The 72,089-nt window shown below is 35.9% G+C and overlaps 6 protein-coding genes across 6 annotated transcripts in view; 4 read left to right on the plus strand and 2 right to left on the minus strand.

Annotated features, from left to right (window-relative positions):
* Positions 1-681: 681 nt before the first annotated feature.
* Positions 682-4,271, plus strand: LOC146163270 (uncharacterized). Its single transcript, XM_083382674.1, has 4 exons — positions 682-1,088; positions 1,815-2,060; positions 2,672-2,815; positions 3,546-4,271. The coding sequence occupies exons 1-4, from the start codon at positions 872-874 to the stop codon at positions 3,647-3,649; spliced, it is 711 nt and encodes a 236-aa protein (XP_083238800.1). The 5' UTR covers positions 682-871; the 3' UTR covers positions 3,650-4,271.
* Positions 4,272-8,521: 4,250 nt separating this feature from the next.
* Positions 8,522-12,931, plus strand: LOC146163271 (uncharacterized). The gene is made up of 6 exons (XM_083383046.1): positions 8,522-8,738; positions 9,912-10,160; positions 10,749-10,838; positions 11,377-12,030; positions 12,296-12,447; positions 12,761-12,931. Exons 1-6 carry the CDS (start codon positions 8,522-8,524, stop codon positions 12,779-12,781), a joined length of 1,383 nt encoding a protein of 460 aa, XP_083239172.1. The 3' UTR covers positions 12,782-12,931.
* A 5,345-nt stretch (positions 12,932-18,276) lies between these two features.
* LOC146163272 (protein unc-93 homolog A-like) lies at positions 18,277-24,770 on the plus strand. Its single transcript, XM_083383049.1, has 8 exons — positions 18,277-18,477; positions 18,819-18,968; positions 19,649-19,830; positions 20,038-20,433; positions 21,199-21,387; positions 22,566-22,800; positions 23,319-23,486; positions 24,649-24,770. Exons 1-8 carry the CDS (start codon positions 18,324-18,326, stop codon positions 24,699-24,701), a joined length of 1,527 nt encoding a protein of 508 aa, XP_083239175.1. The 5' UTR covers positions 18,277-18,323; the 3' UTR covers positions 24,702-24,770.
* A 1,351-nt stretch (positions 24,771-26,121) lies between these two features.
* Positions 26,122-30,755, minus strand: LOC146163273 (UNC93-like protein). Its single transcript, XM_083383050.1, has 5 exons — positions 30,336-30,755; positions 29,465-29,653; positions 28,282-28,516; positions 27,478-27,645; positions 26,122-26,242 (listed from the first exon to the last, which is right to left on the minus strand). Exons 1-5 carry the CDS (start codon positions 30,753-30,755, stop codon positions 26,184-26,186), a joined length of 1,071 nt encoding a protein of 356 aa, XP_083239176.1. The 3' UTR covers positions 26,122-26,183.
* Positions 30,756-50,927: 20,172 nt separating this feature from the next.
* Positions 50,928-55,880, plus strand: LOC146163274 (protein RER1-like). Its single transcript, XM_083381620.1, has 4 exons — positions 50,928-51,128; positions 52,791-52,896; positions 53,878-54,092; positions 55,277-55,880. The coding sequence occupies exons 1-4, from the start codon at positions 50,970-50,972 to the stop codon at positions 55,367-55,369; spliced, it is 573 nt and encodes a 190-aa protein (XP_083237746.1). The 5' UTR covers positions 50,928-50,969; the 3' UTR covers positions 55,370-55,880.
* An 11,977-nt stretch (positions 55,881-67,857) lies between these two features.
* The window catches only part of LOC146163275 (zinc metalloproteinase nas-13-like), a 12,851-nt gene continuing 8,619 nt past the window's right edge, over positions 67,858-72,089 (minus strand). Inside the window, exons 5-6 of the mRNA XM_083383058.1 lie at positions 68,797-68,915; positions 67,858-68,086 (exon numbers count right to left, since the gene is read on the minus strand). Coding sequence (XP_083239184.1) covers positions 67,858-68,086; positions 68,797-68,915 — 348 coding nt within the window. The remainder of the gene's footprint in view (positions 68,087-68,796; positions 68,916-72,089) is intronic.

Below are 72,089 nucleotides of genomic sequence, written 5' to 3' on the forward strand. Positions count from 1 at the left end.
ATTTTTTTTAATTAATAAAAGTCACTGATTAAGGTAACATGTGTAGTGTTTTGTGAAGTGTTTTCCGTTTAAAACATCTTGCGTCTGTAACCATAGAACAGAGAAAAAAGAGATAGGACTTTGATAAAACAGTAACGGTCAATTAAAAGTTTTTACCGAGGTTACTAAAGCCAAACTTTAAAACCTAATTATATGACCAATGTTGATAATAATTGTTCGTTCACATTGATATAACTTAACCGATGGCGTGTAACAGTGTTGTAAACAAGTCAGTTTTTAAAATGACTTAAGTCCCAGTCAAGTTATTTGTAAAATAACTTAACTCCAAGTCAAGTCTTTTCGAATAAATAACAAGTCAAGTCCCAGTCCAAGTCATCAGTTGCACAAGTCAAGTCCTAGTCAAGTCATAACTAGAGAAAGTCAACTTCAAGTCATCTCGTTGTCATAAAAATAAAACGTTTAACTATTAGAAATTTTAAACTCGCATGATTATGAACAATAACTGAACTAAAAAATAAGGAAGACGGAACCTATAGCAAGCAATTTGTTTTTTGTTGGACAAACAGCTCGATTTAAAAAAAAATACTTGAAGAAATGCTTTATTTCAACCCAAGTCATTTGTTCAAAAGACTTAAGTCAAGTCAAGTCATTTGTCCGAATGACTAAAGTCAAGTCAAGTCAAGTCAAGTCATTTAAAAACAGTGACTTAAGTGCACTTAAGTCAAGTCATTACAACACTGGCGTGTAAATGAAAACAAAACGGCTTACGGACCTCTCATTAATCTCGTGTCCTTCACAGAGCATAAAAAAAAATACTCAATCTGACCAAACTCAAGTTACATCTTGAGAAAAGCTTTGAAAAGCATTTAGAATGAAATTTATATCAACTGTTGTACTTTGCCTTCTGGTCGGAATTGCCAAATCCGATTGGATTTCCTTTGAAGGGGTCGATTACTTCTACGATTTTGGGACGATAGGCGACCACAGTTTTGTCTTGGACCGATGCGCCGCCCTTAACTCGTCACTTGCTTATGTGACAGACGACAAAATCCAGGAATTTCTTGCTAGATTAGCTGACAAGCACGCTTGTAAGTTTCTGGTAAATTTAGATTTTTATTCGGGATAGATCAGTGCAATGATTTCCAGTTGTTAGACACATTGAAATCAACATTTCTAGGCTGGTGGTTTATCAACGCAAATTAGTTGTTTTGTTAATTACCTATAGGTCTATGATCTGCTAAGCTGTAGTTTTGCAAGGTGTATTAAAATCTACAGGAGTAAAAAGTGATTCTTCAACCGTATTCTGAACAACTGACAAATTAACCTCTTTCCAGCTTCATTAATTTATTCGCAACCTAGCACCGAAACAAAATCGTTTCCGAATTATTTTCACTTGCCACAAACCAACTAATGCCTTTGCTGACTTCTATGGATTCGATTCGTACAAAACTCAGAGGATGAAACAATTACTTCATCTTGGTTAAATTCAGTTAATTTGTTCTCCCTGGATCCATTTGCCAGTTTCTACGACGCAAATATATTTAGGCATTTTAATGTTTTTTAACTTTAATGCTTCAAAATACCTTAAAATATCTGGTAATGGCATCAAAACTAAATAAGGTATCGAACCTTTCTTAACGGCGAATTATATGTAAACTACACTCAATGTGCATGTAACTGTGACAAACTCCTTAAAGGGATTTTTTTTATTAATTAAATAAAATAAGAAGTCTAGTTAAACTTAACACTAAATATCTCTAACATTACATGGAATTTTCGCAGAGTTCCTAAACTTGCCTAATATCTAATTACAGACAAACCGTATTGTTTCTTCATCGGTCTGACGCGGACCGCCGAAACGCCGTGGTTTCATTGGTCGAACGGCGCTAACCTCACAGCAGCCCAGTCGCATTGGGCACTTCATGAGCCCAACAACAAGTTTTTCAAGCATACTGGAACCGAGAATTGCGTCATAATGGGAAAACCGTCCCACAAAGAATCCGACTTCCTCTGGCATGACGTCAAATGCACACAACACTGCAGCTATTTTTGCCAAAGAGGTATAACTTTACTCACTACTTTTAGTCACCGGTTACGTTAGCTTAGTGTTTTTCCCTTTTTTTCTTACGGCGATCGAATTTCTAAGCGTAAGTTTATCAGGGAGGCTTTGGCCACCCAATTCTCTTCACTAAACTTTTGTAAGCCAAAAATTGATATGATTCATTTGTTAAATTGTTTTCCGGCAATTTTTTTAAATACCAACGTTTCGACCGCTTATTCGGGCAATTTTCTTCAGAAGATATATTTGTTCGCCTCTAGTAGTAATTATATTGCCCTGAAGAAGATTGCCTAAAGATTTGCCCCCCTGCCTAAATAGGTGCTCGAAACGTTGGTGCTTTTATAAAATTTTACCGGAAGAACAATTTTAAATTGCAACAATGCCTGGCAGCAGCAATATATTCACGGATATGATCCAAGTCTAACGCAATTTTTCTTTAACTTCGGATAAATTTTGCTTAAAATCAATTTCAATAAATCTATTCGGCGACGCAAACTATATCCAACGGTGAGTCAATTTTGGCAACCAACGGTGGGCTACAAAACACTGTGTTAGCCTAGGGGTGGAATCTGCAACTGCGTTTCAGCAAATTGTCTCTAATTTCAAATCAAGAAACCAGCACCCAATCGACCTTGTCCACAATTTCGTCGGAAAATCCACCTATGACCAGAGACACGAAACCAGCAGCTTCTACCGAGGCACCACCAGTATCACAAGCGATTCCAAAGCCAGCCACAGCAGCTAATTTGGGCGCAGGTGAGACTTTGCATCTTATATATTTAAATGTTTCCACTCTACGTACTGAGCATGTATATTTACAGTACTAGGAACTTTTATAGTAGGAATGCTTATTGTACGTTTAGGTTTCAAAAAGATATTGCATTACCGAAAAAAGTCGAGTAATTTGATAGTTTGCGGATCCTGCTTCGAGAAACCACTTGTATAGAATTGTCCTGAAAAGTTCAATATAACATGATAACAAGCCAGTGTGTAATGAATACTTTTAAACATAAAAATAAGGTTAAATTCAGACTTGCAAAAATAGGAACTGCGGTGGTTGTCTCAACATTATTTTAAAATAACTTAATTTACGTTCGGATATCGGAGCCCATACAGAATTAGGGATCGTTTGTTGTGTACTTATATAATAAATCTTTACTAATTTTCAACATGGATTATAAAACATTCGTTTAATGCAGTGGTTGGCAACCGTTTTTGTCGCGGCCCAAATAACTCTTTTCAGAGCTACTGAAGGCCCACTGCGTAAAACTACTACGAAATATGGCCGTGAAAAATTGTTTGTTTTGAGTCGGATGAATTAGATACAAATTGCCGATAATGTAAGATGTGACTCTTTGCAGTTAACGAAGTATTAAATGTGGCTCTTAGTCTCTGACTGGTCGGCCACTACTGGTCTGACAAATTTGGTGCAGAATGTACCGTGTTGCTACAAATAGTAACTTCATCACTCAACCTTTTCGTACAGACGAAACAACGTCAAACCATTCGCCCGGTAGCCTAGTCTCTGTAGCTTGGAAGATAACAACTGGAATCATCGCCGGGACAATTCTCATCTCTTTTTTCAATTGAAGGATGTTCGTCCTGGAAATTATGAGGGCTCCAAGCTGTTTCGAAGCTAAAATGACCAACAACGATTTGTATGGCCAAGTCGACAAAATCATTGTTTTAGGAGCATAAGTTTATAAATGCTTTCCCTGTGGTTCTATTGTAGCTTGTTGTGGTTTTAAACGAATATTTGTATACAGTTTTATGGGTCTTCTTTGATTTGTGATTTTATGTATTTAAAGGTTTTTTCCCTTATTTTGCGAAATTTTGTATTTCATTCTTAGCACCAATTTCCGCTAATCTTTGTTGCAACTGGCGAGTAAATATTTCGTTTGAAAAGGTTTAATTCAAAACAATTTTATGCTAAAATTGCTTTTTATGGTTTAAAAAGTTTGAACTGATTTCCCACTTTGAAATTTTTTTTTTTATGTGTTACTGCAATTGATTTCTATATACATATGCTGTTGTTATCGCTTTTTTAACCCTTATCCCTTTCTAGACGTTGCCCCTTCTTGTACATTGCACCCTACACTTTGTAAGATATTTTAGCTATAACCAAATGCTATGCTGTTAAGTCTGAACAACTTAATTCGTAATATATTTTATAATGTTGTTGCTGCGTATTTTTTTGAAATAAAATGCATCTAGATAGGGAAGTTATATAGCACGTAATACACGCGCCTGATGTTTCCTAAATGCTGAACATGTCATCGTGTTGTGTTTGTAAGCCCAACCAGTGAAGCCCGGTTATAAAACTAAATCATACCGGATTTTAGTGTTGAAAGTTTGAGGATGACTATATCTTGACGAGTCTCTATTATATAACTCGTTTAAATAATAAATTATACGCTACAACGGTTCATTGATACTTTGAAACAGGTTTGCAATATTGCGGTATTTGAATGTTGTAAAACTACAGCATTTCCCGCACCGCATACATTTAGCAAGCGTAAACGGCCTGGCAATTGTTTATGTTCCTGCAGGATGCGCCATATATCAAAGCACATCAAATATCTGCAATTAAACGTAGTTGGTTTAATCTTTATTTGGCGGCCTGGACCCGTATCCTTCATCACAGGGCCCCATTAATTTTAAGTGATACTTTAGAGAAGAATCTCTATTAATGGCCGTGTTTGTCTAATTTTAAATAGGGCAATATAGTGGCATTATATAAAGACAAATTGTATTGATTCTCCACAAGTAGAAATTTCTATTTCGACCTGTTGAATAACGGTTGTCCAAAAGATTGGAATACAATACAATTTGTCTTTATATAACGCCACCTGATTACTATATATAGAACAACTATTCGACGAACTCTAAGAATTACCCCCCAAAAAATTACTATTTGTTTTTTCCAGTCTTGTGGTAATATAGTTTTCATATAATCAGAACATCACTGTCTCCTTTTTCTATTCAAGTTTCAGTTTTATAGAAAGTTTCCAAATTGTATTGTAATGTCTTTGCTTAATTTTTTAAGGTTTAATACCTCTGGGTATCTTTTGCCAGCCTAAAGCAAAATATTTTTGCCTGGTTTGGGTATTTTTCTTTTGTGAATGTGTCATTACAATAGTTCTGTAAGTCACACGTAAAAAAATGTGCAACCACAAACTGTTGAAATCGCTTTGCGTGCTTTTCTTGTTCGAAATTTTGTGATTGCTCTTCGAAATTGCCAAATATTTTTATTCGGCAACTGCATTGCGTCAACAATGACGTCAGACGTTAATTGCGTCACTCGTGTTGGCAATCAACATTGAAAAAAGAACTCGTTATACGCGGCGTGTCTGACAGGCGATTTATTAAGTCTCTAACCGTTTGTTTGACGCAAACGTTACTAATCCTATTTCGGTTGAAAGCAAGCTTTAGATCGTTTTTCGGGTTACAAATAAAAAATCCCACAAAATTCACAATATTTCGGTTGTGCCATTTCGAACTTTGTGAAAACTTTTATAGAGCTATATTTTTTTAAATAAAAATAACAAAAATCTTGTGCATTTTTTCTTCCTTCATAAATGCTGGGTTTCCAGCAACTCAAGTTGTTACGCACATCTTGGTTTTATATATGATGTTGAAATACAAATAAATTGAATTAAAAGGGACAACATTTGATCAGATTGGGAGTAAATTGAACAATGAGTTTGTCCCATTTAAACTAAACTGAAAAAAAAAAAAAAAAAATATTGTCAAATTTGACTTAACATTACAGTCGGATTTAACCTGTAACTGAGGGGTGCTTATACTGGGGACCGTGGAATTCTTGGGGTTACGAAGAATAGTTTTAGGGTGTCCATGAAGGTCCAACCGAAATTTACGTGTAAAATTTGTAAAATGACTTATAAAGTGTTGGTTTAGTCTACCTTTTTTATATTTTACGTCAAATCTAAAAATTCCATACCGACCCTGGTCCACACGAACCAAATACATTTTTAGGGAGTCCGTGAATAAATAAATATAAGCACTACCGCTTTAGTCATACTAAAAATAGGTTTAAGGTTTTTTCTGAACTAAATATGTATAAATACTTTGCCTATAACCACATTCAGGCTATGTTGTGCACGTTTTACTCTGCTAACAAACCAAAAGATAAGCTTGGATTGTCAGGTGGTTGGCAGGTTGCTTTGGGTAAACCTATAACTTAATGTACCGTCATTAAGACAGCTGTTTAGTTCGATCCATTTAACGCCTAGACGAATTAAAGTTTTACAAGTAAACGAAATCATGTTGTGGTAAATAGGCCATAAGAAATCACGGCAGAAAAAACAGTTGAACCAATTCAATATCCTAGTAAAAGACCCCTTTACAGACCCAGCAATTGACTTATGATGATTTTTTTACAATACAAAGCGTTAACTTGTGAAACTATTTTAAATATGTAAAATTCCTTCTCTTTTCTAACAGCTATAATTTTGCCAAAATTTATTTAGGAAACTTTGTTGCGTCAACAGTGACGTTCGTTGTTAATTTTCGTGTTTAAAAAAAGGCGTCGCTACGCGGCGGATCTGACAGGCGATTTATCATGCCGCTACGCATTAATTTGACGTAAACGTTACCAACGCTTTAGTAGTTTTAAGTGGAAGCAAGCTTCGAAACTGTTACTGGAATGAAATCAAAATTTTCCCCAAATTTACTATATTTTCGTTGCGTGTGTATGTAAACTTGATCACAGCCGAAACCCTTTTTCTAAAAAGTCGACCTTTCGAGTTCCCAGAAACTTTCGTTGGTTATCAGAGCTTATTTTGACGTGTGTAACCTAAAGGAAGCTGTTAAATGAGAACATTCTTTTCAATTTAAAATAAATCAGACAACATTTAAATCGACAAAATAGTTGTCCAATGTAATTTAGAAGGATAATTATATCATTTGTTTTATTTTGATTTTATCTAAATCGAAAAGCAATGTTCGATTTTTTTAATTTGGAATATTGTTTTGTTTAGTCTATTGGACAAAACCTTTGTCAGATTTAATTTGTCCGATTAACTTAACATTATACAAGTAGGACGTATCGAGTTAACGATAGGGCTACAAACTTATATTAAGAAGTCATCTAAATCGTAAAGTATAATGTTTTCCCATTTTATTTAATTTCGAATATAGTTTTGTTAAAGTTAAACACAACGTCTCTGTCGCTTCAAATGCTCTTCGGTCTAACTTTTATCACACAAAAAAATTAGTCGAGACGGCACCCATAATAATCGCCCAAATGAACATCCAAATACCAAATACTGCATGACAGAGCAAGTGTTGTCCAGACAGCACGTGGTATGAGCAAATCCAAACAAGGTTCACGTTAACTGAGAAATCAGCCGGTCTGGCGTCACTCGTGAATTCCCAGCATCGAAATCACGTACAAAACACAGGCGTGCGTACAACACTGATTGCCTCTATATTAGGGTTCGCCCTCGATACACGTAGCGACAAAACGGCGAACATCCGTTGATTTGCGCTAAATCTTGTTTTGGTTCCTCTGCAGCACGCATTTCGTGTTCTGCCTCACGCGACAACAAGTTAGAGGAAGGCCAAGAAATAACCGATGCAGGGTGCAAAACCACGGCATAAATAGGATGCAAGTATACATGAGTGTGTGTTAATAATTCAGCGCTCGATGCGAGAGACGTGACTCAGTTAAGTGCCTACTTGTTTTCACCTAACGCGTATACTTGTGTATTAATTTTTAAACAGCATTCATACGTGGATTTGCGTATGTGCTCTTCAACAAAAACAACAAAATGAAACTCAGAACGTGACGCCATTCGTTGAATGAGCAAGTATATAGTTTCAGTATTGGAGTATATTGGTTGGGGCTTGTAGTAATGCGTAATAAAAATATCAAAGCCCATACAGAAGTAGATATAAGTTTTAACGTTTCGAATAACTCTTTAGATCTGAACGTTCAAAACGCTAACTACTTCTGTATGGGCTGTGATATTCTTTCTAAGTTTTGGTATTGTTTCTCAGGTTACCGTGAAGTGACTCTGAAATAACGTTGGTCAGGTTTTGAATTTTATTTCCACGTACCTTAATAACTTACATGTTGCGACTTTGTTTTCGAACAGTTTCATCAATTTATTTTAAGAGTACAAAGTTTATAATCGTCAGGGTGCTTTCGTACTTTTACTTTATTTGTTTTACTTCAGTCCAGGAAATTTTATTTGATCTGTTTTACAGGAAGCGACTTTAAAATGAGAAAAACAAAATTGCGGTGATTTAGTATTTATTCGTTGTTCTGAGGTAATTTCTGTTAGAAGAACTAAAAAGTGAGATTCATTTGTTCAGTTTCAGTGAAAGTGGGTTTGTTTAATTTGGGATAAGTGTTTTGTTTTTAAACATGATGTTTCTTCGATCTTAGGCAACTTATTAAAAAACAATTGAGTATTTTAACGTTCTTTGTAACAAAAAATGAATTCATTTTCGGGAGCTCTGTTTTGTCTTTTAATCGGCTCCGTCCACTGTGGCTGGTTTCCTTATAGCGGTGGAGATTTCTTCGTTGATTTTGACAGCAAGGTTAACCAAACCGTCGCAGCGGAAAAATGCGCAGCCCTGAACTCAACCCTGGCTATCTTGAAGAAAAACGAAACGCAAAGATTTCTCGCCAGCGTGCTCTACAAACACGCAAGTAGGTTTTGCTGAAATCTATGTGTGAATACTTCGATTTTATTTTAAATTGGAAAAGTCCGATACTCGTTAAAGATTTCAGAATCAACATTCGGTATTTCTGATAAAAATATTTGCCCGCCACAAATTTGAAATAAATGATTAGAACTAGGTAACATTCAGGCGAGAAAAGACCTTGTAAGCCACGATTCTTCGAAATAAACTGGTTAAGGGATTGCAAACTATAAATTCTTCACTTCACTTGTTAAATGACTATTTATTAAAAAAAATCTAGGTAAAATTGTTTTTGGAGACCTAGCAATGGCGTTTGTAAACAAGCCTAAAATAAGTTGACATCTGATCACTGTTAAACCAAGTATATAGTACGACAACATGTACTAATAACTCGGGGGAATATATTTTGACCAAAAAAATAGGAAATTTTGACCTGAAAAATTAAAGTTTTGACAAATTTTGACCTGAAAATAATTTATTTTGACAAAATTTTGACCTGTTAGAAATACATTGTTTTAAATTACCTAGGCGTCGTTAATCACGCGTTTTTTATACAGTATATTGCTCTAATAAAGATATAATACGGTTAAAATGACTTTGAACATATATCAAAACTAATTTTTTTGTTGATAAAATGAACGATAAATTTCAAAATAGCTGACTTAAGTTTTTTTTAAATTTTGTAAGCGATTTATGTGCAATTTTATTCGATTTTAACTTACAACGTGACAAATTTGGACAAAAATTTTTGACTTTTTTTGCCAAGTTAAAAAATATTCGCCTTACTAATAACATGATATGGTGTATCCTTGATCCGTCATTATTGAACTTTCCTATTGTTGAATCTTTCTTTAAAACGCTTAACATTAAAGTTGAACCCTTATTTTTGAAATTGTACCGCGTCAATGAATTGACTTCCTCAGATACAAAATGCAGGGATTTTTAATGTAGCTTGATAATGAATTGCAAAACCATAAAAGTTCGAGTAGATCGACAGCATCTTGATTAAGACGTTTCGATACGAGTTTGTATCATCTTCAGTTAATGTGAATCAACTTAACTGAGATTGACACAAGTTCTTGTCTAAACGTCTTAATCAAGATGATGCCGCTACTCGACCTTCTTGACTTTATTAGTTTTAAAAGAAAATCCTTACGAATATTTCGACTTACACTTTTAGAGAAGCCATATTGCTTCTACATCGGTATCACACGAATCGAGCGACGCGACGTTTTTAAGTGGGGCGACGGAACCCAAGTGACCCCGGAGCAGGCCCACTGGGCCGACAAGGAACCGAACAACAAGCATCTCAAGGGTACGGGGATCGAAGACTGCGTCACGATGGGCAGGGCGCCGTCCAAGGACGACCCTACGTTCCCGTGGTACGATATCAGTTGCGCGCGCTCGTGCAGATATATATGCGGTGGAGGTAAGACGATACGATATACGTTTTAACTGAGACATTTGTTTTGTTCTGCCTATAGTTAAGGGTAAGAGGAATTAAGTCTGCGAAGCAAACTCAGTCATTTTGGTGATAAATAAGCCTTTAGAAATTCATCCCCCCCCCAAAAAAAGGAGGATGACATCCTCAGTATAGCCTATAGTAAAAGTCTCTTTCGTTTATGTAATGGGAGAAATATATTTCTATGGAAAATAGTGGCCTTTGTCCAGTTTCGGAACTCACAGTTTTTAACCTTGTGTAACCAGTCAGCGCAACGCCAACTGTGTTTCATTAAAAAATAACAAAATACTTTAAAACAGTAAATAGTAGACTTTTAATATGTATCACTTGATCGTATATCTCCTGAGCGTTTTCTTGACATTCTATCGAAGTACTACATTTTAAGAATTCACAGGGTTACCCACCAACCACATAAATATGCTTTTAGCAGTTCAACCTTTGTTCTTTTTATAAATTTTTTTTATAGAATTTCTAAGACCCTTACCTCTGAATAGGCCTATGGTGTAAATTAATTTTAGTAAAGTCACGCAACCAATGAAACCAAATCTTTTTTAGAGATGCCAGACAACCGAACCGACGTCACAACGGGGTCAGAGGTCACTTCACTACAAACCACGTCTCCTGCCAGTGTGGCTACAGTTTCGCGTGAGTAATTTTTTTTTAATTATTTGTTTAATCGTCAAAACTTTTGATTTTTACCAACTTCTTGGATAGGTGGTTAATCGCCTAACTAAATATAATAAACAAGAAATAAATGTGATAGCAGAAAACCAGCAAAAGGCTTGAAAAAAGTCATGCTACACTACACCTCAAATGCAATATTCCGGTAATCCGACTTAACCCTAAGTTCAGCTACTTAAAGATAAATTCGCAAAACCTAGGCATTAATCCAATGTGGATACTGGTTTTGCATACGAAGGTGTTGCATACAAATATACTGATGATTTCCCCTAAATTCAGTCCCTGAGCCACTAATTTGCAAATATGAATGATGTCATTTTTCAACCCAGATGTTCGCGTTACTATATAGCGGCACCTTGCGGTACAAAATTAAACATTTGACATTCCAAATCAGTCATTGTTAATCATTATTGTTTTGCATATAAGCAATAGCCTATCTTTATTCAGCTTAACAATACACATCTATATTAGGTTTAAGGTAATCCGACAATTTTAATTGTAGAAACCGACCCGCTAGCAACAGTGAGAGCCAACTTTACACGAAAACCTCGTCGACTGAGACGACCAACAACGACCCCAGATATTACTGGCTCAACTCAGTCCGCAGAGCATACTTCAACACAGTCTTTCACTCAATCAAGATTAACTTCACCACAAACAACTCAGTCTGTTACGCAATCAACTCAGTTTACAACGCAAACAACTCAGGCTACAACGCAAACAACACAAAGTACAACACAATCAACTCAGGCTACAACGCAATCAACACAACCAACTCGCGCTACAACGCAATCAACACAAAGTTCAACACAATTAACGGCTACAAAGCAATCAACACAACAAACACAGTCTACAAGACAATCAACTCAGTCTACAACACAGTCAGCTCAGGCTACGACAAAGACCACACAACCAACACAGTCTCCGACACAATCAACACAACCAACTCAGGCTCCGACGCAATCAACACAAACGTCAACACAATCAACTCATTCTACGATGAAGTCCATACAACAAACGCAGGCTACGACGCAATCAGCACAATCTGTAACCCAAAATTCAACGCAACCAACACAAAAATCAACTGAAACTACACAAGTTTCGCAAGGCGCAACACAGGATAATTCGATGACTGATTCAGATCAAACTAGCGCAGGTAAGATTAAGGGAATACAATGCTGTACAAGCTTTTAAAAGCTGACACACAAATCATTGCTTAATAAATGTGATCCAACGTTTTCAACATATATTTGTTGGACGCCTCGTATATCATAAATATTGCCTCAAAAATGAAATGTATATTTTCTGTTGTTGCCAAGATAAATAGCGTAACCATTTTAATACGACGTATACGAGCGATTGTGTTGGTTGAAAATTAAGTGATTGGGCCATTTTATTTTTAACACGTTTTCTCTGTTCAGATGCGATCGGAGTAGAAGCCAACAGCACAGCGGCTGGGCTTGCATCTCAACATTGGGACCCAGGATTCGTCGCCCGCGGAACAATCGTTGGGGTTGTTGTCGGTGTAACCCTCCTAGCCCTTATCATAATATTGGGCATTCGTTGCAGTAAGGTAAAGTGTAGACCTTGGCCTCCTGATACATTAAAAAGCAATCGCACAGGCCTAGGCAGTTTATTTTAGCACAATTTTTGCTCATACTTGTGCGGTTGACCTTATACACTGTATCTGTCCAATTTTCACCCTTATATTTTCCATCAATTAGATCCGCCTTCGTAACATTCTCAAGCTATCAGTTTATTAATATAGTGGACTGATACAGTTTTTAAGGTATTGTATTGTTGCATTAAAGTATACGGCGTTTGTAAGAACGATCTAATTGTATATCATTGTCTTATCCGAACTGGTATACATATTTTTTTTGCAGAAATCGGGCCAGTATGTTTGACCTACAAATTACTGCGGAACAGTTGGTGAGTATATGATGTTACACAGCGTAGAAACTATTGCGACCAGGACGTTAGTTGCCCAACTGCATTGTTTTCTATAGTTTTTGCAAAATGTTGATCGTTATTAGGAATGTCCGATAATATCAGATCGGAACTGATGCTCGATACCAAGTGGTATTATCGGTGCTTGTCCGATACTGGGAGGCATTGGTGCCGCTCTTATACCAAATTTTTACAAGAACTTTAGCAAAGATTTGCAGCTTAACAACTTGAGGTAACTAAACGAGTGGCGTAACCAGTCGAAAATTTGGGGGGGGGGGGGCAAAAATGTTTGTTTAGCTTTTGTCATTGTATTAACCGCCGTAACGAACACAAAAACAATGCTAGCAAACCGTTTCGAGCAGCAACTGACTGAGTGTTAACGCAATACTCAAAAAACAGTCAATGAGCAAAAACTGTCTGAAAGTAGTAAAACTACATTAATGTATAGCAAACGTAATAATAACTACATCGTTTGTGACGTAACAGTTTATGACAATTGAACGTGCGGCATGCCTGTGAACAAATGTTGTGGTACTGCTCATAAATGCTACAAAACAAATTATTGAGAGTAAAATATTTCTAAATTTTTGCCCCCCCCCTGGCTACGCCTATGAACTAAACTTCTGAATTCTAAAGCAAATTGTGCCCTACAACCTGAAAATGTACCCTTCAACATAAAAGTACGTTTCAACATATTTTTTTTGCTTGTTTGGACATAGTAATGACGTAATTTGGTATTGATTAGGATCACGATACTTTAAACAATTGGGGGATCAGCATCGGGAAAAAATGCCAAGTTAGGCCTATTGGACATCTCTATGTATTATGTAGCGTTCGATAGGTAAACATTGGCGCAAGTGAATATGTAGAAATGTTGTGCTTTAAATTGTTTTTACCAATCGCTTACGCAACTTATGATTTTAAATTTTTATCTAATATCAACTTTGCACTTTTTTGGTAACGGTGGAATTTCTGTAGTTACTTGATAAATTATGTGCGCTTCGCAGACTTATTACAAATATTCTTGCCACCGATTCTTACAATACATAACAATATAAATCAAAATGATGCTTTTTTTGTCGAGAATTGATAGTATGCTTGTTACAATACATCACCTAAGGTGTTTTATTGTTTTTTTTTATTACAAAATATGTATTTGATAGTTGTTAGTTTGGTCAGTTTTATTTGTTTACTATTAGTTTTCGTCTTGTTGTTTTGTTTTTGAGTTTTGGAACTTAAGCGTAATTTTTTTGACGACTATACATTTGTGTTCGATGAGTGCAATACATAAATTGACTTTTTTATCTTTAAATGCAAAAATCTGTTTGGCGCCACATTGAAAAATTTTGTATCCTTAAATGCGTTTCTTTGCCGTTATTTTATATAAAAGTGCCTTTAAAACCCAAAACAAAGAAAAATAATGCATTTGTCATAAATAAACCATTTTGTATTTTTTTATCAGTATTGTGTTGCCTGCGCGAAATATCTATGAGTAGAATTATGCACAGAAGCGAAATTATTTCAATGCGATAATTGATATTTATTACACAGGCTGTGGCAATAATGCTATAACGAAATAATGAATTGCCATAACCAGCAAAATAATTATTATGTGTGTCAGCTGCAATATTGTAAACTAATAATAACAATATGTTTCTAACACTTTTCAAAGTGGACTCTGTGGCATCACGTTTGTACCATTTAGAATTGCAAATACTACATGTATATGGACACAGTCGATGCACTCCTACAATACGATAATAACCTTGAATGTCTACGTGTGGCTAATTACATGCGTTCAAACTTGCTACCGTCAGGAAATGAGTTCTTTCCCAACACCACTTACTAATGAAACAAAACTAAACTTCATCGGTGTTTCAAATAGCATAGACATTGTGCTTAAATCGCCTCTTGATTGCAATTGTTTCAAAGTATTTGTCATTTTTTATGTAAACTTATTGACTTATTGATTATTGTGTAAACTTCAACTTTTTCATTATTGTGTTAAAAACGATAATTCTCTTGACTTTAAAACATAAACATGTTTTATTGTGCATATGTGTAAACGCACTACATTCTCTATATATTCGTAATGTTATTAAATCCATTACGATGCAAAGAACCAAAAAACGTTCAACTTTGGATATCTTTAAACATTACAGCCTTTTTGCATAGCTTTTTAATGAAATTATGAAATGTTTACAATCGGAGTAGTCTCTATACGTTTTCAGGCCCATTGAGATGTTTATAAACTCTTAAAGTATGTTAAAGAGAATTATCTAGTTGTCTAATCAAAGCTTGTAGGATGAGCGACAGCGTGTGTAGCGAAGCGTGTCGCTTAAACGTGAAAAAAGTTATGGCAAACTAGACTGTGACATAGTCACTTCTTTAACGTGCGAAAGTTAGTTTCTGTATAAAACGTTTAGGCTTGGAAATAGTTTGATGGGTTTTGTGCATTTGAAATCATACACGAGGAAAGGTCGCAGATGCATTGGGTCAATGTCCAACTGCACTAATACCTGACAGAGACATTGGTAACGTCATACAAGGCTAGTATGGGTTCTTGCCAGTGGCCTGACTGCTCGGTTAACAGAGCGGCGTCCGAAGCCCCCTAGTTCGAATCCTAGTCTAGTAACTTAGTTACTTTACTCCCTGTAAAACACGGATTTTATTTCAAATTTCCAAGCTGTGATCGCACATTAAGCATGATTTTCTGAAACCTAAATTGCAGGCTACTTTTAAACTATACAAAATTTGTATAATAAGCTCTGCCCGTTAAAATGTCTGTTGACAGATACCCAAATCGTAATGTATATTTTATTGTTAAACCTATCTCTTTATATTATTGTTAAACCTATCTCTTTAAACAATAATATATACATTACGATTTTGTTTATATGTCAACAAACACTTTGATGTGCAGAGCATATTCTATGCTTGCAAAATATGGCCGTCTAGTTCGTTGTGCACCGGAAAAGGTTGTTTCAGAAATCAGATGATAGGCTTAATAGCGTGTTTGCAAAGCGTTATATTTCGATAAGGCAATACGGGTAAACTAGTGGCAAAAACACCGTTTAAAAGGCAACATTATAAATACCAACACATGCAAGAATAGTTGAAGTTCAAATGGTTGTATAACATAGACTCATAGAGTATTGTTAGAAGGAGATTAGGAGTTGGCGCGACAAATTACTTTTTAGGCGATGAAACAAAGCAAAGTTAAGATCTGTGTATAAGCAGAATGTCATTCTCGTAGGCTTAACGTGTACAATTGACTTATTTGTTAGCATATTAATACAAATGCAGCTTTTAAAATAATAGCAACACTCATTGTTGGCGTTTTTGTAGCCAAATAGTAGAAAACAAAAAAATTCAAGCAAAATCTCACTTTTAGAAAAGCGGTATTCTTGAATTAATTTCATGCGTTTTTGTTTTGACTTTTGGCTTTAAGTTTAGTGCACAGGACTTAATAAGTTTCGCAAACAGTTTGCGCAGAGCAGGAGTGTTTATTCAAGTTCCAGGGTGTTCAATATCATTCAGCCCATTTGCGATTAAACAAGACAGGCTAAACACACTTAGCGTAAGCCGACGCAAGGCAATTCAGCCCAGCTTGCAAAATGAAGCAAAGCAATTGTGTTCTGAGAGCAAAAGAGTAGAGCTTCGCCGCATTGAGCTTGTACAGGTCAACGCATGGCTTTTGAGTTCACAGCCATTCACTGGATACAGTTGACTGGCTTTTTTGAACTCGTGTTTGCCGGGAAAGTTAAAACAGTCCAGTATACGCAGGCGCTAGGATTAGCAAGCTTGAAAAGCAAAGCAATATATCACTGTTTAGGAGTATTATAGCTTGCTACAACAGCCGAAATATTTAATTAGCTGTGAGGTAACTAATATATCCAAAACATACAGCTTGTTAAGACAGCTGGCCTTAATATTGTTATTTGAAATAATACATTGTGAGTCAGGAAACGACGCATTCGGTCAAGGCGATATGTGATTTATGACTTTGTAGATTGCTGTGCCCATGCTTTTGTTTTAAACTGCATTCCTGGATAACTTGTACTTAATAGTACACAGACGTGATATCGGATTGCAGTGTAACAAAGCTTTAGGCTACTATGTTATTTTATCGTCAGCTAAGCTTTTATCTGACAGTAATACGACTGCTTTGTACAGTTTGGTGACGTTTTTATTTGACAGAAAGGCGCTGGTCGAGAATCCTACCACATGTATGCTAACACTTACGAAACGAGTTGCCACAGTTGAAATTGCAAGGAAGGCATAAATATGTAAGAATAAGTATGATATTAATACTTAACCCTGACGAAAATTTGGTAAGATTCTGGACCAGCACTGACAGAAATTCAACCGTGCCTGAGACAGCCAGTTACTGTACACATCCACATCAAGTGCCTTGTTTACCTACTTACGTTTTGTGTGCATTTTGTCCCATAGGAGTTAAGTAAAGGCATGCATGCAGCTAGCAGCCCTTGAATGCTGGTAGGTTACATAATGCCCTTCAGCTTGAATTTTCATTCAATACCGTTAACTTACTGAACTGTGCACTGCGCACTATTGAGATTTTTGTGTTGTTATCATCGGCAAGTGCGACATTAGAAGGCATGATGACATTATACACAACACGCGGCCTTATTTACGTATTTTTAGCAACTTGCGACAGGCCGTACTAATCGTTTTACTTTAAACTATTTGTCCTATTTCGCATAGTTTTCATCATTCTTCAGGAAACTAATATCGCGAATTATTTTAAGTCTTTTTTAAATAAAGGTCTGAAACCTGCCTTAGACCATTGGGGCGTCGCAACTTCCTACCAACCTGCTGCCAGATTACGTGGTAAAGTAGAAATGGTGTGTACGTAAATATACGACCAGTAAACGTTCTGCTGCTGTATGTTTGCGAACCGCCAGTACAGTCAGTAAGGTCTAAAATATAACTCACGATTTGCCTTTAAAGGACCGATGTAAAATAAGACTTCCTATCTCTCTTATAAGGTGCAATGCATTTTAAATAAACAGACCTATCTCTCGTGTGAAGTACAATGCATTAGATCACCGGTTCTTAGTCGGGGGGCGTAACCCCCTAGGGGGGAGCCAAGCAATTCTTAGGGGGGGGGGTGGGGCGCGAGCTCTAAGTTAATATTTAAATATTTTGTAATGATTATAATTGTTGTTGTACACCACTCCTACAGCGTTGTACAAACTCTGTTTTTGCCAATTTTAACATTAAAACTGCAAAAAAATTTCGTGCTCCGTGCCAATTCATCCAATTAACCTACTTTGTTTTCGACAACAAACTTCACTACTTTCAAGTTGTCTCAGTGATATTCAATTGAAAATGCCAAATTGCTTTTCGTAGGGGGGTCGCAAGGCATAGAAAAATTACCAAAGGCGGCGCGACCAAAAAAGCTTAAGAACCACTGCACTAGATTGACTAGAACCTCAATATTCCGTCTGGTGGGTGAGCGAATGCAAAAGCAACATGGAAAAATCTGGTGAACAAAGCAGCCGTCTTTCACCGAAGCGATGGATCCAGGTTAAGTTTGCGGTGTACGCCGTATCAATTGTTCTTGCCTCGAGCGCCTACGACACACTGCTCTATCTGCAGTCGAGCATCAACATCGAAAAGGGAGTTGGTGAGGATTATGGTTGTCCGATAACATCGCATCGGAGCCGATAACCGATACCACGTTGTAGAATCGCTACTTGTCCGATACTAGTGTGGTATCGGTGCCGATCCGTACAACTTATCGCGTTAAACAGCATCCGGTGTTTGGTTCAAAATAATATATATTTTGTTGCCTAATTATTTCCTTTATAACTTTGTTTCCGGTAGTTAAGTTATAGGTATTTCCTGCAATAGTAAAATAGAGTAGGGCGAGGTTGATAATTAAATTATATTATTTGGTGAACTTTTAAGCGAACTAATCGTGGGTAAGATACGAACTCGCAACCCTTGGAACTTTGTCGTTGGCAGGAGTTGCATCGGCTACAGCAGTATACGTCACAGCAGCCATATATGGTCTCATCTTTGCTCCGATGTTCCTTAGAGCTTTTGGCGCCAAAGCTGCTCTGATTTTCAGTCAAATTACTCTGCTCATTTATATTTGTGCAAACTTCTATCCAAGTAAGTGCAACAATGATTACGTTAATCTTGTTTTAAAGGAGGGTTTAGATATGGGCTTGTAGATGTGGATTAGTTAGTTTCTGAGTTTTTTCTGAGACCTGTTTGTTCTAACACTGAATATAAACAACGTGTAGCCACATAGACAAGTCAAAATCAATCCGTCTGCAAGATATTAGCTTCAATCAAGGTATTGGCCCCACAGTATAATCTGCTTGTAAAACCAAATATGTAGTAGGATGAGAATGGGACATCAACTATTCTGGAATCGTTGCACTTACCGTCAAAATACGCAAGCTCATTCGAAAATCATTCAACCTATTCAAACCATCAAATTACTTATTAAATATTACGATTTCGAAATTGCAACTTTTGATAAAAACTGTTCAATGCCAAATGTCCTTCTTTTCTGTAATTTGCCTCAGCAATATATATATTTATATATATATATATATATATATTTGTATATATATACTTAGAATCAATGCCTTCTTATTATATAGGAAAATAATAAAGAGATATTCGAAACGTTGCTATACCTACTTCTATATAGGCTTTCAAATTTTTACTCCGCCAAATACAGTGATTTAAGCTATAAAACCAATTCTTTACTACACTTCTCATCTTATTTTCTTTACACCATTGTTTTTCAACAGCTTTTTACACGCTTATTTAATTTCCAGGCTTCTACACCCTAGTACCGGCGGGCATAGTGGTTGGTACAGGACAGGCAACCATCTGGTCCACAATGATGTTGTACTGCGTCCACTTCGCACGAAGGTACGCCAAGTATTCGGGCAAGGGAAGAAACGCGCACAACGCTCAGTTCATCGGTTGCCAGATGTGCGTTCATAAGCTTTTTCTGGTGAGCAAACTCAATTGTTTAACTGTAAAGTGGTAGAGCTTTTTTAAGTGTCCATTAAGTATATATACTATTGTATATATTGATATGCGTAAGCTTTGATATCGGTATATTTTCGACTTGCTTAAGTCTTCTTACATAAATTATAAAAAAAACAAAGCGTACGATAACCATGAACTGTTACAAACAAACATAATGCTTATTTTTCAGACGGGCGGAAATCTTTTCAGCTACGCCGGCCTTTCGTATGGGACTAAGCTTCCTCCTGGCAACAACGGAACAATGGAGAGGGATTTATCCCACTGCGGAGCAAACGACTGCCAGGACGCCAACGTAACCAATAGCAACCTGGAGCAGTACGTTCCCGCATCCAAGACCTCAACCTACATCGTCCTCGGAGTCCTGGCAAGTATGATCACCCTGGGAACCATCAGCCACATCTTCCTCCTGGATAGGATTGATCCGGATCTGGAGGAGCAAGATGAGAACAAGAAGAGCAAGAACAAAGAGGAGGAAGATTCTTTGGATGAGAAGAAGGGCGACTCTTTGAAGATGGAGTTGAGATCTCTGAACGAAGAGAGCAATCGTGATGATCAGGATGTAGAGGTACCAAAAGTAAAAAAACAGTCTTTTTACTTTATGATGGATGTTGTTGTTCCTTAGTGATGTGTCCATTCGTATTTGTGTTGTAGTTTGATTTTATTTTTAATAGGTTGCTACTTTATAAAATAAAAAAAAAAAATTAAAATTAAGATAAAAAAAAATATTAATTTTTTTACCTTACTGTCCAAACGGGAGTTCCGTTGAGCCGCTTGCATAAACAAAACCTTTTTAGCTTGTTGTTTTTTAAATTCTAACTAAAACATAAAATAAAATGTATGAATTATCACAACATTGCTGCCATCGTTTTGCATTATTTTCATATTTTTACAGTAGTTTAACCCACGTCTGTTAAGAATCCAATAGTACTCTTTAGGGATGTTCAAAACTTCACATTGTAATCCTATACCTCATATTTTATACAAAAAGATACCAATGACGTCATACACTTGAAAAAACAAAACAAAATAAATTTAAACATTCATTAAGAATTTTCCTCAGGTTAATAGATCAAAATTTACTTTTGCGTAAACAAATTTAATAAAAATCCGTTGTTAACCTACTATTTTTTGATAAATTTACCCCCTAAGGTAGAAAGTGCTGCATTGGATAGAAAATTATGGCTAAAAACATAAATGAATTTGGTGTCGGATCGGCACCAATACAACCCTTGTATCGAACAAGTACTGATACTTCAACTCGACGACGGGTACAGGCTCCGATTCGATATAACCGGACTTTTTTATTACTGCTGATGTGTACATTTTCAAGGTGGTTACTTCGACTGAAGCCAGTGGATTTAATTTCGTGAAGCGAACACTGAAGGCGACTGGACGATACTTGATTCAGCCCAAGCAGTTGCTCATCATGCCTTTCGCCTTGTTCAGTGGTCTGTATCCAGCCTTCGTATATTCAGAGCTAACCAGGGCTTTCGCGTCTTGCGTGTTCGGTGTAGCGCAGGTTTGTGTTATGTAACATTCCTTTGATGTGTGGCCTAATGGTCATTTTGAACGTTTGGAATAACTCTTTATTTATTTTCAACATAGTAGGCCTTCTCACTATGTTGAATAGAAAAAACAGTTACTCGAAAGATTTAAAAAAGTATGGGCTTTACAGAGGCGTAGACAGTATATTTTGCGCCCAGGGGCGAACTATAGAATTGGCGCCCCTCCTCCATGTCTAATCACATTTTCTATTAGATTAACATAATATACCTTACTTTATAGGGCAAAACAATTCACCTTGGCACCCGGGGACATATGTTCCCAAAGCCCTCCCTTAGCTACGCCTCTGGGTCTCTGATATTCTTACTACGTCTATTGTCTACTGATATGGTTTGGAAACCGTCAAAATATCGACTTGTGTACACTTTAATAACAGTTTTGGTGATACTCAATTAAGTTTGGACTATTTCATTAAAGTGTGGAGTTACCCAGGTTTGCATTTCAACGATCTTAGTTTTTCCCTCTTTTAAAATCGTTTGGATGCGGAACAATATATTCACACTCTCAGATCTTATAAGGGCCAACCTAATGTATCTGAATTTTGTTTAACCCAAATACATAGCGTAGGTAAAACAGAAAAGCTTAGGCGACACGAAAATCTTCACTGGACTGTTCTCAGTTGGCAAAACCTAGGAATTGGCGTAAATAGTTGGAATTCCAATTGATTAAAGCCATCTCTTCATTTTGACTTCGCAATTTCTTAATAACTGGGAAAAATCTTGCCCCAAACTAATCGTAACAAATTTAGCCATACAAGACTACTGCAGTCGGCTAACCTAAAATTATTAAGAGTATTAAGATTGTCTTGCTATACTTTTATTGTTCACAATAACGATGAATTCCAGTGTTACGTCAATGACTTTACTTAACTTAAGTCTTTTGGGCAAAATGGCTTGGCTTGACACTAAACGTCTTTTGTTAACAAGGACTTGACTTGGAATTAACTTGCTTTAATTATGATTGGACTGGGACTTCGCTTGGGCGAGGGTTGTTTCACAAATGACTAGACCGGGACTTAAGTTAGCAAATGTATTGTTTTCAACACTGACGCATTTTTATTCATACTTACGGTCACCAAACTACGACACACTGACCAGTTGGTGTTTGATTGAATATTTGATTAATTTTTTACAGGTGGGTCTGTGTGCTGCGATCTTCAATTGCACTCACGCCCTCAACAGCTTGATGGTTGGAACCTTCATTTCGAAATTCGGTCGAAACAAGCCTCTGATGCTCACAGTGCTCATGACGTCAATTAACTTCGCTGCGATGTTGCTCTGGGTTCCTGACCACTCTTCAAGCTGGGTGGTTTATTCCCTATTTGTGTCAATGGCCATATCTGAATCCATTTGGAGAATTACAATTACCGGTAAGCTTTGAAAAATTTTATCCTGAGAAAGGTTTTAAATATCGAGCTTGATTTACTAAAGCCCTAACTTAAATCGTCATATCAGCCAGGACTACCGTACTGTGCTTATTTCTAAGATTTAAAGTTTGTTGAACCCTGGCCGAAGGCGTCACGTTTTCTTTCAAATGAATATTTTTGCCAATTCAGCCAAATAAACGTTTTTTTCTTTGTGCTTTACGCTATTAGGCTGCTTTAAGTAACATTTGGCACAGAGAAAGTGTTTTTGAATTATTTGTAATTGGATACCCCCCCCCCCTCACTCCAAAAAATGGATCCGCCTCGAGTTATCAGTAGCGTGCTTATATTTCGTAGTAGAAGGCCTGTTTATTATACCAGTCCAAACATCATTATCTGATGCAAAAGCAAGAATCTTTTTTTTTACATTTTATTGTCAGTCTTACGTTCGAAAGTGATTCAGCTTATTTTTGATTATACATATATCCTTGACCCTATTGATTCGTTTCCTCACTTATATATAGAGTTGTACGCTTCGTACTTTCCCGGTCAGCAAGAGATAGCTTACCCGGTGTGGGTAGTTTGCCTATTCTCGGGATTCGCGATCCAGTTCGGTTGGAGCACAAGCCTTTGTGTTCGGGAGAAGATCTACGTGCAAATCGCCATCGTATGCATTGGTTCACTATGTTACAGTAAGTATGCCTCGTCAGTTTGGAGATATTTTGTTATAGCCCATGTACCAGGGGTTCCAAACCTGTGGGCCATGAGCCTTTTTCAAGGGGCCATGAAAAAATTGAAAAATAATAATTTTTTTCTAAAAAAGATAGAATGAAAGTTATCTTAAACCAGCTATTACGACATTGTCATTGCAAGAACAAGCTCAACCATCACATTAACTGAATATGTGATAAATAATTAATGTGCTATCTTGTTTATTGCATGTTGTATTTATATCATTTTAGCATTCTTAACTACCGGTTAGTGTATAAACAATATTTCCTCTGGGCTGTTCAATATCATCTATTTTGCTTGTTTAGCATAGTAATGACGTAATCACCTAATAGCATGTTAAGTTTGTTTCACTAATAGCTTTAGGTTGCATAATAATTATTACTTTCTTAATAACATAGAAAAACATAGTACAAAAACTTGTTCTTTTATATTTTGATACACCGGTGCCCGTTAACAATGTTTTAAAACTATTGGGTTACAAAATAGACAATCTGGACGTCAAGCCAATACAGTTACACTTATAGCAACTAACATAAATTTCTCTAACCCCTCCCAGCCTACTGTTTGTTCGTCTTAGCACCAAAAACGAATTGCAAATACTTATATTTCATCCAACGATATAATTTGCATTTACTTCTTTGAGCATAATTATGTGTACTGATGCGATTTACTATATTTAGCCTAGTAACAAGAATGACAAAATGTCTGTAGGCCAATTGGCTAACTTATATATATATGGTTTGTCGAATAATAATATTTATCGGCAGTGTTGCTCTTTGGGCCTTCAACATACCGGAATGAAATATAAAATATTTGTCAATGACACTTGACATGGTGTGTTTTTATGAAGAATGAACTTTGGGTGCAAGTTTTAAGCTCCCGATTTCTACCAAAACTGCAAGTCATTTTAAGACAAATCAGATTAAAGCCATTTTTATTTAAATTTCCTGTTTCAAGTATTTGGGCGAATTAAGGAACCAATTCAAGTCATTTCGCCACAAAAACTTTGGGCAAGTTAGCAAAATAGCGTCATCAATGGGGGTGACAAATACGTCATTGACCCAAGACATTTCTACACTGGTAAAATAGCTCACTAAATATATTTAACTTGTTCTTCTTTAGGTATCGCCGAATTTCGTGAACAAAGGACAATTCGAAAACGAATCAGCAAATAGAGGATCAAATATAAGCTTTAATAAAAAGAAAAGTTTAGTGTTGCTTCATGATGCAATATTCACTGTGCCTTTATTTATCTTTCCTTGTCAACCAAATAAATGTCGGGAAGCTTTCATAAACATTATGAAGTGGTAAGAAAACAAGCTTTAGAAAAGAAGAGTAATTTGTCAGAAAAGATGGAATTAACTATATTACCAAAACCACATTATTAAGACCAAAATCAACTATATGCAATAATATATGTACCGCAGAATAAGACCTAAATTCGTTATAATAAGACTTGCTATCGGAATAAATGCTAAACATTTGGAATTGGACCTAAATTGCTTAAATAACACCTCAATAGACTTAAACAGTAGGAAGGTCGTTCATCGACTCCTAATGTACTAAATTGCTGATTTAATAATTTCAATTCAAGACATGCTTTTCTTAAAATAAGTCACGGTTTAATACCTGGCGCTTAGCCAATAGTTAAGTCACAGTTATTTAATTACGAAATAAATACTCAAGGTATGTTTGGTTGGGCACGGCATTGATATCGCTTGTGGCTCACGGGACTATAGGTTTGGACAAACCAGCTGCAGAAATAAAAAAGGTTTAAACTTAAGTCTATTGATTTATTTTTCGCTTTAGCTCTTTGTGATTGTCAGTTACATGATTTCTCGTGTACACCAGCCGAGTGATTAAATCACCACAACATTTTTTTTAAATTTCTGACATTACTTGTTATAGGCAAAACTTCGGTTAGATTCAATATTTTTATCAGAACTGATTCTAGCTACTATAGACAAAATATCACGATTCTGCCAAAGCCAAATCCACATCCCAATATGTTTTGTATACAGAAAGGCATTTTTTTTATGTATAGCCTAATAGCTGTTGTTGTAATTTGAGGCTGTAACTAACGTAAATCCAGGGGTGAGTGTTGTACCCCTAAATTCAGGGGTAAAATAACTTTCCTATCGGAACGATAATATTTCTTTATCGAAACACATAAAAATTTTCAGAGATGACGTCCCAAGTTACGTCATAATGGGGTCGTGTAAAAAGTAACCCTATATACATAACCTATAGCTATCGTTCGATATTGTGAACAAATATGCAACTGAAATCTTAGTTTAAATACATTCAAGAAGATGGCAAGGTCACCTGGTAAAAATGGAATAGTTTTTACCGATACGACGTACCTGTAAAACCTATTTCAAACGGAACGCTGTTTTGGACAGAACCGACTTACCCTTACCATTGCAATATTAATCAATGAAAATAAATTTATACTGTAGTAATCAATAAAATAAAAAAAAAATGCTTGCAAACAGTGAAATCACTCTCAAATTTATTTCTCAATAAAACAAAAATATAAAAAAACAGTGCCGGAATGAACTAGTTGAAAAATTGCAACGAGTTTTGGCTTGCGATTGGTATAAGAGTCTCTGATGCTGAGGCATTGCTATTTCACAAAGTGCTTGGGCAGTTTCCTTTCAATTTCGAGATGAAGTTTCCTTCTTCAGTCTTCGCATCTCACGAATTTGCGCCAGTACTGAAACACAAAAAGGATTGATGTGTGTAAAAGTTAACGAAATCTTGCCGGAAAAACAATTTTACAATTCACGCAATGCCAGGCATCAACAACCTATTCAGTAAAAGTTGTTGCCAATGGTCGATTTCTGAAGACACAAGTGAAAAAAATTGTGGTATACGACGCTTTGAATAAAATCATTGAGGGTGTGCTATTGTTTTCCAACATGTACGATTAAATATAAAACGTTTCGATGGTATTTGCTGCAGACTATAGCCAAAATAGAATAAAAATAAAAAAGCGTTTAAAATAAACAGACTTTTGCATTAGGTTCTTAACTACCCAAAGCAGAAAAATGAATATACACAGGGTTTATCAACCTTTAAGTAGACCACCCTAAAGTTATAAGATAATCAAAATAAGTCGTGGTAAAACATTACTGCTTATCACTCGAAACTCACCCAAAAGTTAGTTTCTTTTGCAAGCCATGTATACCATATGAAAAAAGAATAAAAAACTAAATTGAAGTACTCATGAGAATTCGCGAATCCGAAGTTAAGAACCACTTTTCTAAGACAACGGTTATCAAAATAATTTGTGGCTAAAATATCTGGTTCGACTTTCTAGGGAGTGCCGGTTTAATGAAAGTAATTTGATTCCCCTTTTAAACAAAATGAAAAGGGTATAGATATAAGTAACGTTGATTACCAATTCTTGTCTTGCTTAAATACTACAAGTCCAGTCAACTTTTTATTAAACTGACTTATACACAGGTTAAGTTGTTGGCCCTAAATGATTAAATTTGAAGCATGTAAACAGTAAGCTATGTTGCACAAACCAAATTAATAACCTTAAAATGAAAGAATGTTGACTAATTTACCTGGAAATTCTTTATTTCCTTGACAAAAATAAAATTCGTTTTTAAGTGATTTGTAAAAATGGCTTAAGTCCATGCCAAGTCTCCCCCCCCCCCCCAATTTTAAGTTGAGTCCTTGTCATAAAAATCAAACTATTAAAATTAGTAAACTTGTCCGATTATGAGCAAATAACAAAACAAAAAATAGCCGAGTCATTACCTTAAGTAATTTACAACACTGTTGATCCTACACAGGGTGCGATTAAGTCTAGTTAACAACCGGTTAACTGTAACTTAACGGCCCAAATAATAAATAGAAAACTTACTCTAACACAATGATCAAAATCAGGAATAACAAACTTACTGTAACACAACGACCCAAATAATAAATAGCACTTACTGTAAAATAGTGATCCGAAGCAGACGAAGCCGATTTGAATGTAGATCTTTTCGCTGACGCAAAGACTTGTGCTCCAACCGAACTGGATCGCGAATCCCGAAGTAAAACAAACGGTCCACACTGAGTAGGCGATCTCTTGCTGACCGGGAAAGAACGACGCGTGTAGCTCTGCAAATAAACTCGAAAGTTTCAGTCTTATTTGTTGTTATTTCTTTTTATTTGATTGGACTACACGCTTGGTCATATGGTTATGTTCGTGTTTTTCTGGGGATATAGTTCCAATGGCATATGGTGCCAGTATACAATTTGCACTACTGTAAAATCATGTTTTTTGGATTATAGCTCAGGCAAGACCAGGCTAGAAAAAACAATTAGCCTGCAGTAAGGTGCGAAATCACATCCTCGGTCATACGTCGCTCCACCAACTAATCTACACAGACTCAGAGGAAATGTTTTAAATACGGGCTGTTGATCCACTTCCAATGAGGTTGGCTGTACAAAAATGATACAACAGACAAATGATTGTTTCTTAACGTGCTTCCCTCTAAGCCTGTGTTGTTCAATTGGTAGAGCGACGACATACGGTGTCGTGTGACCGGAGGTCGTGAGTTCGAACCTCACTGCAGGCTAGCCTTACCTTACTTGTTCTATAATCCTGATAATGCAGACTGATTTAGGTAAGTCTTTCCGAAGGAATTTTGTGTACTATATTATGTGTGCTGTTATCATTAACCAGTACGACTCCAGTAGGGCCTCATAACAGTATATACACGATGTGTGTGGATAAACGTTTTAGTCGCTCACCAGTAATCGTGATTCTCCAAATCGATTCGGAGATCGCAGTAAGAACGAAAAGACAGTAGACAGCCCAGCTGGTGGCGAGAGTTGGAACCCAGAGCAGCATGGCAGTGAAGTTTCCCAGCGTCGCTAAGACGGTCAGAAACAGCGGTTTGTTCCTCCCGTACTTCGAAACCAGTCTCCCGGTGACCAAGTTAGTGATGGCGTGCACGAAATTAAACAGGGCTGCGCAGATTCCGACCTGACGCAAAGACCCTTATTAAGGCTCGTAATAATGAAACAAGGTATTTGTTTGTATTACCAGCATGCAGGATTTTAGGACAAATACGTTTTGCCAAGGTCAAAATTATTTCAATTCACTAACCGACAGCGGTGGACAACTTAATCGTTCTAGGTGACTAATGCGAAGAATTAGACTAATGTGCTTCTATTTTTAGTTCTAAAATAATGTTGTCCTTCATACCCAGTTTGGAAAAAAAAGAATGCATTTTGACCTAGAAATTGTAACCGGATTCAATAAAGAATTGGCAGATGGAATAAGACCCTACAGTATAATAACAAAATTGAAAGATTGGCGCTTTAAGTTGCCTATTTCACACCATTTTGTTATTTTTTTTTGGATTTATTTTTCTAGATCTGTAAACAAGAGTCCTATACTCTTACTATATATGTAACTGCATCGGCGAAGCTTAAAAGCCGATTGGGGATGTAGTTTTACTGAATCTGTCGATGAGAGCTCCGCTATGCTAAGCGATGGTTTAGGATTTGGAACAATCAATAAGATCAACGTAATAAGCCTACATTAACACTTCGCTTTAAAAGTCCAGTTTTGAGGCTAGGTCCAAGCCGTCTAGCATCTAGATTATATTAGGCCTCAAATATAATAGGTTTTTTGAATGTATCATTTTCATCATATTCTGGCAACATTTACAAAATTCACAAAAGCATCCATTATGTCACCTAAGCTTCAAACGAATATTGCCAATAGTGAAACAAATTGGAGTTTTTTTTTTTAATTTATTATGCTACATACAATTGTCGCCCAATGTATGTAACAATCTAATCGTCATTTGGAAATATACGAAGTGCACTTAAGTCATTTTATTGAATTAAGACATTACAACACTGATATTTTATCGACATATTGACGGTTGCAAAACCTTAAAAATGACGTTTACTAAACACAAACCTGCGCCACTCCGAACACGCAAGACGCGAAAGCCCTGGTTAGCTCTGAATATACAAATGCTGGATACAATCCACTGAACAAGGCGAAAGGCATGATCAGCAACTGCTTGGGTTGAATCAAGTATCGTCCAGTCGCCTTCAGTGTTCGCTTCACGAACTTGAACCCAGCACTGACTTCATTTGAAACCACCTTGAAAATGTGTGATATATATTGAAATACTGTAGTTAGTTTCTTGAAATATCAACTTTGTTAAAGAAGCTTGCTTAAGATAAATTAGTTTCTGCCAGAAATTCCAATTTAGCACTAATACAGTGCATTTATTTATTTTGTGTGTATCGTGAAGTACACCATGTCATTACTCTGATAAAAAATAACCTATTTATGATGCCTAAACGTTGGAACACAAAAAGCTTAACCGACAGAGATATTTTCAGTGGTATACTTTTTCATTTTAAATACACTAGATATATGGGCGGCAATAATAAAACAAAAAATATAGAAAACCCACATACTTAGTAATACAATTTCAAGCAATAACTATTTTACAGTATGCTTTAGCCAAAGTAGGTTACTGAACCTTTCCCAAAGCCAGTAAAATATTTAGTACCATCCAGAATTAGAGCATATAAAAGCTGTAAGATTCATCGTTTGTTAAGAGGAAAGACAGTTAGCAGTATATAAATGTCATTAGCATTATATAAGTGATGCTAAAGCTTCAATCTCTGCTCGTGCGAAGACCGTCCTATAGAAAGCAGTAATAAAGCGGCTTTGCAACTATTTTTTAAATTTCCATAACGCTCCGTTATAGATTTGTAGACAGATCGCATAAAGTGACTTTTGTTATTACTTTTGGTAAAGTGTATCTCCCTACCTCTGTATCTTCTGATACATCGTCTTCTGATCCATCATCATCAGGATTGCTCACTCCATTCAGAGATCTCAACTCCATCTTCAAAGAGTCGCTCTTCTTCTCATCCAAAGACTCTTCCTCCTCTTTGTTCTTGCTCTTCTTGTTCTCATCTTGCTCCTCCAGATCCGGATCAATCCTATCCAGGAGGAAGATGTGGCTGATGGTTCCCAGGGCGATCATACTTGCCAGGACTCCCAGGACGATGTAGGTGGAGGTCTTGGATGCGGGAACGTACTGCTCCAGGTTGCTATTGGTTACGTTGGCGTCCTGGCAGTCGTTTGCTCCGCAGTGGGATAAATCCCTCTCCATTGTTTCGTTGTTGCTAGGCGACTGTCCTCTTCCATAGGAGAGACCACCGTAGCTGAACAGGTTACCGCACATCTACGAAGTAGGAAATGAAATGTCCTAAATCAACCGATACTCTCTTACCTAACATAATAACTTTAGCTGTTAGTTTTTCGAAACATGACTTGAATTTTCGCCTAAACGTTTAATTTAAAAAATATGCGTGTTTTGTGAATTATTGAAAAAAACACGGTCAAGTTAGACAGACAGAAAAATACTTGTTTTTAGAACGTTGTCGTAAAATCACCATTGCCTATTTTATAATCAATTTTGAAGGACAAGCCTTCCATTTTATTGCAAATTATAATTTATAAATAAAATTATTATAGGCCAATCTCTGTTTTAAGCAGGTCTGGGGAGTGGTTTAAAAATAACGGGGCTCGACTGCAAATGCGCGCAATCCACTCGTAGGATTTTCACATAATTCATTCACACCCAAATACATGGTTTGAAAATTTTTCACAATATTGGTATTCTAACTTTACAATTTACTGTTCGGCTGAAATAATATCGAAATTTAGTATTGAGCATGCGCACGTCGGACTTTTAAGTATTATTTTAAGATCAGGTAAGGCTGGCAAAACATATATTTTCAATAAATATAAAATGCAATGCTAAAATTTATACCGGCGTCACACGACTCTATCAAATGACCATGTTTTAGAACCTTAAACTTGACAAAGGTCCATGCTTTCTCACCAGAAATAGCTTATGAACGCACATCTGACATCCAATGAACTCTGCGTTGTGTGCGTTTCTTCCTTTTCCTGAATACTTGGCGTACCTTCGTGCGAAGTGGATCGAATAGACGAACATAGCCGGCCAAATGGTTGCCTGGGATAAACCAGCTATTACTCCAGCCGGCACCATGGTGTAAAAAACTAAAAAAACAGAATGGAAATTGTATTTTGGGTTGAATATCCAAAGACGGCTGTCCAAATAGGTAAAATGTTATTTTTAATGTTCCTTGCATAGAATTAAAAAATAAATTAACAACAGGCACATTGGGGTAATTGTCTTCATGTTTACCGGTTGTGAATGATTTTTTTCAGTATTTAATGCTAAAACACAAATAGTTTAACTTTGTTATTCAACTTTTATATACACTAAAAGTATTATCTTGACAGATAAAAATTATTCTGACAGGTAATGAAATACAAAGAAATATTCTTGGGTTAAACTTAATGGAATTCTTGACGATTTTAATTAACAGTAACTATAATCTAAATTAATTAATTTCTTAGATACATGTGTATGCGATTTCTATTTTATTCCGCGTAAAAATAATTCTTCTTCTGAAAAGAAGCTTGGGGGATTTTAGCTAGTTTACAATACGGACAAAATATATTATAAGTTGTGGACAAAACAACCTAAATTACAACACATTACGTTAAATCATTTCTTACTTGGATAGAAGTTTGCGCACATGTAAATGAACAAAGCGATTTGACTGAAAATGAGAGCAGCTTTGGCGCCGAACGCTCTGAGGAACATCGGAGCAAAGATGAGACCGTATATGGCTGCTGTGACGTAAACTGCCGTGGCCGATGCAACTCCTGCGAACGACAAAGTTCCAAGGGTTTGCAGTTCGTACGTTGCCTACGATAAGTTTGATTTCGGTGTGATCTTTCCACTTTGAGACTGCGTGTTAGCACAACGAATGTGCTTTGATTCTTATAATGTCAAAATAATAATACAGTAACCAATAGTTTTAATAGTGTTCCTTATACTACAGGCCAGAATAACTGGAAACGGTACAAGGCTAACAAAACGAAAACATTACGCGGGCCGTACACTCATAAAGGTAACCCTTTTAACGTATATCCCCATGCGTAATATGCAATAAGAGATGAACCAGCTGCCTGGAACGTTACCATCGACGTTAGATATTATGCAGTCGATAAGCTAGTATTTGCATTGATTTACATATGTAAATTTTGAATTAAAAACGCTAGATGGAATTTGTACTACTTCTGGTATGGGCTTTGGTGTTCTTAAATTTCAAAGAGTTGTCTAAAAAAAATATGTGGTTTTACAAGACGCATTTTTATTTGGGTTAAAGCCACTTTTTATGTGTTCTAATAACAAAAAACTGATATGCGATTTTCAAGAATCGAAGGTTAATTATCTAATGCGTATATGATTTCTTGTCAAACAGTTAGAGTTTAATATTTGGTTTGTATTTTTTCCCCTTGGGTCGCATCCACATGACGATATAAAATAAACATAGGTCATCAAACGCCAATAAAGTTTGGGTTATTAGTACTAGCATATGAGCTTTAACTTTAACCGACAAATTGTCACAATATTGATAGTTTGAAAGCTGTTGTTTGACAGCGCTAAGTTCGACAAACCACCTTCGCCCTGATCAATTAGTTGTTGGGAGGTTTTGTCAGGGTTTCATTAGTCATTCTCATCAGAATATTTTCGTCGCGTAATTCAATTATTAATCTCACTTCTTTCGCGTTTATGTACTTCAAAAGCTGTAAATAATTTTGCACTTCACCAAAAAAGGATTTGTGTTTTGATTTTAACAAGATTTCTTACAACTGTAAGAATATTATTGATTTAACGACAAACACACTATACTGTCTTATGACTTAAGCCTTTTGCCATGACAGTATTTCTGGAGAGCAACGTATGTGCCAGTTAACAGAGTGAAAAATCAAACAAACAGCAACAAGGAGGTTTATTCGATTTATATATTAAATTGACAGCAATCATGCGACAGCCTTACCAAAAAATACATTTAGAGGTAACACCATTCATAGCGTATGATGTAGCAGTACATTAATATTAACTAGTCCATAACGTTTTTACCTATTCCCTTTTCGATGTTGATGCTGGATTGAAGGGACAGTAGCGTGTCGTAGGATCCTTGTGCCATCACAACTGATATTAAATACAACAAGAACTTCAGTTGAATCCATCTTTTTGGCGAAAAACGAAATGTTTTTCTTCTCGTTGGTTCGTTGATTTCGACATTCATCTTTATGTCAGAAGTGCTAAACGCCATAGTGTTAAGCTAAACCTCTCCCAAACCCTAACTGTAAACAAATAAACGATACAACGTTATATTTAGGGTTTATTGCAGCATAACTTTCTCTTATGTCCTTAGTAATTAGCCTGTGCCCACCTGTGATATTAAATAAAAATCTTATTACATTCAATTCTATTATAGTCGGTTACACATAGCAGAGGTACTTGACAGTGCATTTTATCAGCTGTTTAAGACCAGCTTAAGTATTTTAATGTGCAATTTAAGTGTGAAAATTAGTGTTCCCTGTGTGGTGAGCAATTGAAGTTTTGCGCCACATTACCGGGCGTTTTGACCAGTAAAATTTGATATCGCGCCATTGAACCACGAGATTTTAAGATTCACCAATTAACATTGACAAAGTGTATTAAGTTAAATCTAAAATCACAAAAACAAGAATAAGCCACACAACTAAATGTAAACTTTTTCGTATTTTCTATAACTTCTATACTAATTCACCAAGTTTATAATGGATTTTAGCCTATATGCCAACATAGCCTTAAAATATTTATGTTCCTTAGATAAAAACTTTGCTTAAAATGAAAATTTCTGATGGGAAACACTGCTATAAATCACATCATGTGCGAAATTGTTTTGAGCGTGTGACTCAAGTTAAGGACCACGTAATTTCATTGGGTTCCATATTTCAAAAAGCTGCTATCAATTTTAACAGGATAATGGACAAAGGTCCTACAAAACTAAGGTAAAAGCCATAACTGCAGGTCGTCCGAGCCAAAAACTAAGACACAACCAGTTATTCTCGCTACATAAATCGCAAACCTAACGAATCGTAAATCAAATTTGCCAGCATCGTTTCAAAAACGCGATATCTCTTCTGTGATGACTTCTGTTAGAACTATATCCTTTGCTATTGCAAGCCGTCAAATGCAAATGCAATCGTTTAGACACAGCTGTTCCGAAATGCTCGCATTTAATTTTCGTGTGCTGTCACCCGCATAAGCGGCCGTATACCGACGTATTGTTTTTGTAATGGTGTACGTATTCCTTGCACAGGATGCCGGCATTGCGCTGCTATTAACCAACGCAAGCGTGCTGCAACTTATCTACGTTATGCAAAGTTGCGACAAAGATTTCGGGTTATTTATTTGCGGTTAACGGTGACTTTACAACCTTTACAGCCGGTTTTCTCGAGGTTTGACCTTTGAGGACTGTTACCAAATGTAAGAGACCTCAACTATACTAAATATAATCTTTGTAAAGGGCCGTAGGCCTATTTGTCTAATTCTAAATAGGGTAATCCAGTGGCACTAAATTAGAACAATTTTTTTGGATATCTCGACAAGCTTTCGCACAGCCGCGCTTCATCAGGTCAAAGTAGAAATCTAAGTATGTGAAAATGGCTAACTGCAAGTGTTCTATTGTATAGTTGCAGAAATGCATTTTAAACGAACGTGAAGTAAATTTAGGAAAACTTTTCAGTGTTTAGAAACAACTCATAAGCACTGCTTATAGCTCTATATTAACTTTTGTTATAAAACTTTTAGCTATTTTTGCTTGCAATAGATGCACCTGTCTTATATTTAAACTAGATTCGAAACTCAACAAGCACTAGAGTTACATCAAGCAACTTTTAAGACTGTACTGCGTTATAATCCAGCTTATTTTAAGGCAGGAGCGAGAGTGGCAGAGCAATAAACATATTTAAAGTGGGCCGTAAACACCACACACGAACTGCAGATTAACCAAAAGGAGGCCGATTAATTTACAATTTCGAACTGGTTTTATTTCAGTCGCAAATTTACAAAAGGTCACGCGTAGGCCGCAATTGGGACTTCGTTATTCAAACGCCAAACCCTGTCTATTTAATCCATATTTTTAGCAATGCGTTACACTTTCTGTTCGACTTGCAGCACCCTGATTTAATATTTGCACTCCACCCTTGAGCCAACTTCTCGCTTTCAAATTGCGATGGACATAGATTCTGACTTCGCTTTTTTTCAAGTCTCTTTGTCAACGGGCTTAATATCTGTGGCTTGCACAAAGCACGTTCAGTCGGCAAAAGCATGTCTTTGCGCGTAAATCATTGACCTGCCGCGAATCCAACTTACGTGCCGGGCAATCGGGATGAAATTGTGCAAGCCGACGATTATCAAACAACAGTGCACTTACCGCTACGGAGCGCCGACAACCTTTGCCCTTTCAAAACAAATACAAGTGTGCGAGTCTTGGCGCAATCTGCTGTCGAGTTTTTACCGCACAAGTGTTCAGGTTTAACTCAAGTATAGCCTACGTATAACGTATGCATTGATGTTAATAGAACTAAGAATATCGCAGCCCAGTTATAAGTAGCTAGCATGTTTAACGTTAGATTTATTTGAAACTCTAAAAAATGCTACCTACTTCTGTATGGGCTTTGTTGTTCTTACTTCTATTAACATTAATGCATACGTAACCCCAAATCAATAATAGTTACTCAGCCTATATAAGTTCGTATTATATGTAACGATTGCCAACCTTATGTGGTTCACGGTGACTTGGGCAAATACCCTAAACACACGTGACCTAGTGATATAAAAGTCATTTAACCCACATATTTTTTCTGCACGTTTCTTTCGTCAAAGTAAAGGCTAAACATGGACAAGAAATTATTTAAGTACAAAATTTCTTTGGCACTATTAAGGGCGTTTATTTACTTCATCTGTTAAAAGGAAATGTGCTTGTCGATCACTGCACCGCTGACGCTTACACACACAAGTAAAGCTCAAAGTTTAAAACCACGAGTGAAACGCAGGGACAGACATTATATTTTAACTCATTTCCAAGGAATATATATTTTTGCCATATTGAGATCCTGTAACAGCGAATTAACCCCATGTTTATTCTTGAAATATATGTTTTTTGAACCAGTGATTCTCAAACTGTGTGTCTCGAAAGATTCCCAAGTTTCCCGCGACACTCGTAATTTTGAACAAAACATCCTATTTGTATAATAAAAGGCCCGCGGACAAATGTGCGAGATGTGGAAGCACGATATCCAAGTTGAAAAGGTTAGGAAGCACGGCTGAAAACAAACGTCTTATCCCGACTTGACACGGGATTTTAAACATTGGTCGTTTAGTCTTATTATAGCTTTCTGGCTAAGGCGTTTGTCAAAGCAAACCAAAGATCGTTAGACCAGTGCTTCCCAACCTATTTCAGTTCGCGACCCACCTTTAATGCAAGTTTTATTGGTCGACCTTCAATAAGATATGACCAAACAAATAAAGTTACATAAAACCTGCATTTTTACTACTGGCGTACGTACTGAAATAGTTAATGTGAGACAAAACATCTAATTGTTACGTACTTGTGATGTTGTTGCATAAATGTTACGTAATGATAATAATGCAATAATTTCCGATCCAACAAAAACTATAACATTTAGAAATTCTTCGCAACCAACTGGCTGGGAAGCACTGGTTTAGAGTTGTAGACCAATCGGGAATCTTGTATTACTATAGTCTTTAATCAATTTAATTTTTTGTATTTTCAAGTAACCGATGAAAGGCTTTTTTTTCTTTTTTCCTTGGCACGCTTCTTTAACCAGTGAGCTCTTTATGAAAATTTCATACTGAGCAAACGATTGTTGTGGTGGGCATAAATATTTGAAGACTGAGTAAGAAAAGTCATGCGAATTGTTAATAACTGGTGTACAATTTCACCAAACTGCGGACAAAATACACGTTTAATTCACAAAGCTTTCTTTTACTAGTGCTTTTTCAATGTTTATCCCTTTGTCTAAGTTTATCACTGGAACTTTGAAATATATCTAACTCTACAAATGCGGGAGAAAAGGTTTTTATTCGCTAGTTTTCTGAGCAAATAGTTTTAACATACTGTAGGTCTGTTTTTGCGACTTAAGTAACTGGAACATTATTAGGTCGTATAATTGTTATTTAAAAGATTTTAAAGCTTACTGTTTGTTTGTTTAACTTTAAACTATTTTCTTATAAAGTCGTTTATTAACCAGAAAAGCACATATTGTCAAACTAACAATAAAGCACGTAAGGTTATGAATCAAGCACATATTGTCACACTAACAATCAAACACGTAAGTGGTAAGGTTATCATCTTGTTCACATCCTCAATGGGCAACACAAACAAACTAGTCTTCGCAGATTGCTTTAAATTCTCAGAGAGCAAACGATTTTAGGTAAGTGCAGCGTTAGCGAAATTGGTGGGCTGTGCATTTGCAAGTTGCGGAGCTTAAATTGACCCATGTTTATAACGTATACACGTTTATAGAAATCTGATTTAACAAAACCCTTTAAAACAGTGGTTTTCAATCTATTCCGGCCATGTACCACCTATACCAGGGATGGCGAACCTTTTCATTGCGCGGGTCACAAACACGACATTTATACTTACAAAATGCATAAGTGGGTCATATATTTGACTATATGCTAATTTTATGTGAAACTTTGCTGATTCCCACGTATATTAAGATCATAAATAGTTAACAAATGCTGCAGCATTTATTACGGGAGTGCAATTAAAGTAGGCCTACTCGTCACCCCTAGTCACCCTTTTGCACGACCCACAGATTAGGCAGCCCTGATTTAAACTGTTGGCTTTATACTACATAGTTCTATCTAACAAAGAATTATTTGTTTACAATTATTATTTCTTGAAAATGATTGACAAGATTTCGGTATTTCTAGAAAGACAAGTGGGTCATCAAAAATCTGTGGTGGGTCACTTTGTGACCCGCGGGTCAGTGGTTCGCCATCCCTGACTAATACTAAGAATGACTTTTTCCTGTCACTGTGCAGCGTGTACCACCCGTTGTGTGACTATAATGTTCTCAAATTACTAACATTAGTTAAAGTCATAAAGCCGTAAATTGTAGAGAACATTCATTAATGTGGAAACGATGTAATACAAGTAAACTGCCGACGAAACACAATAACACTTGCGTTAAGTTTCCTAACTTTGCATATGGTATATGAACTGTCGCTGCAGGCATAATAACATTATTCAAAAACAGCTTCTCTGGCAATTGTAATTCTTCTCCAACTTTTCAGCAATCTTTTCAAGTAGCCTTCATCAGGGTGAATGACACTGAACGTTTGTTATTGTTACAAGATGAGCTGATTTTGCATATGACCATATAGCTAATTGCTCACCACCTGCAAAGCCTTCGCATATAACTAGTCGTGTATATCATATGTTGACATTCCCTGCTTTAAAAACTTATCAGTCTGTCAAAAAAACTGCTGTTTTACGATAAGCTCACATACTCAGCGCACTATGTTTCGTGTTTTGCCCATTCAGCAAGTCGTCGGCAATAATCATACCAGCAAGCCTGTGCATGTGCAGCCTTGTGACTAATCGTCGCCGCCAGATACTAGTTCTACTCCGGAAAGCGTTCGGGCACGATTTGCACGGCACAAACCGACCAACAGACTGCTCTTCACAAGCTGTCTATCATATTTAATTCATCGCTAACTATAGCACTTGTTTGTTTACATAAATTGGTCCAAGAGAAACCGAAACGTTGACGGTTACATTTATTTTTAGCAATGTATCGGTTCGCAAACATATTAGTATCGGCAAACGAACCTATCCATTTTTTAACGCATCACGAATATGTATTAGCTAAATACCAAATGGAATCTCTCAGCAGTTGGAATCTGATTTATAATACGATAAATGAAGTTATTCAGATGTCACTCCATAACATATGCTCGTTTCCGGATTAAAACGCAAAAAAAATCAATAGGAAAGATGAGACCTTTCCGCAAAGCCTTGGATATTCGTGGCGAAGTCCACCTAAAAGTTTGAGATATTTTACTTGCTTTGCGTGGAAATATTTGCAATTTTCATACAGACTGATAAACCTTGCCAGACTATACTGCAGTGTTGTAAACAAGTCACATTGAAATAATTGAAGTCCCAGACAAGTAATTTGTAACGAAACCTAAGTCCAAGTCAAGTATTTAAAAAATAATAAGTCAAGACCCATTCCAAGTCATAAGTTCCAGCACGTATATTAAGAAAGTCATTTCCAAGTCAAGTCATTAATATAAAAATTAAACGTTTTAAAAAAATTTAAAAGCTTTAATGTTTTCGATAAATAACTCAATTTTGTTACAAAATATTTAATAATAACACTTTGTTTCAACGCAAGTTATTTCACCCAATGACGTAAGTTCAAGTCAGATTATTTGTGGAAGGTTGTTTTCCGACTAGCTCCTCTCTGAGCCTGCAGAGCTCAGTTGGTAGAGCGACGGTCCCAACTTGACCGCAGGTCGTGAGTTCGAACCTCACTGCAGGCTAGTCGTTTTTCTTTTTTTTTTGCCTGCGCTGCTTGCATCTTAGATCGACAGATTTAGTAAGTGTGTAATGGCTTTCGGTGTACTAATTATACGTAAACCGTAATCGTTGGTCAAAAAGCAACTTCAGAAGGGCTATATCTTAGTTGTTAACACACATCTGTGTGCATGTTTTATTGAATAAATGGTATGGCACTGTGGATCCCCTTCAATTGAATTACTTGTACTAACTGATTGAGCAAGCATTGGCGTATGATTGTTTCTCGACTCGCTCCTCTCTGAGCCTGCAGAGCTCAGTTGGTAGAGCGACTGTCCCGGCTTGACCGGAGGTCGTGAGTTCGAACCTCACAGTTGTTTTTCTAGCCTGCCCTGCTTGTATCATAGATCAACAGATTTGGTGAGTCTGTTATGGCTTTTCGGTGTACTATTTGTAGAAGGTCTTACGTCAAGTCAAGTCAAGTCATTAAATTAAGTCATTACAACACTGCTATAAAGTCTCCTTCTATCTTATGTGGGACGAAAATAATATCTGATGTGGGAAACGACATGTTGTTTAAAAGATGAACCAAAATATAAAACACAATAATATCTATAACTATTTACATTATTGAAAGAATTTAAAAAAGCAACAAAAAAAAACGTTTTCAAAATACTGAAAAACCGATATGGGGGAAATAACCCCCCAGTTTAAGAGATTATATGTCAGTTTCGGAAATAAAAAAACATCATCCTGTTTTACGAGCGCTGTTGAAGTTCACCTTGCAAATTTGACCTTGCAGAGTCAGGCGGGTAGCGCGTGGCAATCTCTGCAAATAGAGCCCTCGTAAGCTCGTGGCTTACAAAGCACTAGGTTTTGTGTCGCAATTTAAACATAAGATGCGTCATTCACCGAATTTGGTAAGTGCTGATGGGCTTGACTTGTTATCGAATTGTTTCGAGCTGAATCCTTTGTGATTAATAAGTGGTGATTAATCGAAATTAGTACAGCGGGGTCATGGGCTGTAAAAAAGGTCAAAATTAAATAATATATATAAAAAATAGTTTGCGTTGAAAGCTCGTAATGTCCTAATGTGAGAAATGACATAAAAGTTATTTAGGATTTCAAATTAACAAACTACGCAATCTTATATCGTTTATTGTTGAACTGTTTAAGTTAAAAATTAAAACTTACCTACAATAGCGTCACTGACATTAAAAAAAAATTACATTCGACCACTGGCAGAAAACAAAAATGTTCTAACAAGACTGATGCTTGCTTTTAACGATTTTCTGCTTTTTACAACAATAGTAGGTTTTTGGGAATGTGTCACACCCGAACAACTTAAAATACAATTATCCAAGAATGGTTTGTCTAAAAAAATAAATGAACTTAGCTTATTTTATAGACTTGGTTCCTCTCGAAAAATGTATTTCGGAAATCGAAATGCTCCACGACCGGAATGGAATATACCAGCTTTACGTGTAAACGCCATACTTGAAGTATTTATTTACAATTTTATTGTCGAAGTTCGATCCACCACAATCATTATTATCGTCCAAGTTTTTTCTATCGAGATCATGTTTGGCAACGATATGTAGTGGTTTTAATGGATTTATCCCACCAAAAACAAAGCAAACAAAAAAAGAGAAAGAGGGTTCTTCTGAGAAAGTGCCGACGTTTCGATTACCTATACCTATACCAGTAGCCTGTAGGTATTGGCACTGAATAGATATTTTTCAGAAGAACCCCCTTTATAATTGATACAATGCCTGGCAGCAGCAGTATTTAAAAAAAATGAAGTTTTTACTTTTTTAGTTATATGTTATTTATACTCAATATTTAAAGTTTGTATATTAAAACATTAAAATCTAGCATAACGCCCTAAAGATGGTTTTGCTATCGTTTAATTTGGGTTGGAAAAGATGGAGTTTCGCTTGCTGACAGCCGGAGATTCGTCACTTTCGTCCGAACAAACCGTCTTCGACAAACTTCTGGGCGACAAAACATAGGCTTCTTGTTGCGACAACAAGACAGTGTCGCGTTGCAACGCGATTCCTGTTCGTGTGATCTATCGTCGCGGTCGGTTATGCCGTCACAAAACCGATTGACGTCGATGTACATGAAAAAGTTTCCGTTGGACCAAATGGAGCGCGTCGGAATAAGTCCTAACTTGTCGGAATGAGGCCTAAATGGTCAGAATCAAGCCTATACAACCTTTTATCTAACCCCAAATCCTCATCTATAAGTACATCACTACTTTCCTAAGCCTAACCCATTTTCTAACCCCACCCATTACCCACCAATAACCCAAATAGGGACAAAAATCTAGTGCCAAAACAGCGGCGCCCTAACGACGCCGGTCAAACTAGTGCGTCCAAACGTCGACACCAAAACGGCCGATGCCATACCGATGGCGCCGATCGTCCCATATCCTCTACCTACAGTTTTAGTCGTTATTCTGACCATTTTGGCCTTATTCCTTTGAATCTAGGACGTATTCATACAGGTTTAGGTCTTATTCGATTTTATACTGTACTGGATATTACTGCGTATTTGACTTTGTGTTTGGTCTTAATACTTTGTTATTATCGAATATTCTGCTAATGTTGCTTTGCATGTGTTATTGTGTATATTCCCGCTAGAATATAAAGTTTAGAATTCACCAGTTCACTCAAACTTATCTTCAAAATGACTTCCCATAGACGTTCGTGGTGACGTTCTGTGACGCAATTTCTAAAACGTGAGCAGGAGAGGGGTCACAAACTGTTGACAGCCGATGGAAAGGGAGCCAAACGCCATAAATGGTTAAACAATAGTGTCCTATGCTTGATTTTGGATTACATAATGGAATCGGGCCAAACTGAAAGTACTTTTAATACACTTGGATATACAGTTATATGACCGTTGAGTATAAAGGTAGTTGTACATCATAGTGTGGTGCATTGTTTACTTTTTTTCCCATGTTGCGGAGAACGTAAATCAGCAAATGTTTTTTGACGTGGGTATAGACAGAAATAGCTGGCGCAACCACACTAGTTTTGCTCTATTGTGTCGCAATCCTCCAAGTTAGAACGTGATACATGGCTGATAAACAAATGGATAGGCTACTTTTATTGGTCTTCGTAGAACTGCTTTCACTTTAAGCGTATAAATATTTGCCTTCGTGGCGTTCCGTTTAACGATTTAGGTATAAAACGCTCCTTATCCAATTTCGACGCAGTTATAAAAGTGTATTCAGTTAAAGCACTAATGTAGTTTGTTGCTTCGTGTTTTAAACTTTTTGAATTTTATTCGGCGATATCTATCAGTTGATATTGATAAATGTATTCCCATCAGCTTTTAAAATCATTTTGTAAATGTGTTATATTCAGTATAGTTGTCCGCGGAGTTATTATGTACGGACATCCGTTTAGAACAGTAGGTTGTAAAATTTTAAATTTATTTTTAAATCAATTAGAAACTAATGCACTAAATGTGGTAAGATTGGTATTTATTGCCCCAAAAACATAATTACCCAAGGGTATAGTTAAAAAAGCATGTATTTGCGACAAGGAACCAAAAGCAATATAGACTATCTTGCGCCGAACAATAATGTTCAGCTAGGACAAACATTAAAACATACACAAGAAAATAACTATCTCAAAGAAAGTATAAAAGTTTATCTAAAATAAAGAAATCAATTTGTCGTGTAATTTCATTTCGGTAAGTGAGCAGTATTTTTCCGTTCAGTCCGTTCGAAGTTTGAAATGTGCAAATTTAATCGTAAAATTACATTGGGGTTGTCTTAGGCGTAAAAAGCAATAATCGTAAATTAATTTAACCCTAAACAAAATTCATCTGAATTGTTTTGAAACATTAATAGTTTTATATTAAGCTTCGCGTAAAATTCTCTAAAATACAATTTTTTTTATAATATTTTTTAATTTACAGTATACCAACAATGCGAATAAATGAAGTTTTGGTTATGAAAAAATCTATTAAAATATTTTTTACCTCCCATTGTTAAAGATTTTAACCAATTTTTTGGTATATTTCATGGATTTCGGGGTTAATGTATACTACAAGACACTGTGTTCGAATAAGAGAAATACATAAAAATAAAACTTGATATAAATAAAACAAAAGTCTCTGTAAGACTGATCAATTTCCAAAAAATGTGCCAAATCTATTATAAAAGTTGGCAGTTTTATTGCTTTATTAAAAACGTTTTTCAGGATAGTTTTGCACTTTTTATTGAATAAAAATAATTTATTATTATTAACAGTACACCGAAATCCGTCTCAAAAGAGACTTCAGAAGGGCTAGATCACAGTTGTTGAACACATGTCTGTTTGAGTATTTTATTATTGTTAGCAGGTTGTCAGTTTGTAAACGGAACGCTTAAAACATTACAACATGCTGAAGATTATTTTGATTGGGTGTGCGCTTGTTGTAAGTATTACTGGACAGACCACTAACGCAACTACAGCTTCTGATTCTTCCACCAGCAATACTTCAATGCCCACAACCGAAGGAACCACTGAAACCATGGGAACAACTGATGGTGCTGATGTCATAATGCACTCCTGGTTTCTGGTCGTCATGGCAACACTTGTCAACCTCATGGCAACTTATTACGGTCGATGAAAATAATCCGATCGACCGACATTTAGCAATCATCTGAATTTTTTAAAATAATTTAGAGGCTTTTACAATTCTATACTTTCGTGTCTGGTATACCATGTAATGAACCATACATAGCTTTTCTGTGAAGGACAGAAATGAACTTTCGTGTTCAACTGCTCTGATGATTTTCTATGCGCAAATTACATTAGTTGTAGCAACATTTGTTGTATTCCGTCTAATTTAGAGTTCATTCTAACAAAGTTGTTTTAACCTGTTATTTTACAAGTTCAAATTCTGCATCGTAAAAGTAATAATGCTTTTCTGTTTACATCTTTATTCAACTTGATTAGTGTGTCGCACTTTGTGTTGAATAAAAAACGACTGGCAAACAAAATATTGTTTGAGTAATGCTTCTTGAATTGCTAAAGAATAAACTTGACAAAAAGTGTTGTCATCAACAGTGTTAAGGCAAATGGTAGAGCAAGCTTTAGAGAAATTGTTTATGATTTTTCCCCATGATTTTTCATCGACAAACATAAATACGGCATTAGCTGTATCTTGCGATGTTGCCTACCGTTTAAGATTATTGACATTGTGTCTAAAACGCGCTAATTTAGTTGTAACGAAGTCTAAGATTTGGTACTAATATCTTTATTCAATCAATGTTGGTACATTTTCATAGCAACGCGATAAAGTGGTACGCAAAAGCTTTTGTTTTTTGTTTTTTCCATTTAAATGTATTTTTTTTAAATTATTTTTTTGTTTTGTTATTTTCATTTATTTTGTTCGTGTATAGCTTCCGGGTCTTTAACAGAGATTTGGGAAGTTAGTATAAGTGTTATATAAATGTAGCTGCCATAAGTTATACTGTATTCCCTTTTCAATCGACCTAATATTCCAGCAATAGAGCGAGTTGTTAAATTGATAAACTTATGCTGTTTAAGCAAAATGTTTATTTGGTAACCAGGTGGGACTGAACGACAGTAGACGTCACTATAGGTGATACGTTGCCAGAAACGGTAGCGAACCACTGATAACCTGAAAAAAAAAACACTTTTAAAAAAGGCACGCCTAAACACGTTACGCTCCTAAAACGCCTCTTAAAACCGTTGCTTAATCAAACTTCAAGGTAACTGCCTAAACTCAGCCATGGTCTCCAACCCACGTTTGTATAAGCACGGTCAAGTGTAGGCTACTTCCATGTATACAGTAAGGTTCGTTATGCGATCAAATGTTGACTGTTTGTGACTCCTTGACCAGGAAGGGCTCTTTTATTTGTAAACCAGTAAAACGTTTTGAAAGCACTTTACGTAAATAGTGAAAAAGACAAAGAAACACCTATGGTTGGCGAACACTTTAAAAGGGCTTCTTATTTGGCAAACGTGAACAAATAAAACAGCTTATGAAACTACTTCAAACGCCAACCAGCAACAAACAAGCCAAGTGTGTAATATACTCAAAATAATTGTTTTCCTAAGTTGATAAACTTGAATTATTTATCGCTGTTTTTGGTGGTCTGCCTGTTTACACCATACTTCAAAACTACAAAAAACAATACCTTGGCCACAGTATATAAAAGCCTGTACCCAGATTTTTTGTGTAGTTGTCATAACATAAAGTCACTACGAAGATTTGTTGCGTTTAAGAGAGGAGTCATTATTTTTTAAGGGCGGCAGAAATCTAAGGATGAGATATATAGGGGGCCCAAATCAAATTTGTATTGAATTCAATTGACTGGATTTAAATATTAAGAAATTTTTGATCAAATTTACATTGCGCTTGATAAAACTGCTGTTAGTTTAAAATTCCATCACATTTTACTTTAGATCTGCAACCAACAAACATTGCCGTTAATTAACTAGTAACGCCCGTTGTAGCTTCTGTAAGGAAATATAGGGCATGTCGAAAGATTTAATTGGGACGAATGTGAACCAAGGGTCGTAGCTTGGCAGTGCTGTAATGAGTTTAGTCAATTACATTGTACTTAAGTCACTGTTTTGAAGGGACTTGACTTGACTTAAGTCTTTTGGAAAAAATTGCCTGACTTGACTATTCAGTCTTTTGCAAAAATGGCGTGACTTCACTTAAGATTTTGCGCAAATGACTTGGGTTAAACTGAAGTGTTTTCATTAATCAATTTTTTTTTTTATAAAATTGTGAAGTTGGCGTATTTTCAAAAACAATGCGATCCTATAGAAAGGACCACTAAAATGAGTCGGAGATGGAATTTCGTGAAAAAAATGCACAAATCAAGCGAAACAATTGTGAGATTCAAACTGACGACCAAGGCAATATAGGCTTCTACATACTTGTAAAACTTTTAAAGTGCTAGGGTATAGTATAGTTTGATAGTTTGCGCTTCTAAGGGCGAGAAAAGCCTCTTATAGATGTTAGGTTTTGTTACCAAACTGTCATGAAATGCATGGCGCGTTTATGCTGACAAGAATTGTAAAACGGTTAAAGAAACATTGGTAAGCTTAATAAGTTTCGTGCGTAAAATTTTACATTCCAGTAGTTAAAATATGCAAAAAACCTAATGACACGATAAATGACAGTACTTCTACATATTTGTAAAACTTTGAAACCGATAAAAATTTTTGCTTGCTAAATGTTGCCCTTATTGTTGTGTTTTTAGTTGAGTTATTGTTCCACTGAAATTAGGGAATAAATAACAATTTGTTTTTGTTACTTCTGGCAGGAAAACACTAGTACTGAAACTCTCAAATTAACACAGAGAAAGCTCTTAGAAACATGCTGAAACTAATTCTGGTCGGTTGTTGGATTGTTGCCAGCGTTTCTGGCGAGACTTACTTTCTTGAAAGTAATATTATGGCTGAACCGGAGCCGGAACCTTCCACTGCTGAATCTACCACAAAGATGGACCAAAATGACAACAATGCTACTACATTCACCAGCAGTTTTACAGGCACGGTAACTTTACCCGCCATCGAAACTACTAGCAATGCTGAGGCAATACCACATTCGTCATTCCTAATCACCATAGCAACTGCGCTGGTGCATCTCATGGCAGCTAATTAAGATCGAAGTGAAGCACACCAAGTGTAGTCGGTAGCCTGTGTTTTCAACATAATTGGAAGTATTTTACTGTGGCGGACTGAATGTCTAGATTGAGAAGATATTGATACTCGCCCTTTAAAATGGGAGAAAATGTTAATTAGACTTCACTGTCTTGATTAAAACCAGTCATTTATAATTTCTAGTCATTTATAAAATTTGAATGATTGATTCAAATTAAGAAACTGATGATGCCTTATTTTGTGGCGAAACATATTTCTTTCATAAATGCGTAGAACTTGTAAATGGATGACTTTAATTAAGACAAGAAGTATAAAACAAATTTTACCACTGTAATTTTCAGCATCTGCTATTTGGTAATGCACCACAGTGTTACTGTGAAGGGACATCCGTTTCCCAATGGATCTTTCCTGATGTTATTGCTGTGCCGAAAATACGCGAGTCTTATTTGTGTTACTTTTCAATTTAAATGGATTTCTTCAGCAATCGTGTAATGTTTATGCGAATCATGCAATTTTCTTTCTTGTGTCCTTAGAATAGGCTTCGCTGTTGACTTAAATTCTAGTAGCCTATAATCAATTGATTTTGGTTTCGTGCGTCGTACGCAATAAAAATTTAGCCAAAACAAATTTGTATTGTTGGCAAAAGAAATACTTATTTATTATGTAGAAAGTTTTCGTACATACAGGAATAACAAACTGAAAAAAGGGTGAATAAAATTTTTGCAGGGGTGAACCAGCCAAAAGGGGTGAATAAGGGTAAACCGTTAGAAATGAACGATAGCTTGCGAAACAACCTAAGTCATTTTGTGCTGTTATATATAAACGAGATAGTTTTATCATATCATGAGAAAAGGGTGAATAAAATCTGGAGATAGATCCTAGGGGTGAACAAAACTAAAAAAGTTTAAGAAGCCCTGTCCTAGCACATAATATTCGCTTAGATGTCTTGGGCTGCACAACTCAAAATGTTCTACGAGAGAGCAGCAAAAGCGTACGAACGTTGATGTAACCACTTTAACATGTAAACAACGCAATTTAGTTCGATAAGAGATAGCATTTAGTCAAGAAATAATGAAACCAACTGCCTCATTTGCAATATGTTTTTCATATCAGTTATAATCGCAAATTCGCACTCATTAAATGTGCAAATATCTATTTAGGTAATAATGAACGATACACACAAAACCACACATATGTGCCTAACACCTGTGATCAAGCCCTTATAAAGCTGCTTGTTGACCAACGATAGCGTCATAGTAGGCTAAACCGTAATCCATCGCAGGCTAGCCTAATCTGTTGATCAATGATGCAAGCAAGGCAGGCTAGAAATACAACTAGCCTGTAGTGAGATTCCAATTCACGTCCTCCGACCATACCGGGACTGCACGGTGGCTCTACCAACTGAGCTACATGAGGTCGTGAGTTCGAATCTCACAACAGGCTTGTTGGTTTTCAATCCTGCTTAGCTTCCATCAGGTGTATTTAAGTAATAAACCGAGCTAACATCGTTATGCGTCGCACACAAAAGGTTTCCGAAGCCTTATTCTGTGCATACCTGGTATTGGCTCTACTAAAATAGAACAACCATGTTAAAATTCGTCAAAATGCTATAATGTAAGCAGGAGGACAAATTAAAGCATTTGGACTTGAAGAAAGCAATTTTTTGGTATTGTAGTCAGTGTATCTACAGTTTAATGAAAAAGGTGTAATTTAAAGTAGCCTACAAAACAAGCGAAATACAAAAGGTTAATATTGTATTTTATACACACTCAATATTCATGCTCTCCAGCAAACATTTCTTCTAGTGTTTTGTATTAACCTGTTGTTATCCCTGCGTATTAATAAAAAAAGAAACAACTTATAATGTTTTAATTACTTCAAGTCTGAAAGAACGGTTTCCGGCCAACTTGATTTTTTCATACCCCACTCTTCCAATTTTGAAATTTCATTAAAAGATAAATTTCAAATCAAGCCCTGTCCTGTGACATCGGAATAAAAGCCATGCAGGGGACCAATAAACGTCAGGCTTTAACAATTAACGAAATATTTTCTTTTTTGATAATAATAAAGAAACTTAATGGAATTTAATTATGATTACTACAGCATATAATAAAATGCCCTTTTCATGAAAAACATTTGTGTAGGCAAATATATTGCTAGTAATAAAATTAAACAAAACGGTTCTTGTAATTTTCCCATTTTGCCCAAAAAATGCGTCATGATTAGTTGTGAGAATAGCTTTCAAGACGTGGAAGTCGAAAGATTAATTTCGACAGCTTTTGTAACTGAAAGTGTAAATTTCACAAGAAAATGGTCATTTTCATCATAGATTACAATAGTTTAACTCATCTAAGATCTTTTTTTTAATATTTACTAAAACCAAGGAGTTGTTGTTTAAAGTTTCCGCGTATTTTTTTCTCGTAATAAGTGAGAAAGCTTTTCGAATAATTGTCTCGCTTTGTGGAAAACAACAAAGTGATCATTTGTGTAAAAGTATAGGACAAGCTTTTTATATTTTTGTTGGTTGTAATTTATAACCTATTTTTAGTACGGTGAAGCGCTTTTACAAACGTTAGGGTTTGTTTTAACTGTGGTCTCATTTTTCAAAAACAATAAACTCCTTTTGTGAGTTTATCTGTTGCTATTTTTGTTGGATTATAAAAACGCAGCCAAAAAATAACCAAAATTAAACATACATTCTATATATTTTACTTAAAATGTCCGAAAACAGGCAATATTTTGTTAACCTAAAACCCAATTAATTTAATTAATTTTGAACTTATGGTGATTAATCTATTCTAAAAGTATAGCTATTGAGGAACATTTGGAACGGAAGAGGCTATTTTCCCGGCTCTCAACTGTAACCAGATCTGCAAAATTACTATACAATTTATTGCTAAAGCCATTTACAGTACTTTAAAAGGCGATGGTCTAGAATCCTACCACAATTATTAAATCAACGCACAATATTTGGGTTAGGGTGTAAGTTAGTGTTTGGGTGATGGTGGGTCAATTATTATTACATTTATTATTTAACATGCCATAAAATTTATTGCATTAATAGAAAACTCAAAAAACATACAAATAACAGAGAAAACAGAACCAAAGTTTTCCAGAGCTTTAAGCAAACTGTTTAGTAATGATTAAGAGCTTGTTCTCCTCGAATCCCTGAAACAGCTGTTTCGAACCCCAGTAATTCGAAGGAAATCTGGTTCAGAACCACTGCTGTAAGGTTTTTAAGTTATATTAAAACAATTCAAATTTGTAGCCCAGGAAATTTAAGTGATTGGGTTGTTTCAATAAACTTTAAACGAAATGGATTCGGGTGATACAACGCCATCTGTGGCTTTCGGAACCAAAATGGCCAGACGCTATCAAATGCTCCTGGACAAAACTGTTCCATTCACCATTCCACGATGGATTGCAACCCTAGTCTTCTACATATCATACTTTATCAGAGTATTCCTCTTACAGGTAACAAATTGTTGACTTGCAATGGTATCCTAATTATTGGAAGTTTACTATTTTTCTTTACAAGTGTACTATTTCTTCCTAAGAAATGATAGGCAACAGTATTGGTGTTTTGTTATTTCAGTTTCAGTTCTACTTCACTTTTTGTAATACTTCGGTTTTGCTTACCTGTTGTTTAGGGTTCCAACCAAAAATTACATCTTTCAATATCTATCTTACATTGTAGTAATAATTACAAGTTGCCTAAGCCAGTGGTCTCCAACCTATGGGTCGCAACCCCAAGTGGGGTCGCCTGAAATTTTTGTGGGGTTGCCATAACTCACCATACTCCTGCTGTTTTAGTACGAATTAATTATTTCGTTTTCTTTATGACGTCACACAATTAAATGTAATTGAGTGCATATTCTACATAAAATTGCTTTTTAAGCTCGGGAAACCGCTAAATCAGCTAAGGTGACATTTAACAAAAACTAGATTTCTTTTGAGTTAGCCCAGCGAATATCGAACTTTCGCAAATTGTTCTATTGGGACATACTTTCAATGCGTTATAAAAGGGTTAATTTTACAAAAAGTCAAATTTGTTATTAAACGTAACAAACGTTGTTTGCAGCAATTATGCTTTGTATTCCCAATTATGACAGCGGATGCAGCAAAATACTTTTTGTGTAATTCGTTCAAGTAAAATAACAAAAAGGTTTCTACTCATTCCTTTTTAACCACATGGCTTTGTGAAGTGGAATTCAGTGCAATAAGCTTAATATTAAAAACGAAACATCGTACTTGCTTGGAAGTAGAGCATTACATGCGGTTATGCCGTTATGCTATGCTGCCATCATACTGAATGAAATTTATCGTTGAAACAAATTGAAATTTTTGTGTTCGCTCACGTGTTAAATTCAAATTCATATGTTAACTACTGTAAAACTTATTCATAATTTACGCACGAAATTATTCATAATTTACGCACAACCCCTCGTGTAACTTTGTTCCAGTATTATATTTTTATTTATATCTGAAAACAAAATCGGGTCGCATTATAAAATCTCATTTTATTTTATTATAATTGGGGTCGTTTATCAAAAAGGTTGCAGACCACTGGCCTAAGCTAAGCTACTGAAAACTTTTTTTAGCTGCAAAAATGTTTTTAAAGGCTCCCATGGAAAGGATTTGTGCCAAACAAAAACTTAATAATCCTCAAAACAACTGTTTGGTGTACTTCTAAAATATGTGATAAAAAATATGTGACGCGTAACTGAAATCTGTGTATCCAAATTATTATACCGGTACCATTTATCCCGAAAAATGATCGACAACATTATTTGTGTTTTGTTAGTTCAGTAGTTCAGTTTCAGTGCTGCTTTGCTTTATGTAATGGTTAAGGTTTCATTTATCAAATATTGAAAGAAGTCCAGCTTAGATAAAATGTACATCTTACAATATCCAAGTTTCAGTGTTTAATAGTTGCCTATAGCTTCGTAAAAGCTTGAATATAGCGTTTTTTAATTGAAAAGTGTGTTCATAAAGACTTCAACGGTAAGCTGTTGTGTCCAACAAACATTAAATTCTTAAAAAATTTGGTGCGCTACTGAAAATTGTTATAATTAAAGCACAATGTAAGTAGATATTTCAACGTAACCAACTGGATTTTATTTTTGTTTTTTGCAGGGCTGGTACATCGTCACATATGCACTTGCAATTTACCATCTAAACCTATTCATTGCTTTTCTGTCTCCTAAAGTTGATCCTTCTGTGTATGGAGATGATTCCGATGGTAAGCTTCTGTTTTTAGCCGGAAAAAATTATTTTACTTAGCATATTCAACACTATTATGTCAGAGGTGATAGCAGATCCAGCGCAAACCAAAAGTTATCCAATACTCTGTTGCTTACATACTTTTGTTGGGATTTGCAATTTTAGCAACATTTTTAACTTAAAATGCATATTTTTTTTTAAATATTAAGTTTACAATTTTATTTTTGTTATAATTTTTTTTGCCCTTTACTCCATTGATCACGTTTAAATCACATAAAACGAATCTAATTTATTAGCCCAACTAATATATTTTTAGATATTTCTTGTTCAATTAGATGAAATATTTAAATTAAAACCAGATTAACATATAAAGAGTTGATTCATAGAAAACAGTCCACAACTAGTCAATGCCAGTTAGAAATGGAGAGATTTTGAGTGTGGCATTGTTTTTCATTTAGATAGAAGCAGGACTGGGATAACTTCCTTACGAGTTATTTTGTTTGTTCAGTATTTTATGTAAATAAATGTGCAGACTTCTATTGTTTAAGGCTCTGTGAACTGAAATACAGGTCATATCATTAGGCCTGAAATGGTCCAATTTACTCTCGGGAGATTGAATAAAATTGCCCTGACAGGTTAGATAAGTCCCTGCCAATGTGCACTCAACCAGATAGATTACACTTACCAAAACCTTAATATCATGGTCCAGTAACTTTTCTCTTTTGAATTTCTTAAAAATGTTTAAAACACAAATTTTATAAGTTCATATGTAAATGTTTGTGTTGTTCCTTCACTTAAACGCTAAAAGGATATTATAAAGTTTTTTGCAGCTTAGTACCAGGATGCGCAAAAATGTATCAAATTTAGCAATAAATCCAAAACATTCCAAATATGTTTTTTTAAAACACTAAATTTAAAAGTTTACAGTAAAGTATCAAGCAAAAAATATCTTAAGCAGCGAAACCTCAAACACTAACTGCAACTTGCTTCTATTTTACAGATGAAGGCCCTCAGCTTCCAACCAGTAAAGGAGAGGAGTTCCGACCATTTATTCGTCGCTTGCCAGAGTTTAAGTTCTGGTACTCTGGAACGAAAGCCATCTTCATTGCATTCTGCTGCACCTTTTTCAGCGCATTTAATGTTCCTGTCTTCTGGCCTATTCTTGTCATGTACTTCTTTGTTTTGTTCGGTGTCACTATGAAGCGTCAGATTAAGGTAAGTTTCAGCTCAAATTTGATTTTTATATTGTTACAAGAGTTACTCATTACCCGAAAAATATGTGTTTGAAAACCTAAAAGACTAATATCACTAAATTTTGACCACATTGCCCATATTTCTTATTTTGTAAACTAATTTCTTAGCAAAATTTGTAAATAATTTTAGTTTGTAGTTTCTCCTGATATTTTTGTGTGCGACTAGTTTATGTATGTGCCTCAAGAAACGAGGTTGTAGAACTAAACTACCACTTACCACGATACTCAGTTATAGCTTTAAAATTAATTTTCTAACTGTCAACAAAGAGGTTTCTATTTTTCTGATTGAAACAAAAATAAATCCAAAAAAGGGGAGCTATCTTGGATACAGTATTAATAAAACTCAAGCGACGCGCAAGGACAAAGTTTAAAGCAGGGCTGCGGAGTCGGACTCGGGACTTCACGTAGTCGGTTTATTTTCCAGGAGTCAGACTCGAGTAATGCCGCGTAAAACTTCCCGAGTCCGACGTGCGCATGCGCAGTATCAAATTTTAAAACTGTTAAGGCGGCAAAATGTAAGTTGTAAAAATGGAATAGCAAATGTGAAATATTTTTAAACCATGTAATGTGGGTGGATCAATTATGACACCAATATGAGTGGATTGCAGAAAATCCACCTTAATTTAGTTGCGTAAATGGGTAAAATGCAGGCTGTAGAGTCAGAACTGGACTCGGGCCTCGACAAAATCTTACATTTCGCGGGAGTCGGACTCTGGTGTATTTTTTGGCCGGAGTCGGACTCTGGTTGTTTTTAATCGACTCCGCAGCCCTGGTTTAAAGTAACCTTGCTCACAATAGTTCTTTCAAACCTCATGGCTGTGGTTTTATGCATTAAGCTTTTATGATACAAATAAAATGTAAGTGTTTTTTATACCCAATAAAATTGTATGCCCATTTAAAAAAGTGCTCTTTGATTTTTACAATTGAAATGTGCCTTTTAATACTGTGTGTATATTTAACAGTGCAATATGTGCAACACATTTTAAAAGGGTTCCATTGGTTTTAGATTTCCTAATTTTTTTACAACAACCAAGGTCCTTATTGTTACATACCACTTGTTGCACAAAAAATATTTTTTTTATTTTTCCAAAAAAAATAACTTATATTTTTGTCTGTTTTAACTTCTATTTTTCTCTGTTTTTCCAGCACATGATCAAATACAGGTATTTGCCTTTCACCCACGGAAAGACAAAATACAAGGGCAAAGAAGACACTGGGAAAGTGGTGCCGCCCTCCTAATACCTTTTACCGCAATATTTATATAGTTTATTTTACTTGTGTCGGTTTCTAGAGGACGGTGCGCTGTTCTGCAGTGCTTTTCGCTACCGCTGCAAATATAGTAACAAAAGTGTCAGCGAAACAAAACCAACTGTTTTAATACCGAAATGTAATTCTCTGTTTGTGTTTTGTTTTTTTCCTGTGCGTGTATACGTTCGTGTTTGTCGTCATAAGAGAAACGCACTTTTACGGACGTATGTGTTTTGAGTGAAATCCTAATTACTTATTTTTTCTGTTAAATTCACCACCAACATATATTATATATACGTTTAGTTAGTGCATGGCTTTTAAAAAAAAATGCGTTTCTAAGGATTTTTGTTACCAAGGTTTATTAACAGAACGGTAAGCGAACATTGCAAATATTAGGAAATAAACGTCTTATATTGGTTTTATGAACTGTATTGTCCGATGCTGCACATTCAACCCTTAAGTAATCCTATACCCATTAGAAACAACACAATTACCCTTGACGTTTGCTGTGTTTATGAATAGCTAATGTACGATGGTAATTTGCAATTAACCTGTGTTTTTTGAAGTACAAACGTTAAACCTTTACACATTCTTGTGTAATTTTTTAGCTTCCAGGCTTGATTTGAAGTCGATTTACTGTTGTTTTGGTTCAGCATGCTTTTTAAATTGTGTGCTGGAATTGGAAACCATCAAAACATGCACCTTTGATTGGGTTTATTTTGATGAAGACGGACAGCTTCAAGTAGTACATTGGGAGCAGTTAAATAAGAAGACATAGACAAATCCATTAAAGAAAAAACCTATACTTAATCATCCTTCTGCATGCCTAATAAAATACGAATGTTTTCTTCGAACCGAACCAATAGCGTTTACGTAGTTGAAATAGATCACCGTTCAACATTTACTTTTAAAATCACTCTTTGACAATGTATTTCTATTAAAGACCCATGTTCATATAAGCCTATGTAGCGACTCGTCTAGCGGTACAGCTATGTTTGCCAAACCGAATTTCTGTTGTATTGTATTAACTGTCACTTTTCTTGTGCTCACTTACATACCAGTACTTTGTCCTTACAGTCCAGAACAGTCATCTCTTGTCTCTATCTTTACCGCTACTCTGCGACCTTCTGTAATGGTATGAACGCACCATAATCTAACGGTACAAACAGTTGCCGGCCAATACCTGTTCTCCTACATGCGTGTTTCGCAATTATACAGAGCCAACCCATTATACAAACATTACTTTTCCCATGTAAGAAGTTAATTCGACATTTATTTGCACAAACAGCCGTACCAACATTTGTTGGTAAACATTTACAATCAAATATGGCATCCATGCCTGTTCGCAATTATATAGAGCCAAACCAATATCCTAAGTAAATATTACTTTCCTCGTGGAAAAAGTAAAGTCGACTTTTATTTGCAAAACAGTCGTCCTGGCATTTGTTGGTAGGCTAAACATTTACAATCAAAAAGGCATAGGCCTGTATAGGTTTAAAATACCAATAGAAAGAGAAACACAAAAGAAACATGATTCTTAGCTCATAACTTGCATTACGAATATCAAAAGCAGTGGATTGGTGTCAGGGCCTTTGTAAAACAATCTTACTTTTCATCGACCCAGCACTATCTTTTCTTACAGACCAAAACCCTATGGTATATATAACCATTTGCACCCCAATTTGGCCGACTATTTACCAAAAAATATAAATAAAATGGTACCCCTATTTATGGGCTCTCGGGCCCTTTGAACACGAATTAGAAAACTTCTTCACGTAAACGCACAAGAGAGGTCTCTAAAGCTTAACTGGCTAATAATTAAACTAATATGCTTGTTGCCTCCTTGAGACTGCTCCATAACCCCAGTGGAGGCCGAGGGAAAAAAAAGCCCTGGAAAAGAAATCGTACGGCAACCCAATATCCAATATTCGTGTTTTGGGGCCACCGTTTTAACTCAAATGAGCATTCAATGCCAAGTATAGTAACGCGATCACTGATCAGGCAGTTTATTTGCACATATAGAGAACCGATATCTAGAGTAAGACAACCAAGGCAAAAACCAGCTTGAACAACGCTGATACGCAAGTGACGGAAGAAGAAAGACTGGATCCACAGGATGTAGTTGGTGGCTGAGTCATTCCGACAGTAGGTTTAGGACTAGTTTCACCCATGGTGGTTTGTATTTGGGTGCTGCTGCTGTTATCTACTGTAGTGCTGGTGTCGTTCTCTACGGTGGCTTCAGTCCTATTGGTTTCGGGCGAAGTTATGTCTGGTGTTTGATCTGTGTCGGTCTCAGCGGTCGTTTCTGGAAATGCCGTTGTCTTCGCTCTCTCAAAAGCCCTTGGGTCAGGTTGTAGCTCTCGCAGTTTGCTTGGAACTATGAAGCAAAATATTATGTATGTTAATCAGTGTTGTAAACAAGTCATTTTGAAATGACTTAAGTACCAGTCAAGTAATTTGTAAACTACTTTCCAGAGTCCAGCCTTTTTTAAATAAATAACAAGTCAAGTCCCAGTCCAAGTCATAATTAAGTTGCGCAAGTCAAGTCCCAGTCAAGTTATAATTAGAGCAAGTCAACTTCAAATCACGTCCCTGTCGTCAAGATAAAGTCATTTTGCCCATATGACAAAAAACAAATAAAGTCATTTTGCCCATATAAGTCAACTCAAGTTATTTTAACACAGTGACTTAAGTGCACTCAAGTCAAGTCAACTTAAGTCATTAGAGCACTGCTGTTAATTAGGAAGTTAAACCCTCTAGCCGGAACTCAAAGTAAAAAAATTAAGGTAAACAAAATTTAAAGCAAGAAAAACATTTAACTTAGTTTAACGAAAGTATGAAATCGAAATAAAGGTTTGAGGATTATGAAAACTAAATCAGTCATACTGTACTACCCTGTGAGCGTTGATTTTTCTTGATTTATTTTTAACAGTAAACTACCGGACATAACTCTTTAAATGTCACCTTTAATATCCCCTCTGGCGCTTAAATAAGCCTCTTGATTTCGATTAAACACCATTAGGATTTATTAATCCGCTAAACATTCAAAACTACGTATTTCAACAAAAAGTGTTTACGCCTGGCATCCAAAATAACCAACCGTTGTAAATAGGCAAAAAACTGGGTGAGGATGTAAGCTTACTAAGCACAAACGTGAAAGAAATAGTGTACGCATATAACAATTAAGGCCACGAGGGTTTCCCAAAAGAGATGTATGAGAACCCTGGCGTGCCGTTTTATTATAAACTACTAGGGGACATTCGATAATATCGGATCAGAGCCGATACCCGATACCAAGTGGAGTATCAGTATTCGTCCGACACTACTGTGATGTTATTAGGCCTACCGATACGATAACAAATTAATAACGCAATTTTCGCCTTTGCTTGCGATCAACTGAAGCTATTCTACCTTGAAATAATGTTTCACAATATAGTATGTTAACAACTGGAGTTAACCAAACTTTTCTTTTTGTACCGGTAACGCTGAAATAAATCTTAGCCTAAAAACCTGGAAAAAAATAGTTTTGAATCCTTCAATTTCACCTATTTGGTTTGTTTAAGCATGGTATGACGTCATTTGGTATCGCATCGGATCACGATACTTTTTGTTAAAGATATCGGGCATCTGTATCGGAATAAAATTTCAACTATCGGACATCCCCACAGTCTCACATCAACTCTAATTGTATTGTTCACTTATTTTTACTGTATCGACAATAGGCTTATTAATAAAATGCTTGACCACGATAAGGTAATAAAATTAAAAAAATAAATCAAACAGATGTTTTCTATATTGTGCACAATTGTTGTGCGTTATCTTGTTTCAAACCACCCAAATAAAACTTCTAAAAACGAGCGGCAAGCACCTAATTTTTTGAGTAATAGGTGCCTTAAGCAGTTGCATTACACATTTAAATAAATCAAAATTCCACAAAACCTATTATAACGAAATAATATACAAGTGGAAATTTAAATCTAAGATATACAACAGCATACACAAATATTTTATTAAAATACCTATAGGTTGGAGGAGCATTTCACATTTAGAAGCAGGAGCATTTCACATTTAAATAGATGAAAATGCCACAAAACCTATTATACCGAAATAATATACAAGTGGAAATTTAAATCTAAGATACACAACAGCATACACAAATATTTTAGTAAAATACCTATAGGTTCGCTAAGCAGGAGCATTTCACATTTAAATAGATGAAAATGCCACAAAACCTATTATACCGAAATAAAATGCAGGTTGAATTTTAAATCTAAGTCATACAACAGCATACACAAATATTTTGCCCTAAGCTTGGCAACAACTGGCTTACCTGGTACATCGATGGAAAACATCAGTGCGTTGTTTTTTACGTATTCAGACATCGCCCGTGGAATAAAGAAGGCGTTGGCGCGTCCAAATCCAGGATTGATGGAATACTATAGAAATTGCACAGTGTTTGATACGAGCTCAAACAATATGATCGATCAGAGACCGAATTACATCACATGTGAAATGAAATCAAAATTAAAGTGTCGACTAAGCAATGCTGTAAACAAGTCGTTTTGAAATGACTTAAGTCCCAGTCAAGTGATTTGTGAAATAACAAAGCCCAGTCTCAGTTATCAGTTGTCTAAGTGAAGTCATTATTTGAACAAGTCAAAACAAGTTACTGGTGTGAAAAATTACCGTTAAACTATAAAAATTGGTAAACTCGCACGAGCAATAAATATTTCAACTAAAAAATAACAAAAAATAAAAAGGTAGCAATCTAATCGTTTTGCGCGTAAAACGTGTAGATAATTGGCTTTATTTAATAATGAAATGTTAAATAAATATACTTAATTACAACTCAGGTGTTTTGACTTAAAGACTTAAGTCCAAGCCAAGTAAGGGAACACACAATAAGATCTAAAAAGCAACAATACATAAAGCCCAAAAAACTATAAAACCATAGTATTAAGACAAACGACATAATAAAGCCAAATACGCAGTAATATCCAGTACAGCATACGATCAAAATCGTCTGACTAAGACCTAAATCTGTCGGAATAAGGCCTAAATTCATCAGAATTAGTTCTAAATTCATCGGAATAAGGCCTAAATTCAACGGAATGAGGCCTAAATTCAACGGAATAAGTTCTAAATTCATCGGAATAAGGCCTAAATTCAACGGAATAAGGCCTAAATTCATCGGAATAAGTTCTAATTTCATCGGAATAAGACCTAAGTTCATCGGAATAAGGCCTAAATTCATCGGAAGAGGGCCTAAATGGCCAGAATAACGCCCGAACCTGTAGGTAGAGGGTATTGGACGATCGGGGGCCATCGGTCTGGCATCGGCCGTTTTGGTGACTACGTTTGGACGCCCTAGTCTGACCGGCGCCGTCAGGGCGCCGCTGTTTCGGCACCGGATTTTTTGTCTTGTTTGGGGTTATTGGTGGGTAATAGGTGGGGTTAGAAAATGGATTAGTGTTGAAACTTTTAGGGGAGTTAGTGATGTACGGATTTGGGGGATTTGGGGTTAGTTAAAGTGTTGTTTAGGTCTGATTTTGACCTTTTAGGTCTTATTCCGACGGATTTAGGACTTATTACGATTCAGACGGTACTAATACCACAGGTATTAGTCCTATTTTGGTCTTATTCCGAATTGTGTTTTATTCTGACGTTGGTGTTGTTCTTATCTTGGTCTTATGGCTGGAGTCCCCAAGTAACTTTACCAAAACCTACGTATCGGGGTCCAAAATTTGGTAAGTAGGCCTACTAAAGGTTGGGTTACCGATTGCATTCGTTTTACATGGTTAGATTTCTTGTTGTTGGCCCTAAACAAGATTTCTGCACATTTTAGAAACAAATTGCGCAGCACTAAGAAGACACGCCTCATAAAATTGAATTGGGATTTATTATTTCTACTCTTTTGTTTAGGCTTGTTTCAAAATAAGCTTAAAATAAATTAAGTAAAGAGAATCGGTTTGCTAAAGCTTTGCTGTTATACTGACTCTTAGTGTTTGGTCCGCCACGAAATGAGGCTGAGAAACGCTAGACAAGACCAGTATTGCTTAATCAGATGAATGGTTCACCCCAGGGTGAATAAATTTCTTGCAGGGTGAACCAACCAAAAGGGGCGAATAAGGGTACACCGTCAGAAATGGATGATAATCAATAGTTTTTATAATCTTTGTGGCTGTGTTTTGTGCTGTTATATATAGACGAGATAGCTTTATCGTATCATGAGACAAGGTTGAATGTATCTGGAGATAGATGCTAGGGGTGAACAAAACTAAAAAAGTTTAAGAAACACTGGACTAGACCATTTCGCCGGGATAAAATCAAACAAGCGCAAGCTCACATTGACTGGTTTTTCCCAGGCAATTCCACCCACTGGCAACGTTTCAAAGTTGGTGAATCTGTTTGCATGTTTGGTGACGTCAGTTAGTGGATCCAGCATTGCGACCCGGATTGTTCTGTTGTGGGAGGGCCAAGACAGGCTGTCCACGTTGGGGGTGTTGACCAAGTGAAAGAACATGGACATGTATCCTCTAAAAGCAAAGCGATTTCCTTCGGATAAACCTGAAACAAAAATGATAAATGTCTATTCCGATACATTCTACAAGTAATTATTATGGTATTTTGATCCTTAAAATATTGTTAGTTTTCATTTTATTTATGAAGTAAATGCTGCGTTTATTTTTACTTTAATTACTTTCTTTGTTAACATTCGTTTTCGTGCAGATTCTTTTATTCATACAAAAATTAATAAAATACTTGATTTTTGATTTAATATAAAGAATAGCTGTAAGTCACTTTTTGTTAACATGTAATCACAGTTTTATCTAAAACAGTTTCTCAGGTAATCACTTTGCTTCAACCCCGAAAGTTATAACTACGACACTATTATATTTGATTGGTGCAACAACGTATAACATTTTAATCGATTTTTGTTTTATTTTATTAAATCATGTACTTAAATATTCAGTTGCACAAAACATTACCTAGTTTGTAAGAAAATGCGGTAACATTAATATCTTTAGCCTTGTAATGTGGATAATTACTAATATGTCAATATAACAGTCATTCCTTATTATTCAGTATTAGGATTTAAAACTTTACAAAGATATAACGAACACTTCGCTTGTTTGTAACCTCTGGGATGTGGTGTACGAAAACGTCAGTTGTAAATTATTCAGCTCATTATTAAGAAACTTCCAACTTAACAAATAATATAACTGGTGCCCCGCGTGAATAACCCAGTTTACTAAACTTTTCCAATAACTTGTACTCAAGTTGACTTAACTGGTAATTAACTCACAACATATTGCCAAAAGGTTTAGCTTACCCTTTAAGATTTATCCTTTAAATCAATTTAAATTACTTTATCAAAACACTGCTGGTTCAGCTTAAGATTAAGCAAGTTTTTAACTCACAGACAGCACAAATCCGTATCCATCTTCAGTGTACATCAGGGGTGAACAGAAACCGGTGCCATTAGGATATGTATCCCAAACGCCCGATACGTTAAGGATGGTAAAGTATGACGTATCGCATGCCCGGTCTATTATACTGACGTCATCGATCGCTAGTACGTCATTAGGTCCTGGGGAGTAAACAATGGTAAGCGATAATGAAGTGCTCATGTTATTTCGAAAAAAAATTTAAAGCTGTTGTATTGATTGCCTTTGGTTATTTCAATTATTTTTATACCTCTAGACCTTGTCTCTCAAACCCTCGTGTTGCTAAATTGTTATGTTCACAAGATTTATTGCTATTTTCACATCATTCAACCTATGTATGTTTTCACTTTTTTAATTTATTTTTCTATTTATTTGTAAAAAACGTTTTGCCTTAATTTCATTTTACCTTTAACGTGTAGCTGACTGGAATTGGACCCATCGCTGCTCCGGCCGTATCGCGCATAAATTTGTTTCTTGTCATATTTTGTGTATTTTAATTTCAGCGCCAACAGAAAATAAACATTACTTACTTACTTGGTGACATGTGCAATTTTAAAATAGTATTAACCCTAATAGTGTTTTTGCAAATGTGGTAACCCTAATTCAGAAAATATGACTAACTTACTCTGATGGTACCCAAACAAACTTACCGGCAGTGTAGAGTGCATTGCGAGTAGCATACAGCAGTAGCTTGTAGTCACTGGGTGCTTGAATTGTGCGACGATAAACGTTCCAAGTTCGTGGAACGTAGTTAGTAACCACACCAACGTCTGTTATATCGTCGCTGAAAACCGTTCCTTTGCTTGTATTAAACTTCCCGTAGCCCACCCTGTATAATTTGGACAAGGTTAAGTTCTCAATTATTGTCTATAACTTGGTAAACGCTTTTGCGGTCTACCAAACGTTTTTATAGTAATTAAGGCGCAGGTTGGGTTTTACGGATTTTTACAACCAACAAACATAATTCCATTTTCCGTTAATATATTTTTCATACCATGTTACTATATTCAACTTTAAAGCAATTTACAACTTGTTATAATCAAATACCTATGTTAACAATTTACAAAATCGAAACTGCTCGTTCGTTTTGAAATGCAGTCAAAAACCACTATGATTACAATTGTTCTATGGTTGGCTAATGGCTACGGCATTAGAGAGGCTAATATTAAATGAAGAGTACCGTAGGTGTTGTAGCAACACTATGAAGGTTATTTTCCAAACCTGATGTGCGCAGTAGAGTTGACGTCTAGATCGATGTAGAATGAAAACTGCAGGCATTGCTTTTTGACCTTGGAGATAAAGTAGGGTGACCACATAACCTCTTGGTTTGCGAAGGACCCGTTGAAAAACATGAAATGGCCTTAAAAGATGAAAACACTTTGTAAAATTAAGTAGCTTTTACTGCATCTTCTGCAAAGGCATTTTGTCCTTCATTGAGAGACTGAATGTTGTCCGATACATTTTATTTCAAAACTGAAAACTGACATGTTAAACAAAATGGAAAAATGACGTCATTGCTATGTTTAAAGAAGCAATTTGGATTCTTTCTGTAATAATTTATGTAAATCACAGGGGGGAAAACATATATTTTGGCACTTTACCTTTTCCGGCTACCCCGTAGGTCGCATCGGTTTGTGGATACAGCGTGTCGGATGACGTCATATCAAGTGACGTCACGTCTGCTTTTTGCCGCGTCCAGCCGACGTAATGGTCAATGACGTAACCACATACGTCAGGGTCCTCAAAATCGCAAACGTACGAAAAGCGCGATGTATCGCCCAGAGGTTTGACGTATATATTTAGTTGGGCTGTTACGCCAAAATTGGTCCGGTCAAAATCAGTCCGGCCGGATCGATTTTGGCGTTGGAACAGCCGCTAAAACAGGTCTGGCAAGGGTTAAGGTTAAGGTTAGGGTTAGGCCGGACCAGTTTTGGCCTAGCCGGACCTGTTTTAGCTGCTGTTCCAACGCCAAAATTATTCCGAACGGATCAGTTTTGGCCCCGGACCAAATTTCACGTCACAGGGCCTAATAGTCGAAATTGGGTTTTGTAAGGGTGGGAAAATAAAGCGGCTTGGCGATTTTTTGGCAGTCAGTGGTTTTTAGGGGCTAGGACAGACGGTAGTTGAGTAGGCTTATTAGGCTTAGGGGTCAGATTTGGGATAAGGGTCCGGTTTTGGCCGGTAATAATATAAGGGTATAGTGCATTGAGGGCCAAGTGGATAACTAAAGAAAATGAAGTATCATCGTGAATCAGTAAAATAATTTTACAGCATAATGGCTGGAGGATGTAGTAAGACATAGTTTATTTCATGATTAAAGTATTATTCGAAACGTTCAAAGTTCTTCTGTATGGGCTTTAATATTCTTAATAAAATAATTGTGTCATAATTTTGTGTATCCTAAAAATTTTAATTTACAACTTTGCAAAATTAAAAGTACACCTAGGTAATAGCATAAGAGGTGTTGAGTGCATTGCGTGTCAACGGATGAGTGAAGGCAGTTGGAAAGTTAGAGACGGGCGTGGATCAGTAACAGCATTGTTTCATAATTTTGTGCATCCTAAAAAAAAAAAGCTGACTGAAAAGAGAGTTATTTTCTTTTATAGTTTTATTTTAAATTTGGCAAAAATGCAATCGCACCTTGCAGTGGTTGTTTATGGTTTAATTTATTACATTTTATCACGTAGTGTTTGATATCTTTTTATAGTACAGTAAGTAGAATGAGTTTTACATCCCAATTATAATGAACTTAATTTCAATAGCTTCGTTTTTAGCGTTATTCTTCATTTTTTAGAAGATTAAAGTCCATTTTTCCAAAGCCATCCATTTCACAACTTACTGCACGACGCCTTAAATAGCGACCCATTCCACTTTATAGGAGGCTTGTAAGGCTATTAGCGACAACATCACCAATGTCATTTCTTTCACAACTTACTGCACTTGTAGAGTCTGTTTATTTTTGTGTTGTCGCCAGGACTGAAGGTGTGTCCTTGACCAATCACGTTCTGGAAATAGGGGTTATAGGTCACCAGAGTTGGATAGCTGTTGTTTCTGAAATGCAAACATACAGTTTTTTGTAAATTTATTTTAAACGCAAAGCCGACCATGGTCATCGGATTTCAGCGACGTGTAAACGTGATAAGTTCCATTTTTAATCCTAAATGTTTATTTACGTTTTAGTATCAACTAAAACTCATTTAAGACGTATATTGCCAAAAGCTGCATTGCTAGTGAGAAACCTATGGAATGTGCTGTATATTTAAAGTTTTAGGTTGTTGTACTCAAAACGTACTCGTACTCATATTTTAAATCAGCAAATTGAAAAGCTAGGCGTATATGCTAAATATTTAAACAGGGATATATTTATACTTAATGCGGCAAAGGTGAATATTTACATAGGGGGAAATGGCTCTATTGGTGATTAGCCGCTTAACGCAACATGTGTGAGTCGATAAAATGCGATAAGTATAAATGTATTTGACTACTGTACGTTGCACCATTAACCTGTTTAGATTTTAATTTGTTTACTGATGTATTTTTCTACCTTTTTTGTGCAACGAAATACTTTGGCCTTGTAACACTTTGGCGAACAGCAAACGAAAGTTTATAACATTGCGTAATAAACAAATACAGCAAAAATACACTCGCTTTCAGTTTTTCTTAGTGCTGTGTCAAGGCATATTGGGATAAGCACAAAAATATATTCGGGATATATTCTATTTCAATCAGGCGACCTACCTAAAAAATGCTGGTAAGCAGGTGGCAATATATTTATCCTTTCGTTTTGGTGGGTAAAAGCCAACAATTTTCCAACCAATAATAGTATAGCCGACAAATATCGAACTTACGATCCTGCTTAGGCGTAGTAGTGCATAACCGATCGGTAATCGTAGCCAATCCGCTGGTCATGAGTGAAGAAGTAGGGAACTTTATCGAAGTTGCGTGCTACCTCTGGCAGAACGAACAGTTTTACGCATGGCGCTTTTGTAATGATTCTTAAAAAAGTTCAACTATTTGAGACGTAAATTCAGTTTTCGAACTGGTATTTTAATGGTACAATCAGTTCTGCAATAACTTAAGTCAATTACTGACTTGAATTGAGTAAACCTACGTCACTGTTTGTAAACGACTTGACTGGACTTAAATTTAATGTTTTGGGCAAAATTACTTGACTTGTGTTTTTGCAATGCAATATTTGGGCTCCATTTCCGCTGGAAAAACAGTTTGCTCGGCGGATGTTAAGTTTTTGTGGGGTTGTAAGTCCAAATCACATAAGTTGAACCAGATTTAGTGTTTTTTACAATTTATTTTTTTGCCAATGACTTCACGTGGTAAGTGCTATTGACTCGAACTGCGACTTAATCAGTTCTATGTGATTTGTTTAAAACTTTGGTTGTAGTATTTAAACATAAACCCTTGAAATTGAGAAAAATTAGAATGGTACAGTAGATGCCAACTATTCCGCATTCAAAACCTACAAAATGCGTAGGTCATCGATCACAGGGGGTTATTTGCTAATCAAAATTTTTTTTGAAAAGACACTCTGAAAATAAAGTTTGATGTAAAAATATGTAAAATTACCGACACGAATGTCAGATGCACCTTTTTTCTAGTCGCGGGATTTAAAAAATTCTTTTTGTTACAGTTTAAGGCAGGGGTTCCCAACCTTTTTAAAATCTCGTACCACTTGGACGCCCTGTGCTGCCACGCGAACCACTTCTTTTAGAACAGTGGTTCTTAACCTTTTTTCTACGGCGCCCTTCCTTTGGTAATTGCCCTGTGTCTTTGTGGACGTTTTTTAAGGTAAATAAATCAGTTTTTATCAAAAAATATTCTTTGAAAACAAGTAATTTTAACCCAAGTCATTTGACATGACTTAAGTCCACAAGTCATTTGTCTAAAGTATATAAGTCAAGTGAAGTCATTTTGGTCAAAAGACTTAAGTCAAGTCAATCAAAGTCATTTAAAAACTGTGTCTTGAAGTCATTACAACACTGAGATACCAAAACAAACGAAAGCGTAATAACTTGACTAGCCACCGACTATTGTTTCTCCAGCAGTGAAAGAAATAGATTTTCGGTTACCAGCATACATGTTCTCATACAGGACTTTCACGCAGAGATCACGGTCCGCTCGTGATTGCTCGTGAAAAAAGCCTAGCGCGTGCATGATCTCATGACTCACGACGTCCATATACCAGCAATTTGGCCCGATCGAAAGAACCTGCTCACCTCCTGCCTTGCCAATCCAGGAAAAACACCTTTAAATAGTTCAAAGCAGTCCTTATTAAACCTTTTAATCTGGCTTACTTAAAACAAAGGCGGAACCTATTAAAATATTTGAAACATTTAAATAAGTACTGATTTAAACTACGTGCTTGTAGGCCTTTATTATCAGCAAAATTCCAAAAGTATAATATGCGCCGGTTAATATGGTTTAACATTCCAACAATTTTTCCCCACAGAGTAAACCTTATAATGGTCCACAAAAATCATGTCAACTTATACATTAATGATTTTACAAAAAAATGCAAAACAACTCAAGTTGTTATACAATTTAAACAAATCTAATTTTTTTCACTAATGGTTCTTAAAAAAGTTTTTAGCTGCAATATCCCTTCTATTTGACATGACATGAATACTACTTCTCAGTCGCCTCTCGTTAAATTAAGCATCAATATTCCTTCTATGTATAAACTGTTGCTACCAGGCATAGTAATATAGATAAAAAAACAGTTCCTCTGGTAATTGTAACTATTTACCAACGTTTCGGCAACCTATGCAGTAATTTTTTGTATTGGACGAGCATTTGGTGTCATTCACCCTGACGAAGGCGACTTGCATAGGTTGCCGAAACGTTGGTAAATAGTTACAATTACCAGAGGAGGTGTTTTTTGATTTTTATTCCTTCTGTGTAGCTCGTGAAAAAGTAGAAATCGTACCACGGTCAAAGTAGAATCGTACCACAAACCATCCATACCCTCTTAGTGGCTTTATATGGATGTAGTTTTCCTCCACTGTGCGGTTTACGAAAGTAATGCAAGTTAGCAGTTCGTACTCTCGAATTGATTCCATGATGGCTGTTCGTGTCTAAATAAAACAAAAGCTTATTGTTTTGCGAGCTTGGTGGTCCGCCCTTCGCGACATTTACAACCTTACAAAATTATTGTACAAGTCAAATCTTGTGCAAAAACAACAATTCAAGCCCCAGTTCAAGTTATCAGTTGCCTTAGTCAAGCCCAAGTGAATTCATCATTGAAGCAAGTAAGCTCCAAGTCAAATCATTGATCAAAATAAAAGGTTAAACAGTTACATTTGATAAACTTGTCGGACGTCCGTGTGTGAGCAATATTTCAACTAGAAGTGCAAATTTTGACACTTAAGTTAATTTAAGCACGTCATTTCTGCAAAGGATTTAATTCAAATCAAGGTATTCAAAACTGTGGCTTTAGTAGAGTTAAGTCAATTCATTAAACTTCTTTATATAAGCCAATTAAGTGAGTTGTTGCCCTTGTATGGCACACCTAAAAATACGCAGCATTTTTTTCTTAGCGTGATGTGTAGCACGCTCGTAAGAGGTAGGTTAGCCGCTTGCGTGTTTAGCAAATGTCTAACTCTTAGGTTGACGGTTACTTTACGATTTGTTAATAAATAAAAATCCATTTCATATACCTACATACAGTTATCAATTAAATGTAGCTTAAGCAATATTTTGCAAAATATTTTTATTCATAAAGGGTTTAGGGACATATTGTAGTTAAAGGATGTTGTCAAGATTCCATAAGAAAAAAAGTTCACATAAAACGATTTGTTATAACGCATTGAGAGGACAGTTTTGTTTATTATCTTATTCACGATTTTAAGTTGTGCCCAATACGAACCAAATTAATTTATTAATTTTACCACAACTTTAAAAGGACAAACAAAATCTTTTTATATGCATAATGACACATTCACACCCCATAGCCCCAAAACTTTATAATTGATTCATAGATTCCTAAACAGGTATATTACCAACCAAAATGTCCAAAGCATATACTGCAAAAAAAGTGGATACATATATAAAAATATGGTTGAGGACTGAAAAGCGTTTGATTTCAAAAGTGTTAGAATAACTGGGGGTCAAAAATGTTTCAAAGAGCAGGCAATTTTTATGTGTAAAGATACGAAGACACCAGGTTCTAGAAAGCCATACGGATTTACGGTACAAACGGATCACTGCAGGTCATTGGGGCTTCACATTGGCGGTTTCACGCCCAAGTTGGATGAGCCAAGCACCACCTACGCTCTTGCACAAATACCTGCTTCAAATTCGGTCACATCGGATCCAACGTAGCATATGGTAATTTTTTGTGGGTTTTGTATGCGCATTGCAAATGCGTGCTGTGAACTTGCTTGTAGAATTCACACAGAAGCAGTGTTGCAATGACTATAGTTAGTGACATAACTTAAGTGCACTTAAGTCACACTTTTCAAATGACTTGACTTGACTCAAGTCTTTTGGACAATTTACTTGGATTGAATATAATTTTTTTCATTTCACATTTTATTTATAATATTGGGTTATTTATCATAATGTTTGCACATAAAACTATTTGCTTGCAATATGTTGCTTTTATGATATTTTTTATTTGAGTTATTGCTGATAAAATCGGACGAGTTCACCAGGTTTAATAGTTTAACGTTTTATTTTTGCGACAAGGACTTGAATTTAAGTTGACTTGATCTAATTATGACTTGACTGGGACTTACTTCGGCAACTAATGACTGGGACTTGTTATTTATTCGAAATAACTTGACTTGTTAAAGCACTGCACAGGAGAATATTTTGTGGGTTAGTTTCCTATCATCGCGTCTTGTGCTGTAATATTCCAAATCCCTGACAAACTGCTGCCACTTTGCAACGCAGCCTGAAAGAGCCTTTACTGGGCCTATGCTGCTCTGATATGATTAACTGCGGCAAACTTGTAAAACATTTGAAAAACAAATTGAGGTGCAGTGAAGCAAAGTCAAGCAAATCAAATTAAACAAAGAAAACCAATAATAAATTACACGACATCTTTAGTAAAAGGGTGTTGTAAAGTTTGCATTTGCTTTTTATCTTTTCTCGACGATTTTAAGTTGTATAGAAACAGACAATGGCTAGCGACAGCACAAAAAAAAAATTAAATAAACTTAAAAACAATTTTTTTCACTGTGAGCTGGTGTAACTTATATCAGTAACGATAAAACCCCACGGTATGTGTCACTATTGTATTGACATATTAGCCAATTGAATTATTCACAATTACATGTTAACCATTAATAAAAACCGCACAAACCAGGAGGGAAAGATCTTCGGAAAACTTGATGGGAATCGGTAGGGTCCAGTGATGATATGAAAATTTTATAGCGCTCCGGTCCATAGCCTGGACAAAAAATCTGGACAAAAAACGTCTGGACAAAAAACAACACCGTATTTATAGATTGTATTAGACGTATTTCAAAAAATAAAATTAAATATTTTCACTCCGTAGGCTTTTTGGCATTAGCACATTTAGGCATCGAATGTTGTTTAATGTTCTTAGGTAAGGAAATACAGGGTGGGCCAGGAAAACCTACCACATTTTAAATCGTTACTGTACCAAAGCTGTAGCAGTCTGACAAGATGTTGAATTGAAATATTGCAGCAAAGGACTTAACATTTGTGTTTCAGGTTTTTAGCAGATTAAAAACGATTTTGTTTCTATTTCTTCTTTAGCTAAAAACAAATTGCTAGGGATGTCAGAGGAATCAAATGTCAAGAATCGGACATCGCCAGTTTAAAACTAGGACTAACGAAATACAGTTACCTTTGTTGATATCCATAATCCAGCGACGGTCATCCTGCGCTAAAACAACGTCACTCAGCGTTGCCTCAACACCTGGCAATTTAACATTACAGTGTTTGAGAATGAGTTATTCACGTTTAATAAAATCTTTCGCAGAATAACCAATAAAGTTTCAGGGTACTTCCAAATGTTTTATGAGGTATTTCCACTGGGGTAAAAAAATGTTGTATCTACAGTCGACGCAAAAATTTTACATCTCGCGTTAAACGCCCCATAAAACTTTGTTGGGTACGAGTTGCACAAAGTTTTAAACCTGTTGTCAATTTTACGTCTTCATTGAACAAAATGAACATTATGAAATGATGACCCTTTAAGAATTCGCTTTATTTCTGACCAAAATTATTCAGGTCCGAGTCGCAGGTTTGCAGCAAGTAAAACTATTGATTTATCATAA

This window comes from Ascidiella aspersa, chromosome 2 (assembly GCF_963924565.1).
Source record: "Ascidiella aspersa chromosome 2, kaAscAspe10.2, whole genome shotgun sequence".
NCBI classification, from domain to species: domain Eukaryota; kingdom Metazoa; phylum Chordata; class Ascidiacea; order Phlebobranchia; family Ascidiidae; genus Ascidiella; species Ascidiella aspersa.

Excerpts from the sequence above, each read along its gene's own strand:
- LOC146163274 (XM_083381620.1), top strand. The coding sequence starts at position 50,970 with ATGGATTCGGGTGATACAACGCCATCTGTGGCTTTCGGAACCAAAATG. Across the intron at positions 52,897-53,877 it reads GTATGGAGATGATTCCGATG|ATGAAGGCCCTCAGCTTCCA; the intron begins GTAAGCTTCTGT and ends TCTATTTTACAG. Across the intron at positions 54,093-55,276 it reads CTATGAAGCGTCAGATTAAG|CACATGATCAAATACAGGTA; the intron begins GTAAGTTTCAGC and ends CTGTTTTTCCAG.
- LOC146163271 (XM_083383046.1), top strand. The coding sequence starts at position 8,522 with ATGAATTCATTTTCGGGAGCTCTGTTTTGTCTTTTAATCGGCTCCGTC. Across the intron at positions 10,161-10,748 it reads CAGATATATATGCGGTGGAG|AGATGCCAGACAACCGAACC; the intron begins GTAAGACGATAC and ends AATCTTTTTTAG. Across the intron at positions 10,839-11,376 it reads CAGTGTGGCTACAGTTTCGC|AAACCGACCCGCTAGCAACA; the intron begins GTGAGTAATTTT and ends TTTTAATTGTAG.
- LOC146163272 (XM_083383049.1), top strand. The coding sequence starts at position 18,324 with ATGGAAAAATCTGGTGAACAAAGCAGCCGTCTTTCACCGAAGCGATGG. Across the intron at positions 20,434-21,198 it reads GTGATGATCAGGATGTAGAG|GTGGTTACTTCGACTGAAGC; the intron begins GTACCAAAAGTA and ends TACATTTTCAAG. Across the intron at positions 22,801-23,318 it reads TTGGAGAATTACAATTACCG|AGTTGTACGCTTCGTACTTT; the intron begins GTAAGCTTTGAA and ends ACTTATATATAG.
- LOC146163273 (XM_083383050.1), bottom strand. The coding sequence starts at position 30,755 with ATGTGCGGTAACCTGTTCAGCTACGGTGGTCTCTCCTATGGAAGAGGA. Across the intron at positions 29,654-30,335 it reads ATGTATCAGAAGATACAGAG|GTGGTTTCAAATGAAGTCAG; the intron begins GTAGGGAGATAC and ends CACATTTTCAAG. Across the intron at positions 28,517-29,464 it reads GCGTGTTCGGAGTGGCGCAG|GTCGGAATCTGCGCAGCCCT; the intron begins GTTTGTGTTTAG and ends TCTTTGCGTCAG.
- LOC146163270 (XM_083382674.1), top strand. The coding sequence starts at position 872 with ATGAAATTTATATCAACTGTTGTACTTTGCCTTCTGGTCGGAATTGCC. Across the intron at positions 2,061-2,671 it reads CAGCTATTTTTGCCAAAGAG|AAACCAGCACCCAATCGACC; the intron begins GTATAACTTTAC and ends TTTCAAATCAAG. Across the intron at positions 2,816-3,545 it reads AGCAGCTAATTTGGGCGCAG|ACGAAACAACGTCAAACCAT; the intron begins GTGAGACTTTGC and ends CTTTTCGTACAG.